General features: G+C 58.1%; 2 protein-coding genes across 2 annotated transcripts; one reads left to right on the top strand and one right to left on the bottom strand.

Annotated features, from left to right (window-relative positions):
* The first annotated feature begins 4515 nt into the window (after positions 1-4515).
* LOC100351361 (PRAME family member 20-like) lies at positions 4516-10779 on the top strand. The gene is made up of 4 exons (XM_051834359.3): positions 4516-4697; positions 7773-8080; positions 8447-9016; positions 9815-10779. Exons 2-4 carry the CDS (start codon positions 7794-7796, stop codon positions 10389-10391), a joined length of 1434 nt encoding a protein of 477 aa, XP_051690319.2. The 5' UTR covers positions 4516-4697; positions 7773-7793; the 3' UTR covers positions 10392-10779.
* A 31539-nt stretch (positions 10780-42318) lies between these two features.
* On the bottom strand, positions 42319-67910 carry LRRC38 (leucine rich repeat containing 38). Its single transcript, XM_008275369.4, has 2 exons — positions 67061-67910; positions 42319-43334 (listed from the first exon to the last, which is right to left on the bottom strand). Exons 1-2 carry the CDS (start codon positions 67713-67715, stop codon positions 43081-43083), a joined length of 909 nt encoding a protein of 302 aa, XP_008273591.1. The 5' UTR covers positions 67716-67910; the 3' UTR covers positions 42319-43080.
* Positions 67911-69099: the final 1189 nt, after the last annotated feature.

Raw genomic sequence — 69099 nt, 5'->3', positions numbered from 1 at the left:
CTCCGTAACTCTGCCTTTCAAATAAATAATATAAATCTTTAAAAAAATTGGCCTAGGAAAATAATTGCCTGTTACCAAGATAATTTCCTGTGCCTCCTGTAGTTTGTGTCAAGGTCTGATTGCTTGTGAAAACAATCATCTAAAAGATGGAAGGTTCCCCTTCCACTCTAACATTCCGTATCAGCTTTAAATCTCTTAGTTACCACTCCAGCGAGTGAATGAGCTTTGTTTCATAATGATCTCTGATCCCATTTTAATTAAGCACTTTAAACCTTTTGACATTTTTGGCAGCTTTCCCAAAATCGAATTCTAAATTAGTGTCTTTGACCTTGAGCTAACTTTGGGCTGTTCCAGAGGGCCCCAGAACTTCTCAAAGGGTCTATCAAAGACTGTTAAACTAATTATTCTTCTTTGATATGATGGGAAGCACTGTCAAGTAATAAGTGATATTTCATTTTCTTTTAGTTATACGGGTGTATAAGTGTTATTAATATGTGCTTCAGAGCCGACGCTGTGGTGCAGTGGGTAAAGACACTGCTTGTGTCGCCGGTTCGAGACCCGGATGCTCCACTTCCGATCCAGCTCCCTGCTAATGGCCTGGGGAAAGCAGTGGAGGATGGCCCAAGTGTTTGGGCCCCTGCACCTATGTGGGAGACCTGGGTGAAACTCCTGGCTCCTGGCTTTGGTCTGGCCCAGCCCTGGCTGTTCCAGCCATCTGGGTAGTGAACCAGTGGATGGAGGATCTCTGGATCTCTTTCCATTGTCTCTCCCCCTCTCTCTGTAACTCTGACCTCCAAATAAATAAATATTTTAAAAAATAAATGCTTCAATATATTAACAGATGTCTATTATGTTATCAGTCATAATTCTGGTTGTTATGCGTCCTTACTCAAGGAGGTGGCCTCCCTGTTGAACCGCAGTCCTATACAATGTGTTATCCCTCTTGGCAATTATTTGGCTCCCCCTGATCTACGTAAGAAAAATTATTGAAAACCACTGAGAGATAGAGCTATGTAAAAGTGACTACTGTGTATATCATAATATAACGGACTAACCACGGGTTTAATTCTACCATATACTGAAACTCCACTCTCTGCTCCTGTTGGGTATATTTACTTTTGTAGGCGGGATGCCCCAGTAGGGATGCTTGGACACAGGGCTAGCAGGAGGTCAGTGAGGGCCAGGATATTTGCTAGCTTTGGGGTCATTGTTGGATTGGCAGCCTCTTGCTACATCAAAGAGTCAAATGCGAGTTGCCTGGTGAGATACAGGACTCGGATTTGCTTCCTTTGTGCAGGGCCTTGTGCCGTGTATGATGTGACTATGGTGAATGAAGCAATGAGAAGAGATCTGTTATGCTGGGAAGGATCACAGGCTCCATTGCAAAAGCTTTTATCGCTCAGTGACACTCAGCAAGGTCTCTTGCCAGGAAGGCCATGGATAACGGACCTGCCCTGGACTGCTGGCCAAACACGGTGGGCTCTGTGCTGTTGCTCAGACCACGTGCTCCCTTGGGCGCATTCCTCTGGGGAAGTAGAGACCCAGATAGGCAAAATGAGGAAACAGGCCACCTGTTTCCCCAAGTCTCACCTAGATCCTGGAGTCATTTGATTCATTCAGTCGGGTGCCTTAAGCTTAGCTTCATGGTCCAACACGGCCAGGCAACCCAGGGTTGTTACATTCCTACGAATTTCACTTTGTGCTTTCCTGTTTGAATGTAGTGCCTGTCACACGTGCCACCTGTTGCAGGTTACCTGCTAACCTTTCTGCAGAAGTCCACCCCCTAACTGCAGTGGCCCAACACTGCGCGATACTCAGTGACCGTGCAATCCCGTCCAGATGCCACCACGCCTTGCACCAAAACTCTGCCTGCCCCGCCTTGGACTGACACGCCCTTCTTCCTGGGCTGGTAGACTTCCTCATTCGGAAGCTCGGCCTCCATGGCTGTGCAGGACTATCCCATATGACAGTTTTCAGTGGAAGTCGTTGTTGGAGAACAGCTCTCTGTGTTGTTACCGAGGTTGGCAATGACATTCACCTGCTCCTTCGTCCCATGGCCATGCCCGTCACGTTAGCCAGAGCAAAGCTGTGCCTGTGGGTCACACTTTTTTTTTTTTTTAAGATTTTTATTTCTTTATTTAAGAGGTAGAGTTACAGACAGTGAGAGGGAGAGACAGAGAGAGAGGTCTTCTATCCTCTGGTTCACTCCCCAGATGGCTGCAATGGCTGGAGCAGTGCCGATCTGAAGCCAGGAGCTGGGAGCATCTTCTGGGTCTCCCACGTGGGTGCAGGGGCCCAAGCACTTGGGCCATCTTCTATGCTTTCCCAGGCCACAGCAGAGAGCTGGATTGGAAGAGGAGCTGCTGGGACTAGAACCGGCGCCCATATGGGATGCCAGCACTGCGGGTGGAGGATTAACCTACTGTGCCACGGCGCCAGCCCTCCGTGGGTCATGCTTTTTTAAGTTTGGTTGTTGGAAAGGCAGAGAGAAAGCGGTCTTTCATCTGCTGCTTCATCTCCACATGTGGGAAACCAGGATGGAGTTCTTGGCCCTGACTTCAGCCTGGCCCAGTCCTGGTTGCCCTGTGAGAGATAAGCAAGGAGGTCGGTACTCCCTCTTCCTACACAGCCTGTGGAGCTGAAGGTGGCTCCTTAAGGTGCAGCAGAGGTTTCCTGCCCAAGGTTGAGGCTCACGTCCAGGGCCTGGGACCTGGGAGCCAGCTGCAGGGCTTTGTCTCTGCTGGCACAGGCCTCTGGGGTCCCCCTGAGCCCCACAAGCGTTTCCCCTTCCATCATCCTCTCAGGCAGCTGTGAGAAAAAAGCTGAAACCTGCAACCAAAATCAGACTTGCAGAGCAGCCAGCTCGGGCAACTGACAGGCGCTGCTGGGTGTAAATCTTCAGTTTGCTGAATAAACTTGCTTTTTTTTTTTTTCCTTTTTCAGCCAGACTGAGTATTTTAGTTAACAGAATTAAAATTAAAAATAGCGACCAGATGTGAAGAAATTGCTGAGCATACAAAAATAACAAAACCATGAAAACTGAAGGGACTTCAAAAAGCTGGTGAGGAGTGGCGTAAATAAAAAACAACAAGTTCATTCTGGTATAAAAATCCTGTTGAAATCCATGTATACCCAGGGTCTTCAAAAAGTTCATGGAAAATTGGTATTACGAAAACTTCCAGCGTGGATTTTTGTACCAAAATAAACCTATCTTTTAGTGCATTTCTGAAGCACACTCAGAGCCTGCATACGGAGCGACGGGGACCAGAGGGGAGACGGGGCTTGGGTCACTGCCGGGAAACTCTGCAGCCGGGCAGAACAGAACCTCCAGGAGCCAACACGGAGGCCCAGACGCACTGGCTTCCCCGGTATTGGAGCGCCCATTTGAGTCCCGGCTGCTCCGCTTCCAATCCAGCTCCCTGCTAATGCGCCTGGGGAAGCAGCAGAGGATGGCCCAAGTGCCTGGGCCCCTGCCATCCAGGTAGGAGACCTGGATGGAGTCCCGGCTTCAGCCTGACCCAGACCTGGCTGTTGTTGCCGTTTGGAGAACGAACCAGCTGATGGAAGAGCTCTCTTTGTTTTCCTCTTTCTCTCCGATGCTCCACCTTTTAAATAAATAAACAAATCTGAACAAAAAGCCTTGTGTAACCATAAACAACCAGCTAATATATCTTTATGTGATAAAGAACTTCCCAACAAGGTAACCGAACAATGTAATTTTATGACAGGAACTAACCAAATAGCTCATTTTGCTTCCTATTTTCTCTGTACATACTTGGCTCTGAAGATTGTCTTCAAACACCGCGTCACATCCAGTCTGATTTTCTCCAACTCATGACTTGCCTTACGTTCAAATTCTAGATTTCTCTCTTGCCAGCCGAAGGGCCTTAAGGAGCAGAGGGCTGTGGAGGCTGACTTGTGTGACGTCTCTCTCCAGCATCACCCTCCAGCCTCAGGGGCTTTCTGGCTGTCAGGGCTGCTCTCCGCCCCTGCCTCGGGTCACAGCCCCTGAGCTGACCCCCTCTGCAGCCCCTGCTCCCTGGGGTGGGGGTGGGGGTAAGGGTGGCATCAGCAGCCCCTCTCCCTCCCTTGCCTGGAGGCCGGGATTGGGGTTGAGTCTCTGTTATCTCCTTTGCACTCTCTCCCCTTTCGCTTTCTAAACCGATTTGTCCAGATAAAGGCCTTCCAATGCTCCATGCCCACCACCCAGAAAACCCACACGTGTTTATTTTAGCCTTGTCCGGGGCCATTCCAGGGCCCTGCTGCAGACACCACCAAGATCTATCATCTCAGGTTCTGTGATTTTATTTCAACCTCAGCCTCAGTAGAACCTGCTCAGAGCTTGTGGGCTGGATCACCCCGCCCCTAATTCTTCCCGGTTCTTGTCTGAACAACTGACACAGTCAACCCAGAGAAAGCAGAGACCCAATCGGATCCACTGGGCGGGGGCCAGGAGGCTAATCAGAGTCACTTCTGATTGGCTGTTGGCGATGGGAGGGAGCAAATGTGATTACAGAAACCAATAAAAGCCCCTGGGGAGGGAAAGGCCAGACCCACAGCCTTGGATCCCAGAGCGGCCGCCTGCTCCCTCCAGAGCGCCGGTGCTCTGCCGGCCTTCCCAGAGCCAGAGTCTCCGGCCTCCACGAGGAACCACACCAGGCCTCCCCTCAGTCTCCGGGGCAAGACAGCACCAGACGGTATGCAGAATCCTCCATCTTCTTCCTTTTCAAAGAGTTTTAAACTTGTGTTTGACTTTAAATTTTCTTGAAAATCCTCAAGAATCCTACTTATTTTCGCGTGTGGCAGAAATTTGGGGCCTAGGGATATTGAGAGTAGGACGTCCTATGGCATAGACAAGTTGCAATCATGTGATAGATTTTACTTTAAATTAAAAAAAAAAATGCTTGTTCATTCATCTGAAAGGCAGAGTGACGAGAGGGAGAGACAAAGAAGCAGATCTTCCTTCCATCTGCTGGTTCACTTCCCAAATGGCACAACAACTGGGGCTGGGCCAGGCTGAAGCCAGGAGCCGGAAACTGCCCCAGGCTCCCACATGGGTGGCAGGGGCCAAAGCACTTGTGCCATCTACCGCTGCTCTCCCAGGCTCACTAGCAGGGAGCTTGATGGGAGGCTGGGATGCCGGCGTTGTAGGCGGCGGCCTGACCGGCTTCATCACAATGCCAGCCCCTCCTTTTAATTTTTAGACGTCAGTTTTGGCTCACTTGTGGTAAGTGGGCCCATGGACGGGGCGCAGTGTGCGATGATTCAATGGTGCACAGACCAGAGCAGGGTCGTTCGCATTTTTCTCCATTTATCTCTGCGTGTGGAGCCCTTGAGCTCTCTGGTTCTTAAACACAGGGTCGTTTGTCCTGAGCTAGAGGCGCCCCCACTGTGCTGTGGGACACCCCGACTTGCTCCGCTCTCTGCTCCCTCCCACTCACCCCTCCCAGCCTCTGGTAATGGCTACAGTCAGAAGGACTTTTTTAAAGCTTCCACATACTAGAGAGAACATAGATTTTCTTTCTGTGTCTGGCTTATGTTACTTCCTAATGTCCTCCAGTTCTATCCATTTTGTTCCAAACAACAAGATTTCACTTATTTTTTTTTTAAAGGCTGATTTATTTATTTGAAAAGCAGAGTTAGAGAGAGCACGAGATCTTCCATCCTCTGGTTCACTCCCCAGCTGGTTCTCATGACCAGGCTGAAGCCGGGAGCTTCATCCGGGTCTCACGTGGGTGCAGGGGCCCAAACACTTGGGCTGCTTTCCCAGTCGCCTTAGCAGGGCGCTGGATCGGAAGTGGAGCAGCCTGGATTTGAACCGGCGCCTGCATGGGGTGCCGGCACTGCAGGCGGTGGCTCTATGGCGCTGCAGTTACTTATCCATTCATCTGTTGATAGTTATGCGCATGTCTGGAGTTCACTGCCAGCCCCCACCGAGCCTGTCTTCATGGAGTCTCCAGTGGAAGATTAACTCCTTTTCTTTTCAGAGATTTAAACGTTAAGACTATAGCTTTCTCCCGAAATTCTCAGGGATTCTTTCTCATATCTTGGCCTGGTAATTAATTATTTCATTTTTGAAGCAGCGAGTTCCCACCTACTAGATTACTCCCCCTGATGCCAGCAGCAGCTGAGCCAGAATCAGAAGCCAGGGTCTTCATCTGGGGCTTCAGTATGGGGGCAGACACCCAACTACACGAGTTGCACATTAGCCGGACTAGAGCCCTCAAACTCCACATGTGGTGTGGGTGTCTCAAGTGAGGTCTTTACTGCTATGCCAATTTTCTACCCATGGTTAACTTGCATTTCTTTCCAAGAAATGTCAGTTCCCATCATTTGCCCATTGAAAATTTTTAGCACAGATTTTATAATTTGAAAGACAGGAGTGAAGCGGGTGGGGGAGATCTCCTATTTGCTGGTCCACTCCCCAAATGCGCACAACAGCCAGGGCCACACAAGAGAGAAACCAGGAGCCAGGAATTCCGTCTGAGTCTCCCCTGGGCTTGGCAGGAACCCAGGTATTTGGCTCATTATCTGTAGCTTCCCAGGCACAGAGACAGGAAGTTGTCGGAGAACAGGAGGTGGAGGCACCCTGATGGGATAAGGGTGGCCCACGTGGAAGCTTAATGGGCTGTGCGGCAACACCTGGTCCCGCTCATTTTTAAATTGAGTTATCCGATTCTATGGCTGTCAGCTTCAGGTCATTGTATGTGGCGGGTATGAATCCTACGTCAGATGAATGGTTGGTAGATATTATCAGCTGTTTCGTCCCCAAATGGCCACAGCAGTCCTGGCTGGTCAGGCCAAAGCCAGGAGCCTGGAATCCCATCTGGGTCTCCCACGTGGGTGGCAGGGGCCCAGGTACTTCTGTCTTTGCTTTCCCAGGCACTTTAGCAGGGAGCTGGATGGGAAGTGGGGCAGCCAGACTTGAACAGCTACCTGTCTGGTGTGCTGGCGTCCCAGCCTGCTGTGCCACGATGGTGCCCACCACGGGTATTTTCTGAATTCTGTTTCTGAAGAGTAATTTCCTTTGAAAGTGTCCTGTTAACTTGTTCATAATTCTTGCAGCCCAATGTTGATATTTGCTTGATAATAGCACTAATTGTATGTTATTAAAACATTTTAGCTTTCAAGTTTGAAAATGATTTAAATTTCCCAGATAACTGTTGGAACTGATGGTGCAGCAGGTTAAGCCACAGCTTGGGATGTCCATGTCCTACCTCTGCTTCCAATTCAGGCTCCCGCTGACACACCTGGGGGCCAGCAGATGATGGCTATGACCCGCTTGGCCAGGGTGGAGCTCCTGGCTCCTGGCTTTGGCCTGGCTCAACGCCAGCTGTCATGGGCATTTGGGGAGTGAACCAGTCTCTTCCTGTCCATCACTCTCACTTTCAAATGAACAGATTAAAACTTTGATCTGAGTCTACTGACCCATGACACGACCATTTCCATTGCTTTAGGGCCTTGAATGATGGTCAGGTGAGGGGATTTGCAGTCAAGTTCCCTGGGCCTCACTCTCAGTGGACCCAGAATTCAGTGGCACAGTGCTTGGGATGGATGGGCCATCGCTCCCCTGATCCCCACTTCAGTGCTTGTGAGATACACCCAGTGTCCAATGGGCTGGCGTGTGACTTGTGGCCAAGAGGCGCAGAGGAGACCTGGGCAGGGGGTGCTCAGGAGTCCCTGGCAGCCCATAGTGCCACCCGTGGGGCCCCAGCAGGCTGGGGTTGCCTGAGCGGCTCCTGACCGGGTGCCTCTTCCCGAACGCTTCCCAGGGTTGTTCTCAGCGAGACAGGATGAGCACCGAGTCGCTGCCCACGCTCGTGGATCTGGCGCGGAAGAGCCTGCTACAGAAGGAGAGCCTGGCCATCCCGGCCCTGGAGCAGCTGCCCCCCCAGATGTTCCCGCCTCTCTTCGAGGACGCCTTCACCGCGAGACTCAAGGACACGCTGAAGGCCTTGGTGCGGATCTGGCCCTTCGACACCCTTCCACTGGGGGCCCTGATGAAGGAGCCACAGCTGGATATCCTGAAGGCCGTGCTGGACGGGCTGGACATGAGACCCACACGGAGGTCTGGCTGCAGGTGAGAGTGACCCCGGAGTCCAGGGAAGAGACAGCTGGGGCCAGGGACAGGCTGCAGAGTGGCCCAGGAGCTTCCGGATACCAAGGAGGCAGCAAGAGAGGCCTTGCCCCTGAGCTTCCTCCTAGGGCAGCTTAGGTTGGTCGCAGCGAATGAGAGCAGAGGGAACGCACACCTGGCTCTTCCCAGAAGTACTTCCAAGTACTAGAGAGCGGGGACCAGGCAGGAGCCCACGGGAAACGGGGAGGAAGGAAAAGCAGACCTAACAAGAGACGGGAGGGCGGGGCAGCTGCTGTGCGGGGTGTGGGGTGCCCGGCTCGGAAGTTCGCTCTGCCCAGACCTGAGCCCTCCCTGTATTTTCCACCGTAGGAGGTGCAAACTGCGGACGCTGGATTTAAGGAGCATTCATGGGGCCTTCTGGAGCGCCTGTGTCCATGCCTGCCCTCCAGGCCTTGTGGGTAGGATGCAGCCGGTGCAGCACAGCCCAAGGATGTGCGCCAGGTCGGCTGTGAAGGTGATGGCAAACCTCTGCCTCAGCGATATAATGCCCAATGAGTTCCTGGCGTACCTGTTCCAGTGGGTGAAGAAGAATCCGCGCACGGTGCACCTGTGCTGTCGCAAGCTGAAGATTTCGGCGACCTTCCTCTACAGCATCCGCAAACTCCTAGACCTTCTGGAGCTGGGCTGCATCCAGGAAGTGAATGTGCGCTCCACCTGGCATCTCTCCACCCTGGCCAAGTTCGCTTTTTACCTGGGCCGGATGAGCAACCTGCAGAAGCTGTGTCTGTCCCACATCTGCGTATCCACCGACAGCTCCCCCGAGGAGCAGGAGGAGCACATCTCCCATTTCACCTCGCAGTTCCTCAGGCTGAATCGGCTTCGCAGGCTCCACATGAGAGGTGTCAGCTTCCTGCAGGACCACCTGGACCGGGTGCTCAGGTGAGGATGCAGGGCGGGCCCTCTCCGCAGACCACAGGAAAGCCTTGGCCCCAGCAGAGTGAGTGAGCATCCACTGAGTGCCAGCCACCAGTCGTGGACCCAGGCCACACAGTAGAATGTCAGTGCCTGATACATGGTCTCCCAGGAGCACTGAGTGTAAGGGGTATGTCCTAGGAAGGGAGCCAGCTCCTGGGGGTGTCTGGGAGTTCTCCTAGGACGCCCGAGATGCTGGAAGGTAGGTAAGTGTGAGGTGGGGACTGAAAAGGGGAAGCAGCATCATATTTGCACACCTCAAAGTGTAAGCTGTGCACCTGTTCCCTGTGTAGCAGGGAGGGGCCTATGGCTAGGGCCCTGAGCTCCAGGTAGGGGTCAGTATCATGGGAGAGGTGTCTGATTCAGGGCTGGAGAGCCGATAGCTGTGAAACGTGGTAGATGCTTTGCTGACCCAGGGGTGTGGGCGAGCCGTCCGGGGCTGGCAGCCATATTGCTACTGCTGGATCTTGCCGGGGTTTGACTCGTATTCGCGTCTCCCCCTGGCCGGGTCTGGCCCAGTCGCGTGAGACTCTGCTCCTTCTCCACAGTCGACAAAAGGGAGCTGTGGAGGCTTCCCTGAGCTTGACCCAGGCACACAAATGACCTTTAAGACTCAGCTTAAAGGGGGCTGACCTGCAGGACCAGCATTCTGGGTGTTGTTGGCCTGCCTGGATGTCAGAGCGGTCTTGGGCTTTGGGGCCGGGACCAGCGAGCTGTCTCCCACCCTGACGTCATCCCCCAGGACTAACACTTATCTGTCCTCAGGTGCCTGAGCGCCCCCTTGGAGGCTCTGTCCATAACCAACTGCGTCCTCTCAGAAGCGGATCTCGTGCACTTGTCCCAGTGCCCGAACACCGATGAGCTGAAACACCTGTACCTGAGCTGCGTCCCGCTGACCGGCCTCCGTCTCGAGCCCCTCCGAGTGCTGCTGGAGACCGTGGCGTCCACCCTCAGGACCCTGGACTTCCTGGACTGTGAGATCACCGACTCCCAGCTCGATGCCCTCCTGCCTGCCCTGAGCCGCTGCTCCCAGCTCACCACTTGCTGTTTCTATGGGAACAAATTCTCCATGGAGACAATGCAGGGCCTGATGCGGCACACTGGCAACCTGAACAAGCTGAGGTTGGAGCTTTACCCCGCTCCCCTGGAGAGCTATAACGCCCAGGGTGTGATCCAGCGGGCAAGGTTCTTCGAGCTTTGCCGGGACCTGCTGGGGATCCTGAAAGAAATTCGGGAGCCACAGGGGGTCATGTTCAGTACCCGCCCCTGCCGGAACTGTGACAAACGTGTATTGTACAGCATGGATATGCCCTATCAGTGCCAATGCCCTGAGCCTGCGTAATTGGAGACATAAATTAAAAGCTTCAGGGCACTTGCAAGTGGGAACTTGCCTAAAGAGAGCACACTCCAGGTTCAGTGTGAGGGGGAAGGGGCGGGCACGAAGCAGGAGGTCCGGCAGCCTGGGGGCTGGGCGGCGGCTGTGTGAACTTGGGACTGCAAGGGGCCCTTCGGACATGGGTGTCAGGACCGACTTCTGGAGCGGGGTTCAGGCTGCCGGACACGGGTGTTGGCTGTGCCTGGGCAGTCCTCAGGAAAGCCAGAGAGCGATCATCTGACCAGAGCTGTGTTTTTTTTTTTCTTTCAATGTAAAGTAGGTTAACTTTGTTTTCTATGTTTGGTTCTCGAAATTACATTTTTCCTTAATATCAGATAATAAACAATAAAGCAAACCTGAATGTGTAACGTCTGGTAACCTCCAGGATGGGTTGGCCTGGATTTCCTGATGAAACCCCCCGACAGAAGGTGGCTGTGAGCTTTGGCCCTGGAAGTCTCGGCATCCAGTCGCGACGATGCCATTTCTGTCCCTTCCGGGCGTCTGTCACCTGTTCCCGTGGTGGCTCCTCAGGGTTAGTGCCCAGGAGGGCTTGTACGGAGGATGTTCAAGCTCTGGGGGACCACAGGTTTCTCCAAGGGAACCAGGGCAAATGCAAGGTTTGTAGGGACAAAAGGAGACATGAAGGAAGTGGGTACGGCCTCCATGTTTGTGATGCCATATTTGTAGAGGGGAAGGTTTCCAACTTTTGATGGGCAAATATTTCTCTCCTGAGCTAAAAGAGTTTGAAGAAAAAGACTGAGATGCAGGTATCCATTGCAGGCTGGGGTCAGGCCGAAACCAGAAAGCAGGAGCAGTATCTGGGTACCTGAGTCTCCCATGTGGGTGCAGGGGCCCAGTTTGGGATGCCAGCATTGCAGGTGGTGGCTTAACCCTCTATACACGAGCCCCCAAATAGCTTTTTGAAAGGCAGAATTTACTGTTTACTCTGGCTTCTAGAAGGGAGCTGGGGACCCAAAGTGGGGGTCAGTGCTGCCTGTCCTGCCTTCCTCCAGGGCACATGGGGGCCGCGACACAGCAGGTGAAGCCACTGCTTGGGACGCCAGCATCCATGTTTGCGTCCCGCCTGCTCTACTTCTGATCCAGCTTCCTGCGAATGCACCTGGGAGGTAGCAGGTGGTGGCTCAAGTAGTTGGGCTCCTGCCACCCACGTGGGAGCCCCAGGACTCAGTCCAGGGACCCGGCCACTCGGGCTGTCATTCGCTGCTCCCCAGGTTTGTGTTAGCAGGAATCCGGGTGAAGAGCGGAGGGAGCCCGAAGTTGGACTGAAGCGCTCCGAGGCATGAATGCATCATGCTCCCTGCAGCTCGGGGATCAGCTTAACCGCTGCGCCAAGCGCCTGCCCCACGTGGCTTTCTCTGTGATTCTGGAATTGGGCAACATTTGCTTAAAACAGCAAGAGTTCTGAGCTGAGCAGAGATTGGTTTAAAAAAAAAAAAAAAAACAGAAAGGGACCGGTGCTGTGGCGTAGCGGGCAAAGCTGCCGCCTGCAGTGCAGTCATCCCTTATGGGCGCCAGTTTGAGTCCCAGCTACCCCACTTCCAAACTAGCTCTCTGTTATGGCCTGGGAAAGCATAGAAGATGGCCCAAATCCTTGGACCCCTGCACCAGAGTGGAAGACCCAGAAGAAGCTCCTGGTTCCTGGCTTCGGATCAGCTCAGCTCCAGCCATTGTGGCCATCTGGGGAGTAAACCAGTGGATGGAAGACCTCTCTCTGGCTCTACCTCTCTCTGTAACTCTGCCTTTCAAATAAAATAAATCTTAAAAAAAAAAAAAAAAAGAAAGCAGAAACAAAGAACTGGAGTGGACGCATCATTGCCAAGTCTTTCTTTGTAAGGCGGGACCAGGGAGATAGAAATTCTTTGATTGGTTAACACCATATTATGTCAGGTTACTCCTTGAAAGGATTAGGGAATGTCAGGATTAAGACTGGGAATAAACTGGTCTGGCTTGCGCTGTTATCTCTCACCTTGGAAGGTCAGATAGCAGCTTACTTTCTGTTTGAGTTTTAGCCTGAGTGACTTTGCCTGGATTTTGGGTGTGGTCTCTTGGGGCCGCTCACAAAACACTGGTCTGAAAAAGCAGCAGCCTACACTAACTAGAAGCTCAGATGATCCTCTCACGGGTTGTGGGGATCAGCTGGGTTGACGGATGCCTGGGCAGCAGCCTGCCGTGGAAGAGCCGTGACCCTGAAGCACGCTGTCACCCGGTGGCAGCCGTCGTGACGTCGGGGACATGTGACGTCAGCCAGGCTCGTCTCTCCAGCATCACCCTCCAGCCTCAGGGGCTTTCTGGCTGTCAGGGCTGCTCTCCGCCCCTGCCTCGGGTCACGGCCCCTGAGCTGACCCCCTCTGCAGCCCCTGCTCCCTGGGGTGGGGGTGGGGGTAGGGGTGGCATCAGCAGCCCCTCTCCCTCCCTTGCCTGGAGGCCGGGGTTGGGGTTGAGTCTCTGTTATCTCCTTTGCACTCTCTCCCCTTTCCCTTTCTAAACCTTGTCTAGATAAAGGCCTCCCAATGCTCCACGCCCAACACCCAGAAAACCCACACAGGTTTCGCCTATCCTGGGCCATCCACGGGGTTCCCGTGGAAGATCCCAAGCCCGGCTTCCCCGCCTCCACCCTGGGCGATTTCCTCCAGACAAGACACAACCTGAGCCTGGCAGATCCATCACACCCTCGGGGGAGCCCCTCTACCTCCCTGAGTGGGGCCGCCACCTGCGTGTCCCTCTCACGTCCTGGAAGAAGAGGGACCGGGTGCGAATCGCAAACTCATGCAGGCACCCGAGGGTTAACGCACTTAGAGATTATTTCCTTGGACACTGAACAGGTGCCCCACCCAGGAGAGCAGCAACCTGGGATGGCTTCAGCTGGGGTCTGCTTCGGGGACCACCCACACCCACACAGGGCAGCCGGCAATGTGTTGTCCCTGATGAAGTCATCCGCTGGTTCACTCCCCAGATGGCCGCTACAGCAGGAACCAGGTTAGGCTGAAGTCAGGGCCAGGGCCCAGACTACCCTGGTGTCTCACATGGGTGGCAGAGGCCCCAGCACCTGCGCCGTCCTCTGCTGCTTCCCAGGTGCTTAGCAGGGAGCTGGACCGGAGGCAGGGCAGCCGGCACCCAAGGCAGCGCTCTGATACGAGATGCTGGCATTGCAAATGGAGGCTCAGCCCGCGGTGCCACAACGCCAGCTCCGGCAAGATGGTTTTTCCAGTGTGGTTCACCTCTTTCATTTCTCCTGCGGCCTGGCCCTTCCGGAAGAGTGCGACCTGCAGGTGGTGCTGGCTGGGTGCCGGCAGAGTTGGACTCGCCGGGGAGCCGGAGCCACTTCAGAGGCCTTCTCTGCCCACCCAGAGCTGTGCCCAGACACGGGAAGCATCGAAGCTCCCCACGGCGGGGGGTGGTGGGGGTGGGGGTGGGGGTGAGGGTGGGGTGGCGGGGCTGGTGGTGGGGTGGTGGGACCAGATCAGCCTGCCAGGCTTCAAGGGGGCAATGGCCCCAACGTTGAACTCTCACTGGGGTGGGGGGTTGTCATGGCTCTTTGTCTTTGTCACAGGTCATGCCACTCTGGATGACCCCTAAACAGTGTGTCTGCAACTCCGGTCACAGAATAAACTCTTGTACCCACTGCCGTATCTCACCCATAGTGGGTGCTATCACTGTGCCATTTTTATTATTTTTATCTTAAAGATTCACTTATATTCTGAAAGGCATAATGAGAGACAGAGATCTTCCATCTGCTGGTTCATTCCCCGAATGGCCACAAATGGTTGGGGCTGCGCCAGGCTAAAGATCCAGGAGCCTGGAACTCCAGCTGGGTGTCCCAGGTAGGCGTCAGGGGCCCAAGTAGTTGGGCTTCCGCCGGCTCATTAGCAGGGAGCTGGGTGGGAAGAAGAGCAGCGAGGACACAAACCATTGCTCTGCTATGGGACGCTGGCATCGCGGGTGGCAGTTTACCTCCTGCTCCCCAACACTGACCCCTAGTGGCACTGGCGTGAACGCCCCGTCGCAGTTTCTGGAGTCAGGACAATCCCTTGTCCATCATCGTGTTTCATGGTTAGCAATAAAATCCCATTCCGTAGCTCTCTCTCTGTCTTCTGAATAAGTCGGCCGATCAGGCTGGGGGACAGGCGGCCACAAGGCAGCCTGATGCCTCCTCTGGGAGCTGCCCTCTTGCCAACTCGCTCAGCCCACCGAGTCTCCGGGGTCGTGACCTTGGCTGTGCACCCTGGCCCCGGGGAGAGGCTTAGGAGCAGCCTGTGTGGGTTCAGAATTCCATGGGCAAGCCTGCGTCCTTATGCCCTAACGGCCCATGGCCGTGTACAACGGAGAAAGCTCGAGTTGGTGGGCCTGCGTAAGAGCGGGGGTGTCTCCGCTGCTCTGTGGCCTCAAGGGTGCCCTGAGTTACCATCACACACCCAGCGTGACGCTTACCTTGGCCCATGAACATCTGTGTGGCTTCCAGGCGTGGCTCTGCCTAGCGCTCCTTTAAAATTCCCAGGGGCACAAGGTCTCTTCTTTGGGGTGTGTTCTCAGGAGGCCATCAGCCTGCCCCGGGGAACCCCAATGTTGACTCGTTCTGATGAGAAAATTACAAGAGCATTCAATTTTTTTTTTTTTTGACAGGTAGAGTTAGACAGTGAGAGAGAGAGACAGAGAGAAAGGTCTTCCTTTCTTCCTTCACCCTCCAAACGGTTGCCACGGCCGGTGCACTGTGCCAATCTGAAGCCAGGAGCCAGGTGCTTCTCCTGGTCTCCCATGCGAGTGCAGGGCCCAAGCACTTGGGCCATCCTCCGCTGCACTCCCAGGCCACAGCAGAGAGCTGGACTGGAAGAGGAGCAACCAGGACAGAATCCGGCGCCTCAACTGGGACCAGAACCAGGGGTGCCGGCACCGCAGGCGGAGGATTAGCCAAGCAAGCTGTGGCGCCAGCCAGAACATTCAATTTGCATAAAAGGTCAGCCTAGGAGAAGGGTAGAGCATTCTGGCAGTTACAAAAACTGTGGTTTGGGGTAGAAGCCGCCATTCTCATTTTAATGGTTATAAGAATGGCTGATTCTGTATTTCTCCAGAGATGCCCATGGTTGGGATAGACCACAAAGTCTTCTAAGCAAGTTTCCAGCATTCTGCTGAGTAGGAGGTTCTGGCACATGCTAAGAAGTCAATCAGGGCCGGCGCCGCGGCTCAATAGGCTAATCCTCCGCCTAGCGGCGCCAGCACACTGGGTTCTAGTCCCGGTCGGGGCGCCAGAGTCTGTCCCGGTTGTCCCTCTTCCAGGCCAGCTCTCTGCTGTGGCCCGGGAGTGCAGTGGAGGATGGCCCAAGTGCTTGGGCCCTGCACCCCATGGGAGACCAGGAGAAGCACCTGGCTCCTGGCTTCGGATCAGCGCGGTGCGCCGGCCGCAGTGGCCATTGGAGGGTGAACCAATGGCAAAGGAAGACCTTTCTCTCTGTCTCTCTCTCTCTCTCACTGTCCACTCTGCCTGTAAAAAAAAAAAAAAAAAGAAGTCAATCAGTTTGGGCCCACGTTATGGCGCAGAAGGTTAAGCTGTCTGTGACACCGGCATTCCAGACCCGAGAGCTGGTGCAGGTTCCAGGTGCTTCTCTTCCCACCCAGATCCTTGCCAATGCACCTGGGAAAGCAGCGGATGGTGGTGCAGGTATTTGGGCCCCTTCCAGCCATGTGGGAGACCCAGATGGACTTCCAGGTTCCTGGCTTCAACCTGGCCCAATCCCTGCCTGTTATGGCCATTTGGAGAGTGAACCAGCAGATGGAAGATCTCTCTTTCCCCTCTGTCTCTCCCCCTCTCTCTGTCACTCTGCTTTTCAAATAAATACATGATCTTTTTAAAAAACAGAAAAAGTCAATTTTGCTCCCCCCTGTCTATTTCACCCAGGGCCACTGTGCAGTAATCCAATTGGCCATTTTAAAAAAAGATTTATGTATGTAGTTAGTTGAAAGGCAGAGTTACAGAGAGGCAGAGAGAGAGAGGTCTTCTATTCTTCTACCTTCTAGTTCACTCCCTAGATGGCTGCAATGGCCAGAGTTGAGCTGTTTGGAAGCCAGAAGCCAGGAGCCTCTTCCGGGTCTCCCATGTGGGTGCAGGGGCCCAAGCACTTGGACCATCTTCTGCTGCTTTCCCGGGCACATTAGTAGGGAGCCAGCTCGGAAGTGGAGCAGCCAAGACTCGAACTGGTGCCCATATGGGCTGCCGGCACCGCAGGTGGTGGCTTTACCCGCTATGTGACAGTGCCAGCCCCCAATTTGGCCATTTTCAATCTATTTCAGGCCCGCCCCTTCATCATCTTAGTCTACCAGTCGGTCCCCCGTCGCCAGCCCATCAATGACTTACAGCTCTGCCACTTGCCCCTGGTTCGCATCTGAGCCAAATCCTCCCCCAGCGGGGAGAAACACTGAGCCCACATCGCACAGGACCCTGGGGAGTCAGAGCCGGGTCTGATCTCCCCATGATGGACCCGACAGAGCACTCGGTTTGGTGCAGGGCCACGTCCGGAGCAAGGCCATAATCCCTGCTCAGTGTCCCAGAAGGCCCAGGTGTGCGGCTTTCTCTGACTGCGCTGCCCCCTTCAGCCTCTGATTTGAGGGACTGGAAACAGGACTCCGTCTACCAGCTTGAGGCTCGAACCACCTCAGTCCCTCTGTCTGTCCCCATCCTGGGGAAGTCCAGTGTCCAGAGAGCACTGGCCTTTTCCTGGAAAACGCTGACCCTGCTTCCTTCGTCCCAGGGGACCCCCCCGGCTGCAGCCCCGCGGGAAGCTCAGCCTCGCCCACCCTCCGCCTTCCGTGTCTCTCCCTGCTGCTTCTCACCTTAGCGGCCCTGGCTGCGAGCCGGGGAGAACTCGTCCCAGGACTCTGCCTAACGTCACGCTTCCCCTTCTCTGCAGCTCTGGAGCGTCTGCCCAGGGAGTCACCGTCAGCAGCCCGAGGGCCTCAGGAACCGCGGGTCGGTCCCGGGGTACCAACAAGCCCGGTAGGTTCTTTCTAGAAATTCTTCCGTTTCCAATTAAGGTCAGAGATGGGGACTGCCAGATTTGCCTTCGAACATGACTAGGGTCCACTAGGTGGCGCTGGAGAGCCTCCCGCCCGGCTTGATCTATAACCAGGCTGTGCGCTTCGCAACCAGCAGAGGGGAGATGGGCTGAAAACAGAGAAGCCAAGGGGTCCTCTGGGCAGGAGGGGGGGTCCTGTTTCCAGCCAATCAAATCAGAGGCCTAAAGTGGGCAGTGCAGCCAGAGAAAGCCAGCCTGCCGGCCGTGCGCACCTAAGCCTCCTTGCTCCAGAGGTGGCCCTGCACCAAACCGAGTGCCCTGTCGGGTCCTTCATGGGGAGATCAGACCCGGCTCTGACTCCCCAGAGTCCTGTGCGATGTGGGCGCAGTGTTTCTCCCCGCTGGGGGGGATTTGGCTCAGATGCGAACCAGGGGCAAGTGGCAGAGCTGTAAGTGCTGTCATTGATGGCTGGCGACGGGGGACCGGGCGGGGGTGCTGGAGTGCAGCCGCTGGCGTAGATGGTTCAAGGGTGGTGGCAGGGGCTGGCCGTGTGCTGCTTCGGGCTAGGCCACCGCTTCTGACGCCAGCCTCCCAGGTCAGAGCATGGGTTTGAGTCCCGGCTGCTCCTCTTCCCACCCAGCTCCCTGCTAAGGTGCCTGGGAAAGCAGCAGAAGGTGGCCAGAGTACTTGGGTCCCTGCCACCCATGTGGGAGACCCAGACAGGGCTCCTGGCTTCCCCTGGCCCAGCCCTGGCTGTTGTAGCCATTCGGGGAGTGAACCAGCAGACGGAAAACCTATCTCTCCCTCCCTCTCTGTCACTCTGCCTTTCAAATAGATAAAAAGAAATCTTTTAAGAAAGTGGCTGGTGGCAGACTTGGTGCCTAAAGCCCCGTCCCCTCCCGCGCCCTGCAGTCCCCTCCTTGGTAACCGCTCTCTCTGCTCCCTCCTCTGATCTGAGCACCCGGGGGCGGTGCCCCTTCTCCATTCGTTATCACCCTGGTGTCAGAGCACGGACGCCTGGACCTGGGGAGCCCCACCAGCAGAGCGCGGATGCAGGACGTGTGGTCGCTGGGCGAGCCACCTATGGGCCGTGTTCTCGGGTTCTCAGCCGTGGCGAGGCCGGGCTGTGCTGCAGGGAGTTACTGCTTCGCTTTCCTTTGGGTGGTGGTCATGTCGCTGTCGTCACTCCATTTACTCCCCCCCACCACCACCGCTTTACACTTGGGAAAGCAAATGGAAGAGAAAGAAGGACGTTTCTGGATTACAGATGACCACACACAAGGCAAAAGTAGGCTTCAGTTCCAACCAAAATGGAAACAAGCATGAACGAACCTGCACATGGTGCGGCCGACAGCCCTGCCAACTGCGCACGGTGCAGGTGACAGCCCTGCAAACCGTGCCCCACTCCCAGCGGGGGTCCCTCACCACGCGGGGCACAGTGGCCTCCCCATCTGGGGGCACACCTGAGTCCACTCCCCCCACTCAGAGGGGGGTCACATGACCGGCACATGCATGCATTTCAGAGTTAGAGGGGCAGAAGAAGAAGAGAGGTCTTCCACCTGCTGGTTCACGCCCCAAATGCCCCCAACGGCTGGGGCTGGGCCAGGCTGAGGCCAGGAGCCCAGAACTTCATCGTGGGTGCAGGGGCCCAGGCACCTGGGCCGTCTTCCACTGCTTTCCCAGGTGCATTAGCAGGGAGCTGGATCGGAAGTGGAGCTGCTGGGACTTGAACCAGTGCCATATGGGATGCTGGCGTGGCAGGCGGCAGTGTTAGCCTCTACGCCACAGCGCCAGCCTGTACTTTCCTCCTTCAACAAAGCACAGGGCCTGGTTGCTCAGAGCCTGTTCGGGGATGCACTTCGGGGGGCTCCGTAGGGACCGGGCACGCAGCGGGAACTCAGGACCTGTGTCTTGACTTCGTTTTCCCACTCAGCAGGAAGCCCCCACTCCTTCAGCCTCCCGCTCTCTCTCCACTCACAGGAAGGGGGGGGGGGGCAGGACCAGAGCACACCGCAGGGCTCAGCTTCTGCAGGGTGGCGGCTGCCATTCAACCAGGATCCCACCCAGCCCCTGGCCCCTGCAGCCAGCAGAGGGGCGGTGGGAAGCGCCAATGAGCGGGAAACAGCCCCGGTGCAGCACTCTGGCGCCATCTGCTGATCAGTGTGGGTAGTGCAGCCAACATTGCAAACCTTGCTGGACTGCACCAGTGCTGTGGCTCCTGCCTTTGGTTCAAGTCCCGGCTGCTCCACCTCCAGTCCAACTCCTTGCTAATGTGTCTGGGAAAGCAGCAGAGGATGGTCCAAGTCCTTGGGACCCTGTATCCGTGTGGGAGACCCGGAAGAAGGTCCCAGACCCTGGCTTCAGCCTGGCCCAGCTCCAGCTGTTGTGGCCATCTGGGGAGTGAACCAGCAAATGGAAGACCTCTCTGTCTCTCTCTGTCTCTCTCTCTCTCCCTCCCTCCCTCTGCCTCACTGTAACTCTGCCTTTCAAATAAATAAATCCTTAAAAAAAAAAAAACAAAAAACAAAAAAACACTGCGTCTGCCCTCAGCGGCCTGGGTTCCACTCCGGCCCCCGCTCCTGAGTCCTGCTACTGTAGGGGGCGCTGGCTCAAGCTGTTGGCTCCTGCCACCCACGTGGGAGACCTGGATGGAGTTCCCAGCTTCTGGCTTCAGCCTGGCCCTGCCCTGGCTGGGGTCCGCATTTGCAGAGTGAACCAGAGAGGATGGGAGATCTCTCCTTCTCCGTCAGTCTGGCTGGCTGTCTCTGTCTCTCTGCCTCTGTCAAAGCCTGGGATTCTTCCCGCGTCCCCAGCATCGCTCGGCGGTGCGAGGGCTCCCGGGTGAGGACTATTCTGTGAACTTGGCCCCTGGCCTGGGCCGGCGCCAGCTTTCTCTTTGACATGAAGTCTGTTAGAGGAGAGATGCGCCCTACTTTGCTGAGGTTCCAGCCAAGGGCTCAGCCTCCTTGGAAATTCCAGTGCTTTCTTCCTCCCTGGAGGGCAGGCGTGAAGGCAGCTACTCCGGCGGACTTTAATGAGCGGCTCCTGCCTGCTGTATTTTTCCAAAACTTTTCCGACCTCTGAAGACCCCTGATTTCTCAGCAAAAAGAAACAACATCAGCAAAAAAAGAACTTTTAAAAATGTACTACTTTTTCTCCTTTGTCTTTTCCTGAGGCAAGGGAGACATGAATTGTTTTTTGATCAGAAGTTCTCTCTCTCTCTCTCTCTCTCTCTCTCTCTTTTTTGGCGGGGGGGGAGACAGAGACAGAGAGCTTCTATCCACCGCTGGCTCACTCCCTAAATGTCCACAACACCCAGGGCTGGGCTGGGCGGAAGCCAGGAGCCAGGAACACAGCCCAGGTCTCTCGTGTGGGCGGCAGGGACCCTGTCCCATGGGTCGTCGCTGCTGTTCCCTGCGTCTGTATTAGCAGGACGCTGGACTCGGGGGGCCAGAGCCAGGTGCTGACCCCAGGCGCTCTGATACTGGAGCATCCTTGCTGACTCCTAGCCAGCGGACCGGACACCTGCCCCTTTGCTTAGCACGGAGACAGCCTACCCGCGTACTCACTGTGACTTTTTTTTGCAACTATTCAGGGAGAAGGCGCAAACCAAAGCTATTGAGAGAGGCAAAGGAAGAGAAGGGGTCTTGAGCCCTGCCAGGTTTGGGCCGGGAAATAAAAGGGAAAACTCGGAGGAACGCAACGCCATTTCCAAGGTCAGAGAGAAAGACAGCTGAGAGTCGTGGACTCTTCAACATTTTAGCCGAGTGCTCTCTCTCTATAACCCGGTTATTATTATTTTTTAAACTCCCTTTGGCTTAACTCAGATCCGACTGCAGGTCCGTTTGTGCTTCGTGGCCGTGCACGCAGCCCGTGGGATGCATGGACTGGAGGAACCTCAGGACAGACTTGTTCGTGGTGTTGGGCTTCGTGTCTTGCAGGAGCTCCAAGCTGATTTTCCGTGTTGTTGTTTACTGGGTCTGTCTCGGACAGGGTCTGGTCAGCGCGATAAACAAATCCATTAGGCAGGCGGCTGGGTTTGTTTTGTCTTCTTTCCCGCTGCACTCGGCCGGACACGGGCTTGGCCAAGCTCTTTGAGTTTCTCAGCAATTCATTCCCCCACGGTGGCTGCTCGTTCTGAATAAAGATGCGTGCCGGCCCTCGGAGCGGCTGCCTGGGAGCTGCCTGGGAGGAGTGCTGGAGGGAGATAAATCAAAGAGCTGTCACCTCGCACGGCAGGACACTGAAGGCAGCTTCAGACACAAAGAGGAGCTTCTCTCCCCCTGGGGCTGGAGTGAGAGCTGCCGGGGGAGCTGCAATGGCCGCCTTGGTCCCGCTGGAGCAGGGAGTGGGGGGGGGGGAAGATGGGCAGGGCCTCTCCTCTCTGCAATGCTGTCCTGTGCCCAACCCCTGGTCCCTGATTCCCCCATTGGCTCCTTCTCCTCCTCTAGGTCTCAGCGTCAGTGACACCTCCTCCAAGCAGCCTTCCCCGACCACATACACACACACACACACACCCGCCCCATTCCCATTCTCCACTCTGCTGGTTTCCTCCACGGGACCCACACGTGACCGTCTGCCACGATGCACATTCTTGTTTCTTCTAGACGGCCAGCTCCAGAGGGCAGGGCTCTCCCTGCTTAGTCACCCACGTGGACTCCGTGGGGAACGCAGGTCTAGCCCGTGCCTGGTACACAGGGGTGATGTTGTTGTTGAAACCTGGGTGGTGGTACCGGACCCTCCCCCGGGCCCCTGCCTGCATCTTCAGAACCAAGAAAAAGGAAATGCAGCGGTCAGGCAGCAGTAGACCCCCAGCGGCCTTATTATACCGAGGCCAGGACAGGGGGCTGCGGCTCAGTGCCTTCTAAGCCCCCTCCCCAGTGGGACTTGCCCACCCGGGCTGGGCTGAGCTGGAGGATGACCAGGGGGAGGTGATGGGTAGGGGAGGAGGACAAAGAGGAGAAGGTGTGGACTGGGGGCAGGGGATCCGTTGTCCTCGGGGACACTGGGCAGTGGGGAGCAAGTGAGCTCCGTCCTCCTTGGGCTGTCTCCTGCCGACCCTGGCCAGTGACCGCACACCAGGCTCACTGGTTTCCAATGCAGCAAATCTCTGCAAATCTCCCTGTCACTGCACCCAGGGCTCAAGGAGAGGACTAGGCCCTCAGCAGGGCAGCTGCATGACTTCCAAAGAAAAAGAGCAGAGGTGAGGAGGGGGAGGGGGCTGGAGCAGGCAGAGCTGCGAGGGGAGGGGGAGGTTCCAGAGGTTCCAGCGTCTTCTCCAGGGTCCCCCATGCACGCAGGAGCTGCTCCCAGGCAGTCCTGCAACAACCCCGTGAGGTGGTGCTCCACTCCCCCAGGTACAGTGGGGGAACTGAGGCCAAGGTCACTCGGCGAGGCAGTGGGGGAGCCTGGGCTTGCAGGGGGCTGCTGACCTCAGGAGGGGACACGGGGCCAACCTGCTGGGCCACATCATTCATTCATTCACTCATTCCCCCACGTTGCATGGGACGGATGTGGGTGATCCTGTGTCTGGCTGGGAGACTGCCTGCCCTGCCCATGCAGGAGGTCACGAGGTCGTGGCACACCATGCCCCCTGGGAAAGACCCTGGTTGAGGACTCAGCACTCTGAGACCCACACATGACCTGAGTGTCGGCAGGCAGCAGGGGCCCCAGGCACATTTCCCCTACCCCCGCTTCCTGTTGAGGGGCCTTGTGATTGTCAGCTAGGTAAACAGCTCCCAGGTGTGGCCCGGACCCATAAGGACCACCTGGAAGGCTACATGGGCTATGTGACCTTCAAGCTGATTGGAGAAGTATGGCTGTGCCAATATTGGCTTTATCCTATAGAATCAGCAGTGCCCTGAACTAGCTACGCCCCCTCTGCCTGCCCTTTAGAAGCTCGTGCCTGGTTGTTAATACACTTGTCTGGAATGCTTCTTGTCGAAGAACGCCATCACCCCACCATCCCGGCAGTGCAGGCCTCACAGGACGAACGCACAGCTGGAGGCAGTTCCACCTGTCTCATTCTCTGTCCCCATGGGCCCAGGGGCCACACTCCTGGAGCACGAGGTGCCCTCCCAGAGGGTCCCCAGGGCTGGGAAATGAGGCCGAGGCCCTGAGCACTGGGGAATCCATGTCAGGGCACCCCCACTTCCATCCAGCAAGTGCAGCTCGGCAAGGGCCACCCAAAGGCACAGAGCCAAGCACCGCGGGGGCCTCAGAGCTGGGCCAGGCCCAGGCCTCCCTCCCTCCCTCTCTCATTCACTCATTCACTCAGGCATTCATCCCGCATGTGCCCAGCACTGCCCCGCAGTCCAGGCCACAAGCACAGACCCTGTCTCTGCACTCACAGAGGAGGTGGGAGGCAGCAGAAGACAAGGCACTGGCCCCTTATAGGAAGGAGCTTCAGCGAGGAGAAGGCAGAGGCCGTGGGGGCCGGGTGGGTGTGGCCAGGGAAGACCTGGGCACACAGGTGCAGGCAGACAGAAGTGCAACACTTTGGGCAGGAAGGGACGTGGTGGGGAGTGCAGCCGGAGGGCGGCAGGGCCTGGCAGCCCGGGTGAGGGTCGCTTTTGAGCGGGAGGTGTCCCAGGCCAAAGCCAAAGGGTGCTGCAATCCAGCGGTACCGGTGCCACGAGAGCCTGGGAGCTCTGGTTGCCGGTGCCTGTAGGAGGCCCAGAGCTGCTGTGGGCTTGGTGAGCATGATGGGTCGGGGCAGGACGCACCTTGGGTGGGTGGGGGGCATTTTTGTGCACGCCTTGCTGGAGTCAGAGCTCTGGCAGCTCCGGGCGTCCAGAGATGTGGCCTGGGCCTCCCTGCGAGGGCCAGGGGCTCCTGGCTTCCAGCGGCTCCTTGGGGCTCCTGGCTTCCTCCTCCCTTCCTCCACATGGCCTCTCAGCCACCAGGGCCTCTCTCCCTCCATGGGACATGCTGGTCTTGGGGAGCTGATTTTTTAAGTGATTTATTTATTTATTTGAAATGCAGAGTTAGAGAGCGAGAGACAGAGAGATCTTCCATCCACTAGTTCATTCCCTAGATGGCCACAACAGCCAGAGCTGGGATAGTCTCTGGTCCAAGGCCAGGAGCCGGGAGCTTCCTCCAGGTCTCCCATGTGGGTGCAGGAGCCCAAGCACTTGGGTCACCATCTTCTGTGGCTTTCCCAGGCCATCAGCAAGGAGTTGGATCAGAAGTGGAGCAGCTGGGACTCAAACCGGTGCCCCTGTGGGATGCCAGCATCCCAGATGGCAGCTTTGCTTGCCATGCCACAGCGCCGGCTCCATGGGAGTTGATCTTCTACGTGGTGCTGGCGCTGAAGGGGCAGCAGGCCCAGCATGTCCCCACATTCTGTTCCTCGGAGCTGTCCCAGGCTGCCCCCCCCACACGCACGCACACACACACACACACCGCTACATGTGGTGAGGCAGACGGGAGAGGTCACGGCTAGCCCTCGGGGATCCCCCACCTGCCCTGGAACCTGAAGACGATAGAAGCCACAAGTCCGAGGCCCTCTTAGGGGCAACTCAGGAGGACAGCAGGGTGGACACAGAGGGGAGAGCTGGAGCCACAGACGCCCAGGCATCTGTGGGAGAGAATGCTTCACAAAGTAACACTTATACCTAGGGCGCAGCTGATCCCCTATTTGGTTGCACAGGCTGCGCACTGCACAGTCTGGAGCAGTGTGCCCTATGGGGGAAAATTCACAGAGGAGGCAGCATTTGAGATGTGGGCTTTCGGTAGGAGGAAGAGGCCAATGCTGGCATTCCAGGAGGAGGGAAGAGTGCAAGGGGGTAGAGTGGAGGTGGGGGCGCTTTGGGGGGCTGCTCAGTTTGGCAGGAGTGTAGTGGTGGGAAGGGCAGTACCATGGGGTCAGGCCCACAAAGGCCTTGAATGCCAGGCTCAGCCGGCTCTTTGTTGTCTGGGGTGAGTGGACGGCAGGGCTGCTCTGTTTGGGTATGGCCGGTAGACCGCAGCCAGAAGTCTGGTCTTGTATCTGTGCGGGATCTGAAACAGCCAACCCCACAGAAGCAGGCTGAGGGTGGGAGCGGGGGTGCCGGCCGGCAGGGGGCGGTTCAGCCGCGCCCGCCTTGTGGTTTCCGGAGCTCTGCCACGCAGCCCGTAGCTCACAGCACGGTACCGGGGGCCTCATCTGGCTCAGAGCTAAGAGGGCGGGTCTTAGGCTCACGTGGAAACCTCACACGTGAAAATGACGCTGATAAGGGAACCTGGGGGGTGACAGGTGTGGCCGTGGCCCTGGTGGGCGTGGCCCAGGTACGTGGTTCGTTGCCTTCTAACTCTGCAACTCTGCCTTTTAAAAAGTTTTTAAAAAGACACTGCAGGCAGAAGCTTTACCCGCTATGCCACAATGCTGGCCCTTTAAATATTTTTTTTTAAATCTTGAAAAGAAAAGAAAAAAAAAAAAACAAGAGAGAAATCCCCGTGGAGACGGGGCTGGGCTCACACTGGGGATGCACATCACCGAGCCCCTCGCAACCCTGGGATTCCTGGAGGGCGGTGGCCTCAGATGCCCGCCAGGGTGACGCACAAGGTAGCAGTGGCAATTACCTGATGGGTCTCACTCAGCGCAGGTGCTCTGCACACAATTTCAAACCTCTGGCCAGACAGGTGCTACTGTCCCCGTTTTTCCCTGGAGAACACTGGTGCGCAGGTGGGAAGCCAGGGGCCGTGAGGTACAGCCAGCCAGCGGCTGTGTCCTCCCCGGGACACCCTGCTCTGTCCCCCCGCCAGCACCCAGAGCTGTCTGAAGCCAGGAACGCAGGACTGGATGGGCAGGAAGACTTAGAGGGGTTGTGAAAACATGGATGACCTTTCCCGTGGTAGTTTTTCTTTTTGAATGCAGGCAGAGTTTTTCACAACACGCATCTCCAGTGAGCTTTGACACAAGTTTTCTGCAGGGAATGGCTCCAGGGCCCCGTGCAGATGCAAAGCACTCAATGTGCAATGGTATACCGCAGGCATTGGCATAGAAGCCACACACACCCTCCTGCATACTTTATGTGTAAGTCTGTTTTTAAAGATTTATTTTATGTATTTGAAAGACAGAGTAGCAAAGGGAGGGAGAGAGAGAGAGAGACTTTATGTGTAAGGCTGTTTTTAAAGATTTATTTTATGTATTTGAAAGACAGAGTAGCAAAGGGAGGGAGAGAGAGAGAGAGAGAGAGAGAGAGAGAGAGAGAGGTCTTCCATCCACTGGTTCACTCCCCAAATGCCTGCAACAGCCGGAGCTGGACCAGGCTGAAGCCAGGAGCCAAGAGCTCTATCCGGGTCTCCCACATGGGTGGCAGGGGCCCAAGCACCTGGGTCGTCTGCTGCTGCCCTCCCAGGCCCATCAGCAGGGAGCTGGATCAGCAGTGGAGCAGCCTAGACGGGAACCAGCGCTCCCATATGGGCCGCCAGAGTCCCAGGTGGAGGCGTAACGCGCTGTGCCACACCGCCAGCCCCTCCGTGGTGATTCCTAACACAGAGCCCACGTGCAGAACATGGAACAGCCGGACCCCGGCACACTGCCAGTCATTGATGCCAGGCCGGCCCGGAAACACCAAGGGCCAGGCAGCCCAGCGTCCAAGGGTCGGACACTCGCGATCATTTCGCCGTCGTCTTCCATTGCTGGCTCCAGGCTTCCCACGGCTCTGCTAGTTTCGCTTCCCTCTCACTCTTCCCTCTCCGTCTTCTTTTTCAGGCTGAACCCTAGGAGCTGCCTGCTCTGCTGTCTGCTGCTTCTAGATTTTCCAGTGGTGACGGGCTTTTGTCTTTGCTGTCGGCTCTGCTCATGCAGGGACTTGCAGGCCGGCGCCTGGCCCCCGGGGTGGGGGCAGGAGGTCCGCGAGGCAGGGCGGGGTGGGGGGTGGCGGCGGCGGCAGCAGCAGCAGCAGCAGCAGCGAATCCTTGGTTATACACAACTTGCCCCTTGCGGCAGGGCCAGATCTGCGGAGGCTGCCCGCCCCGCTGCTCAGCTCTGCTCTCACCCTCTGGGCTCCCCAGCAGAGCGTGGGGCCAGAGAGGAGGGGAGAGAAGGTTCTGGGTCTCTCGGCTCGGCGGAGCTGGGTGCTCGGCCCCTCTGAGCAATGGTCTTAGAATTCCAGGAACAAAGACACGGGGATAGCAGGGTGGGTCCCCAGGAGTCTGGTGTCTCCTTACCCGCTGAAGAATCCGAGGTAGGGCACGCGATGTGGCGCAGTAGGTTAAGTCTGCCTGCAGTGCCAGCAACCCTTAAAGATGCCGGTTCGAGTCCTGGTTGCTCCACTTCCAATCCCGTGCCCTGCTAATGCACCTGGGAAAGCATGGGAGGATGGCCCAAGTGCTTGGGCCCCTGCACAGATGTGGGAGACCCAGAAAAAGCTCCTGGCTCCTGGCTTCAGAGCGGCCAGCTCTGGCCATTGCAGCCATTTGGGGAGTGAACCAGCGGATGGAAGACCTCTCTCTCTCTCTCTCTCTGTGTCTCTCTCTCTGTCTAGAAATCTGCCTCTCAAATAAACAAGTAAATCTTTAAAAAATAAATAAAAGCCAAGATATGTTTTATATACATATATAAAAGAAACAGGCCTACAGAGACCACGTGGCCTGCTTTTGATGAAGATCAGAGAGCAGTGACGTCCACCCAGCAGGAAGAAGCAATGGACTGTCCACACACAGCAATGCAGTGGCCACGTGGTTGTGGGCAGAGCTCATCTCCCTGCAGCTGGAGCACCTAAGACAGCTTCTCCCAGCCAGCAGGGGACATGGACACCCTCTTCCAGATCCCCCCCTCACCCCCGCAAAGGCCCACCCACAGGCCACCCACCTGCCCCTTGGATTACCCTAAAGTCAGCAGGTGCAAACGCCTTCACCACTGGCCATGTCATGTTACCTGATTACACCTGAGAAATCCCCGCTCAGGTTCTTGGCCACGCCCACACTCAGGGGAAAGGAATCAGACAAGGTCTACTCACCAAAGCCATCATCTTACAGGTTGGCTTAGAATTCTGCCTGCCTGGGGCTGGCGCTGTGGCGCAGCAAGTTAACACTCTGGCCTGAAGCGCCGGCATCCCATGTGGGTACCGGTTCGAGACCTGGCTGCTCCACTTCTGATCTAGCACTCTGCTATGGCCTGGGCAAGCAATAGAAGATGGCCCATGTCCTTGGGCCCCTGCACCCCTGGGAGACCAGGAAGAAGTTCCTGGCTTCGGATTGGCACAGCTCTGGCCATTACAGAGGGTGACGACCTCACTCTCTGTAACTCTGACTTTCAAGTAAATAAATAAATCTTAAAAAAAAAAAAAATCCTGCCTGCCATGCTAGCCATTGTGACCCAACAATGCATATGTGTGGCATGCCCCCTTATCCTTGGGGACACGTCCAAAGACCCTCGTGGATAGAACTGAACCCTCTTTTCTTTTTAAAAATTCTCATTTATTTGAAAAGCAGAGAGATACCCACTGGTTCACTCCCCAGACGGTTACAATGGCTTGGGCTGGGCCAGGCTGAAGCCAGGAGCCAGGAACTTCTAGGTCTCCCACTTGGGTTCCGGGGCCCAAGCACTTGGGCCATCCTCCACTGCTTTCGCGAGTGTAATAGCAGGTGGGGCTGGCCATGCACCATAGTGGTTTAAGTCTCCGCCTGCAGCGCCAGCATTTCACATAGGCGCAGGTTCAAGTCCCAGCTGCTCCATTTCTGATCCGGCTCCCTGTTAATGACCTGGGAAAGCAGCAGAAGATGGCCTAAGTGCTTGGGCCCCTGCACCCATGTGGGGGACCCAGAAGAAACTCCTGGCTCCTGGCTTCGGATCAGTTGGCTCCGGCCAGTGCGGCATCTGGATTGGAAGCAGAACCTCTGAGGCTTGAATTGGGACGCCGCTATAGCAGGTGGTGGCTTAACCTACTGCACCACAACACCGGGCCTCACAAAGGACGTCTGCCCAGCTGCTGTCTGTTCAACCTCAGACTAATGTCACCCTGGTTATTAAGGACAATTGCTTCAAAACATCTGATGTCATCCTCCTTATTTTTGCCTTTAACAACTGTCCCCTGCCCCAGCCTTGCAGGTGACACCTGTCCTCTCCGCACTGCCCTGCTCAGCTCTTGCCCTGGCAACGCTCTGGGAAAGAACCAAACCCAGGTCCCCACTCTCCGGAGAGTCTGGTCTTGTTTAGGCGGACGCCGAGCCCCCAGTGCTTCCCGCCACTGCTGGTCCTGTCTGTGGCTCTCACGCCTTTGTCTTCTCCGATCGGAAACCACGCATGTGTGAGGCGGGGCATGTCTTGCTTGCTGCCGTGTGACCAGTGCCTGGCACAGGGCAGATGCTGAGTGAATGAATGAATGAATAAGCCCCAAGAAGCACCTAGGGTAGGAGGATTTAGGCCGATGAGTAGGGAAAATGCAAATCTGAATCATCTTATGTCTGTTCTCTCCCTCTCTCTGTCTTTTTTTTTTTTTTTCCAGGCAGAGTTAGACAGTGAGAGAGAGACAGAGAAAGGTCTTCATTCCATTGGTTCACCCCCCAAATGGCCGCTATGGCCAGCGTGCTACACCGATCCGAAGCCAGGAGCCAGGTGCTTCCTCCTGGTCTACCCATGCGGGTGCAGGCCCCAAGCACTTGGGCCATCCTCCACTGCACTCCCAGGCCACAGCAGAGAGCTGGATTGGAAGAAGAGCAACTGGGACAGAATCTGGCACCCCAACTGGGACTAGAACCCGGGGTGCTGGCGCCGCAGGTAGAGGATTAGCCTAGTGAGCTGCGGCGCCGGCCTCTCTGTCTTTTTTTAAAGATCCAGTCCAAAGCCGGGAGCCAGGGTCTTCTGGGTCTCCCACATGGGTGCAGGAGCCCAAGGACTTGGGCCATCTTCTGCTGCTTTCCCAGGCCATAGCAGAAAGCTGGATCGGAAGTGGAGCAGCTGGGACCCAAACCGGCACCCATATAGGATGTCGTTGCCACAGGCAGAGGCTTAGCCCACTACACCACAGTGCTGATCCCTCCCCCTCTCTTGAGCCACAGGTAGAGTGGGGACAGGTACCATGGGTGTCACTGATGGTGTGGGGGGCCCTGGGACCCCACTCGACTCCTCTCCCCGGGCCTGGCTGCTCTGTCTGGCCTCTTCTTGCTCCTGGGAGTCGGAGTCGGGACCACCACCAGCTGCCGCGGTTAAGTCCACATGGCATGGGAGGTGGTGAGCTACCTCCCTCACTCCCTCTCCTCCTGTCACCTTTGTTTCCCCAACAAGCAATCAGTCATCTGAAGACCCAGGATAAGTCAGAGAAGAGGCTCTTGGCGGGGACCCATCAAAGTGACAGGCTGACCTCAGCCACAGCTCACAATGTGCAAGAGAACAAGGGGAGGGCGCTCGGACAACCTGAGCCGCACGCAGTGTCCTCCCTCGAGAGGCAGGTGGTGGACAAGGGCAGACGAAGGACGCCTCCTCCCCGCTGCCCCTGGGTGCTAAGCCCTTCCTGCACGGACAGCCTGTCCAAGTAATTAACAGAAGTAATTAGGGGTCAGATGGTCACGAATGGAAATCACTTACTGTCCAGCCGCTGATGCCAAGGCGGGCGCTGCCAAGGAGGCGTGATGGCTCCGAGAAGAGAGGAGGCGGCTGCCGCCACGAGACTGCACACGACCCTGACCGGGGACTCCGTGCCCTGGACGCACAGGGCAGAGGCAGGATGTGGACTCTGGGGAGCTTCATCCAGCATCAACAGCCAGAGCTGCTAAGGAAGGAGATGCCACGGTGGTTCTGACATCGCTGTAGCCCTGGGCTCGGGACTGTGTGCTCTGCAAGGCAAAGAAGAGCTGTGCCCTTTAACGTGCTTGGTATGAGTCACAGAAAGCCTTCCTCAGCCATGCGTGTGTGGCTTTCATGTCCTTGGAAAGGATAGGACATTCATCACCCATCCGCCCATTAATTTATTCATCTAGCCACCCACCCATAAATCCATCTATCTATCCATCCATATATCCACCCGCCTACCTACCCATTAGCTCACCTGCCTATCCATCTATCCATCCACCCACCCACCTGTGTGCCCATCTGTCTATCTATCACCTATCCATTCATCCACCCACCTATCCAACCATCCATCCATCCCTCCATCCAACCATCCCCCATCCATTCATCATCCATCCATCCATCCATCATCCATCCATCATCCATCCATCATCCATCCATCCATCCATATATTCATCCATATATCCACCCACTCACCTACCCATTAACTCATCGATCTATCTATCTATCCATCCACCCACCTATCCATCCATATACCACCTACCCATCTATCCATCCATTCATCTGTCTATCCATCCATACATCCATACATACATCACCTTTCTGCTCATCCACCTACCTACCCATCCATCCAACCATCCATCCATCCATCCATCCATCCATCTATCCACCCACCCACCTACCCATTAACTCACCAACCTATCCATCCATTCATCCACTTGTCTACCCATCCATTCATCCATCCACCCATCTATCCATCCATCCACCCATCTATCCATCCATCCATCCATCCATCCATATATCCACTCCCCTACCACCTACCCATTTACCCACCCACCCACCTATCTACCTACTCACCTACCCATTCATCCATCGATCCATCCATCCACCATCCCACCCATCTATCCACTCATTCATATATCTAACCATCCAGCCATCCACAACCCACCTAGTCACGATCCACCTACCTGTCCATCCACTTCACAAATATTTATTAAGCTTTGGCAAGTCTAGGCTTGATAAGCAAGACAAGCATGGACCTTGCTCTTGTGGTTTAAAATCTAGTGAGGGAGAGACAGTGCACAAGCAAGCAAACAAGACCCCAGCAGCCCACACAGTCACGAGTGCCGTGAAGAGGATCAGACACAGTGACCAAGTATTCGAGGGTGCATTAGGGTTCTCCAGAGAAAGACAACAAATCGCATCTATGTGGGTAGATGTAGACATAGATGTGGATATAGATATACAGACATAGACGTAGCTACATCGAGTGATCAAGGAAGCAGAGAGTTGGCTGTGTGCGAGCTGGAGACCCGGGGAGCTGGCAGCCGGGCTCTCAGTTTGAGCCCGAAGTCTGAGAACCTGTGGCCACTGGTCCAAGTCCCAGAGTCCAAAGGCTGGGGAAACGGAGTTCTGATGTCCAAGGGCAGGAGGAGAGTCCCAGCTCCAGAGGAGAGCATGCATTCACCTCCCATCTGCCATTGCATTCCCTCCTTGCTTTCACCCACACTGGGCGAGGGCAGATTGCCCACCGATTCAAATGCCAGTTGCTTCCGGAAACATCCTTGTAGACATAACCAGAGCTAACGGTTTACCAGTGATCCGGTATCCCTCGGCCCTGCCAAGGAACCGTCACAGAGGGAGGCGGGCGAGGCTTTCTTTGGCTGAGACGGGCAAGGAGGACCTCTCGGAGGAGGTGACCTTTGAGTTGCGACCTGGGTGCTAAGAAGAAGCAAAGAGGTCTGGGGCATGAGCATCCCAGGCAGAGGGGACAGCCCGCTGCAGGGGCTCTGGCTGGAACCAGCGGGGCTCGTGTGAGGGGCCCAAGGAGAGCCGAGGGGCTGGAGGGTGTGTGTGATGGGGAGAGAGGGGCGGGAGCGGGCAAAGTCTGGCACCCCATGGCAGCGGCACACAGGCCAGGGCCAGCCAGGTGAGCAGCGGGCCCAGCACAGGTGCGCCTGAACACTCCGCAGGCTGTGAACACCCTGCTGTCTTGCTGGACTGTTTTGTCGCTCCACCGTTCTCATACTTGGGTAACATCCTCCCAAGTACCCTGTCGGAGCCGCTTCAGCAATTGTGGGTTTCTGAAAAGGTCACAGCAGCAGCCTCCAGCCCGGACGTCCAGCGGACACGCTGCCTCCTCGCCCGCTGGGACTTCACTGCCTTTGGGGGAGGCCACCGGGGAGCCACCTCCACATTGGGAACTGTTGGCGCACAGGTGAGGGCTCCTGTCTGCCAGCCAGGTCCAAGCTGTGTCTTAGCCCATTTGTGGCAGCTGCACTAGAATGCCACAGGCTGGACACAGGGTCAAACACGGGAGTTTGCTCGGCTCTCAGTTCTGAGGTCCGGAGGTTCCAGATCAAGGGGCTGCACCTGGTGAGGGTGTCTGCACTCGTCCTGACGCAGCAGGGGTTGGGGGCGGGCGAGCGCACAGAGGGCAGAGGGAGGAAACCGGCCAGCTGCCCTCTTCTGTAACTAACCCTGCTCCCGAAGTAACGGCCTTCACCCCGAGACTCAGTCCCTTCTTCACACCTTCACACTGGCAGCCACCTCTCAACAGCAGCTGTGCAGGGGACAGTCGCCCCAGCAGGTGGGTGCCGGTGCTCAATGGGGGGTGACACCCACTCGCCCGGGCTCAGGGAGCTCTGAGCACCTCTGGGGACACAGGGTCCCACTGGGAGGAGGCGCGTGTCCCAGGGAAGAGGGGACATGTGCATTTCTTGGTTTCCTAGGAAGCTGCCTGAAGGTACAGGAGTGCCCCGCTGCCTCCCGCGCAACCAGGAAGGGGTGGAGGTGCTGAGTCCCATCTGTGTCCTGTCCCCCCTGGGCCGGAGGTGGCGTCTGTAGGCTGCTGGTCACCATGGGGCCAACAGCTCTGCCACCAGGAAGCTGCTGGGCCGGAGGGGAGAGAGGTCTTGGTGATCCGGGGGAGACTGGAAAGATGGGGACCCGGGGACAGTGTTGGGGGCCTGGCCTTAAGCCTGGCCAGGGTTCTAGGTCTGACCCCTCGGAGGGGGCACTGTTCCTGTTCTGTGAGGAAGAGAGAGCTCGTGTGGGCTGATGCGGACTGGAAGGAAGCCCACCTGTGAAAGCGCCCCCAGGGGTTGGCAGTTAGGGATTAAACACCCGGCAGGTTGGGATGGTTTGAGGAGGGGGCCTCCCAGGAGCCGCCACAGGGCTGACGGCAGCCACACTGCCCAGGGTGAGGGTGAGCAGCGCTGTGATGGACACTCAGGGCACACCTGTCAGCCTGACCTTTTACCCCTGAGAGAGAAGCTCTGGTCCCCAGAACCACCCAGTGTCTGTGCCTGGGGGCAGGGCGGTGGGGGGGGGAGACTCACTGGGGTGAGGCCTTCATCCAGCAGGTGGATGAGCAGCCTGGGTATGCACCATTTGCATTCCCAGGGGGTGGGCTGCGTGGACGGGCAGCTCTGACACCATGCAGATTCCTGAGTGCGCAGGGCTGGCGGGCCGTTTGTCCAATAGCAGGGGCTGGGCCGACCACGAGGCGGTGACCATGAGAACTGGGGTCTGCAGAGCGCGGGCACTGACCGCCGTCTGATGCTGGGCCTGGGCGCTGACTCCAGGCTCCCTCGGAACCACCCCGCTTCCGTGCACTGTGAGTGCCCCGGGAGGCGCCACGAGGATTCGGAGGAGGGAGGAGGGTGGTCATGACCTCACGGAGCTCTCTCCACCGTGGGGTCAGCGTCTCCCCGTCCTCTGTCCCCACAGGACCTGCATCTCCCAGAGGGGCTGTTTTGTGTGTCCTGTGGCTGGCGACCTGGTACCACAGACCAGCTAAGTGACAGGAGGAAGTGGTCATAGCTGGGGAGGGATAGGGAGTGCGCCAGACACCAGGCCAAGCTGGCTTCGACGGCTGGGCCAGGATAACCTCTCAGGATAACCGAGCTACCCAGTGACTGCACAAACGGACACATCCAGCCACGAGGGCAGGCCCCAACAGCTTCTTAAAGTGCCTCCTTATTTATTTATTTATTAGATTTACTTATTTATGTACAAGGCAGAGTTACAGAGAGAACCTGTGCTTGCTCCCCTCTGGCCATCTGCTGCAGAGACTCTGGGCGGGGGTCGGTTTTGCGTCCAGGACCCAGGTCGTTGGTGGGGTGAGGGGCGCGGGGAGGGGTCACACTCTGACTGTTCCTTGTAAAACCAGCTTCCAGCTCTGGTTCCAGCCAGACTCCGGGGAGCAGAGTTCATGCCCAGTGGTCCAGAGCCTGGGTGTGGCACGGACCAGAGTGTCTTCCTAGGCCACAGGGTCACAGCTCACTCACACCGCCTTGGGGGGGGGGGCGGGGCTGGCTTTGGGAGTTTCTTTGTACAGGGTCCAATAGGCCGCTTTGTCAGCAATAAATTACTTAACCCTCAAGGTCGCCAGGGGCCTCTGGAGAGGAGTTTACAGCCAGGGCCCAGGCAGCAGCTGAGTAAATGAAGCTTAGAGCATCCACTGCCCCTGGTCCAGTTACATTCACCCTCGCCGAGTTCCTGACTGCAAATAGAATCCCTGGCGCCTGGAACTTAGGGCACCGGAGCCTGCAGGGACAGGGGTGGGGGGTGGGGGGGAAGGAGAGGAGCTAAAGGGGGCTGGGAAGTTCAAGGCAAGCCTTCCCTGTCGCTGGGGAGAGCAAGCCATACCCGCACATTTCTGTCTGTCTTCCAGTGTAGAGGCCCGTGTGCACCAGCACTGACGGCAGCAGCAGTACAGATCCCGGGGCACGTGGCTGCCCTTGGATGCCTGCTGGGTACCGAGCCCCCCCGTGACTCCTGTGAAGCCAGGGCACTGCACAATGCCCCGCGCACACCTACATCTGAACACAAGTCATGCCTGCCAGAAACTCCTAAGGAAAGCTCTGTTCCCTCCCTTGACAGAAGAACCTCTTAGTGACCAGGAAGGCCAGCTTTAAGGCTCAGTTCTGAGACTCCAGCGTCGGCACCAGCTGAGCTGCCTGAGGCCTGCCACCCTTCCCTGCCCCTCCAGGGGGCGCTCCTGTGTAGACGCCCCCATCTGCGCACCCAAGTCCTACCGCATTCCCGGGCAACACTTCCTGCACGGCCGCTCACAGGCTGCCCTGGAGCATGCTGGGAAGGTGCCCACGCCTAAGCCCAGGGGCATTGGTGCAGGGAATTGTGAAACCTGGCTATCCAGAGAAAGTGCTAGAGGGAGGCGCTGGTTCTGGGTGGGCACGTGCCCTTGCTTTCATAGAATGCTCATTCCGCGGGCGAGGATAGGGCAGGAGCAGTGTCCTCTGAGGCGCTGGCCCTTTGGACCCCTGGAGGCGCCTGCTGTCACCACAGGAAGACGGGTTCACTCGCGGTGCAGCCCGGACCCTCTGGTTGTCAGCAGGACTGCGGCGGGAGGATATTGTAGTGGTTTGGAAACCAAGCCCCACGCCTAAGGCGTCCGGTGCAGACTTTGCCAGGGTCCCGTCTCCCTCCCCTAGCTTGCAGCTCCTCCGTCTGCACTGGGGTGACACCAGCAAAGATTAACTCTGCCGCTTCCGGGAGAGCTCCACGGGCGGGCCAGAAGCTCTGCGGGAGTCCAGGCTGCAGGACCAGAATGCACTTGTTCTCTCCATGGCTAACAAACTCATTCCACTCCGGTTTTTTATTTACCTTTTTGTACCAGGGTGAACTCATACTTTTGTTTTTCTTTTTCTGTTTTTTAAAAGATTTGTTTATTTCATTTGTTTGAAAGGCAAAATTACAGAGACGGGGGCTGTTGCTATGGCGTAGCAGGTAAAGCCGCCACCTGCAGTGCCAGCATCCCATATGGGCTCTGGTTCGAGTCCTGGCTGCTCCACTTCTGATCCAGCTCTCTGCTATGGCCTGGGAAAGCAGGGGAAGATGGCCCAAGTCCTTGGGCCCCTGCACCCACGTGGGAGACCAGGAAGAAGCTCCTTGATCCTGGCTTCAGATAGGCACAGTTCTGGCCATTGCGGCCAATTGTAGAGTGAATCAGCAGATAGAAGACACCTCTCTCTCTCTCTCTCTCTCTCTCTCTCTCTCTCTCGTGTGTGTGTGTGTGTGTGTGCAACTTTCAAATAAATAAATTAATTAATTAAAAAAAATGACAGAGACAGAGAGGGAAATCTCCTCAAATGGCCACAACAGCCAGGCTGGGCCAGGCTGAAGCCAGGAGCCAGGAGCTTCTTCTCAGTCTCCCATGTGGATGCAGGGGGCCAAGCACTTGGGCCATCTTCTGCTGCTTTCCCAGGCCACAGCAGAGAGCTGGATTGGAAGTGGAGCAGCTGGGACTCGAACCAGCATCCGGGTCTCGAACCAGCATCCACATGGGATGCTGGCGTCACAGGTGGCGGCTTTACCCTCTAACGCTACAGCGCCGACCCCTCAACTCTGTTTTGAGCTGTTTTGGAGGAAGTTCCATCCAATGCTGATCAAACAAATCAATCACTACTTCCCCCCTAGACCCCAGACAGGCTGGACCCCACTCTGCCATCCCAGCATCTTCATAAGGACACACCGGCCTCCTGCCACTGACCAATCAAAGGCAGGCCATGCACACTGCAGACCAACCAGAGGCCCGCACATGAGCTGACCACGCACGGCTCCACCCCCACTTAATGACTCACTGCCTCTGATCCCTCAGGGAGCCTGGGAATCCACAGCTGCCTGACACCTTGCTCCGTGCATAGCAAGCAAACTTTGACTTGCTTCCCCAGCTGTCAGTGATGGCTTGCTGGGTGTTGAGTGCCTGGACCCAGTTTTGGGGAGCTCTGTAGCAATTATCCCAGCCAGTCTTGGGGTCTTCTGTTACAGTTTCACTCTCTGGGAAGGGTCCAAGGTGTTGCACTTAAGGTTTGAAATGAAGTCAGGGGGCCGGCACTGTGGCATAATGGGTAAAGCCACCACCTGCAGTGCTGGCATCCCATATGGGCACCGGTTCGAGTCCCGGCTGCTCCACTTCTAATCCAGCTCCTGCTATGGCCTGGGAAAGCAGTAGAAGATGGCCCAAGTCCTTGGGCCCCTGTATCCATGTGGGAGACCTGGAAGAAGCTCCTGGCTCCTGGCTTCGGTGGGTGCAGCTCCAGCCATTGTGGGCAACTGGGGAGTGACAGTGGATGGAAAAACCTCTCTCTGCCTCTCCTCTCTCTGTGTAACTCTTTCAAATAAATAAATCAATCTTAAAAAAAAATAGAAATGAAGTCAGCCCAGGCGCACCCGAGAAGCCCAGGCTACTTTTCCAGGAGTGCAGCTCACGGCCCCAGAGATGTGCTACTCTAGGCTGTCCCTGCCAGGCCTGCTCCTGCCACTTCTGAAGGGAACTTGCCCAGTGCGGGGGTGGGGGGAGAGGCAGTGCGGGGCAGCGGTCAGAGCACCTGTGGCCCAATCCCGCCCCATCACTGGCTGGCTGGGTCCCAGCAGGGGAGTCCCTCCCGGGCCCAGGCGCAGTTCTCCCAGTGTACATCGGAGGTGACAGGACTGCAAAGGGGAGGGACTAGTGGCACCCACCTCACAGGGTTTGCAGGTGGCTTAGGGGAAGGTATTTAAATAAAGGGTTTGGGCCAGCACGTGGCAGAGGGAACCCTCGGTCCCGTAACCAAGAGCACCATAACCTGGAGTCTGGCAGCTGCGGGTCTGCTCTGGCTCTGAGCCTCAGCTGTGGCAACACCAAACCAGAGCTCCTGGCTTGTGCGTGGCTCGGCCAATGCCTGCAATTGGTTCCCTCCTTCAACCAACACTCATGTTGTGCTGTGCCATGTGCCCAAGGTCCCAACTTCTAGTCCAGGGAGATAGACAACAAACGTGGGCACGCCCAGGCAGGGTAATGTCAGATCATGCCAGGTCTGTGCAGAAAACCACACGGGGTACTACAGGGATTCTCTCGGGGGGGGGGGGGGACATTTGAACTGATGGCCGAGCGACAGCCATGGAGATGTGGGAAGGGGGCACTCCCTCCCTGGGGAGGCCCCTCCCACTTAGTAGTAAGACTTTGTAGGCAGCATTGTCATCACAGTTAATCATGACAATCGCTTGAGCCCCGGGGCGAGACAGAGCTCTAGGTCTGTGCCGTGGTGATTGCGATCTCACGCCTCAGAGGCATTTCCCCAGCTGGGCTGCAGCTCCTGGTCAGCATATCTCCCTGAGATATGAGTGTGACTGCAGATGCCCCGCGTGTGCCCAACAGCTCGTTTTTCATGGGGATTTTATGTCCAGGCGATAAATGACTGCTTCAACCGGCGATATTTTAAAACTATTCCTCCCCAGATCACGTCCAGCCCAGAACTCTGGAGTGCAGCCGGCACAAATGACCGTCTTCCCCGGCCCCCTAATTTATCAGTGCGTGGCCACCGGCCCCCTACACGGTGCAGGGCTTGTGGCTTCTGAGAGTACAGGCGAGCCCACCGAGCAGCCCGACCCAGGGGTCGCAGACGGAAGGCATGAAACAGACTCCACAAATGGGAATTCGTCCTCCAGAATCCACTGGAACCCCGTCTAGTGCTGGTCCTCCCGCTGGGGCACCACCCCCCCGAGGATTCTGGGAGAAACATCATCACTGTGGCAAGGCCCAGCAGTGGTGTTGATGCCGGGGCTGGGGAGCAGGTGACAGGCAGCTTGTCCAACCCCACGCGGGTCTCAGCTGAACCCAGGGCTAGGCTGGGATTAGCAGGTGGCTGGGGAGGTGCTGAGAGGAGATGTTTGTGCCCCGAACTCCCAGCTTCTGAGCCCCTGGGCTCCCTCAGTGATCTCGCCTGGAATCTCCCCTCCTGTGGCTCAATGCCAGTTGAGCTTCTGTCTCTTCTGATTGAAAATCTTCCCAGGATGCTCCGTTCACATGCAGGTGAAGCTCATGGCTGGGGCCCTTAGACAGGGACTGGAGTAGTGTCTGATGGCTCAGAGGCTCAGTGTCCCCTGCCTAGATTGGTTCCTCGACAGAAGCCAAGTTACCTGCCCGGAAGCCCAGGGCCCAGCTCAGAGCCAGCTGCCATGGAGCCCAGGAAGATGCTGGACGCCTCCACCTGCCCAAGGCTCTGTGAGATGACAGTGGCGTCTCCTCCTCCGGAGCTCACAATGCTGGGGATAGAGGGGTGACCTCAAGGTTGAGAGTGGACGAGAGAGTAGAGAAAGGGAGAGAGAGAGGGAGGGTAGGTAAGAAAAGGGGGAGGGGGCAACCCAGCGTGGGTACCGCCCAGTCAGAGGCCTTTTGGGAGGTGCTGGTGAGTTTTATGTGTCAACTTGCCTGGGCCACAAGGTTGTTATTGGATCCAGTGATATTTCTGGGTGTGTGTGCAGGCGCTTTGGGATGGCCTTGGCATTGACGTTGGAGTTGCTGGACTGAGTGAAGGAGATGGCCCTCCTCCATGCCTCGGGCATCACCTAATCCACTGGGTGCCTGAACAGAACAAAAGGGTGCAGCTGGGCCTCCCAATGGCCTTGGACTGGACCTACCCCAGGGTGTCTACCCCAGGGTGTCCCGCCTCCGGCTCGCCCACGGCAGATCCTGGGACTTCCCAGCCTCCACAATTGCACGCACCAGCTCCTCATCCTCACAGTCCATTCTTTTTTTTAAATATTTATTTGAAAGGCAGAGTTAACAGAGAGGCAGAGGCAGAGAGAGAGAGAGAGAGAGAGAGAGAGAGAGAGAGAGGTCTCCCATCCAATGGTTCACTTCCCCAGACAGCTGGAGCTGCGCTGATCTGAAACCAGAAGCCAGGAGCTTCTTCCAGGTCTCCCACGTGGGTGCAGGGGCCCAAGCACTTGGGCCATCTTCCACTGCTTTCCCAGGCCACAGCAGAGAGCTGGATCAGAAGTGGAGCAGCCGGGACTCAAACTGGCGCCCATATGGGATGCTGGCACTGCAGACAGCAGCTCTACCTGCTACGCCACAGCGCCGGCCCCCATCGTCAATCCTTGGAGCTGGTTTGCTTCTCAGCATGACCCTGATACACACACCCTCGACCCACTGTGGAGCGGCCAATGGGAGTTACGCTGTCCTGGGACCACCTTTCTTCCCTCACAGAGCTGATCGCTAGCTACAAGGACAGTTTTGCTTCCTTGGTTGTGTTCTGTCTGTCAGAATAAAAGGCTCAGGGGACCGGTGCTGTGGTACAGTGACCTGCAGGGCCAGCATCCCTTCTGGGTGCTGATTTAAGTCCTGGCTGCTCCATTTCTGCTCCAGCTCCCTGTTGATGATCCTGGAAAGCAGGGGAAGACGGCCCAGGTGCTTGGGTCCTGGCAACCACGTAGGAGACCCAGAAGAAGCGCCAGGATCCTGGCTTCGGCCTGGCCCAGATCTGGCCATTGCAGCCATTGGGAGTTAACCAGTGGATGGAAGATCCCTCCCTCTATCTCTTCTTCTCTCTTTCTCTGTAACTCTTTCACATAAATATAAAAAAAAAGTCTCAGGAAGGCAGGAACCCCATCTTTCTGTTTTGATCCACATCCAAGGAGCCTTGATGCGTACCTGGTGCTTAGCAAGCCCTGGATAATGATTTATAGAAATGGATATTTATGGGGGAGAGCAAGGGAGCAAGGAAACCTTTGGGGGCTGCTGCAAAGGTTTCTTTATTACAAGAAATAAAGGAGTGGTGCCCTAGTCTCTCAGGAGCTTCTCAGGAGCCCCTTGTCCTGGTCTCAGCCCAGCCTGGTTCCAGCGCCGCCAACCCAAGTCACCTTGCACGGAACTCGCTGGCACGTGACTTGTGTGTTTCACGTTGTCCCGAGCCAGGGAAGCCGGGGGGGAGGGGGGGAGAAGATTTGCAGAGACCAGGTCTCAGCTGTTTGTGGGGCTCTGGGGCACCCTGCTTGTGGGAATCACCCCAAGTCCTGGAGCTGATGCGTCTGGAATTGGAGTAGGAAGCTCAGAGCATCTCCTCTGTGAGGAGGGGCTCAGGAGAGGGTGGGTGCAAGGGACCCCCACCCCCGCGCCATGCTCCAGAGAGAAGAATGACTCTGAGCAAGGCAACCCCACCCCTGGACAGAGCCATGACCCTTCCTCTGCGGGGCCACCTCTTAGGACGGGGCCGGGGTTGGCTGACCCCAATGGGAGGTTCCCACCGGCTTCCCAAAATGCAGCAGCACACACTCTCCGGCCAGCTCTCGGCTCTGTCTTTGGTGCCCTTTGAGCCAAGCCTGATTCTTTGTCCGTTCAGCCGCTACACAGAACACGACACGGAGCGACTATTAAACACGTTTATTCCCCTCAGCTCTGGAGGCTGGGAGCCTGCGATCAGCGGACCAGCACGGCTGGGGCATGGTCAGGGCCCGTTTCGTGGTTCATGGACGGCTGGTTTCTCACTGTCCCCTCCCATGGTAGGAGGGACAAAGAGATTCTCCAGGGCTCCTTCCGGTGAGAGGAGGGTCCCTCGCTCACGACCCCGCACCTCCCAGGGGCGTCACCTCTGAACTCTGTCACACTGGCGCTGAAGTTCCAACAGGGGCGTGTGGCGGGATGCAGACACCTGCCTGGGCGCTCACCCATCCCCACGGTGGCCTCCCAAGCCGGCCGGGCCTGCGCTAGCAGAGTTTCTCTCACGGAGAGTGACCTGAACTTGAGTCCCTACCGCCCAAGCCCCTGTCTCTTGGGAGGAGGACCCAGGGCAGAGAAAGGACCAGGGCAGGGAAAGGACAGCACGAAGTCATCTTGGAGCCCCAGGCCACCAGTCTGCAGAGCTCTGTGGGAGGCTCCCAACTGACTCAGTCTCCCCAGCCCCCACTCCCCAGCCCCCACTCCTCTTGGGAGCCAGGCTCTGCTCCACGGTGACCCCCACGGCCCCTCCCAGGCTCCTCCACTCTGCAACTTCTGAACTCTGACATGGACGATGGCCCCGGGGCGACCCAGAGTCCTTGCCAGAGAGACGCTCCGCTCTGGTCCCCGGCGGCGGCCGAGGCTTTCCGTGTTCAGCAGGTGCCGGCCGGCGGGGGCGGTGCGGGAGGCGGCTCAGTCGTCCTCGTCCTCATCTTCGTCCTCTGTGTCTTTGCTGGGCGCACACCTCTGGAAGCACTGCACCACGGTGGCCAGGAAGAAGCTGGAGATGATGGCGGCGATGGAGACGGCCACGCCCGAGAAGATGATGATGAACAGGTCCGTGAGCGACAGGCTGAACCTGCACTCGCTGAAGCTGGCCTCCGACAGCTCGTGCAGCGAGACCCTGCGGTTCTCCACGGGCAGGGAGCACTGGATGGCGTCGAGGCCTGTGGGAAGGCAGGTGGGACGGCAGAGACGGTTAGGCCGTGGCCCCGGGGCAGAGCCAGCGAAGGGGGAGCAGCCCCCAAAGTAAAAGGCGAGGACAGCTGGAAGGAGTGCGAGGCCACGTTTGTTCACAAAGCACAGAATTATCAGCGTGGGAACAGAGCGTGCCCCGACCTGAGTTCAGGCCTGGGGCTTGTGACTGTGGTGGGCTTGGGGCTGGGGGGCAGCACATTTTGGGGGTTCAGACCCAAACCTGGGTTATAAGCAGCCGTGGCAGTGCCAGCCAGAGGCTGCTCCCTCCAGCTGGCCGTGCCCTTCCCCCTGTCACATGCCGTCCTCCTCTGTGCCGGCTTCACAGCAGAAATGAGCAGGCCGTCTGCCCAGTCCCGCGGCACCCGCAGCACCCTGGAAGCAGTGCGCCAGGGAAGGCTGCGCTGAAGGAGGCCTCCAACGGCACCTGCTCCTGGGAAGCTGGGGGGGGGGGGGCTCCAGGTGCGTAAGGGTCACCTACAGGCTTTGTCCAAATGCAGGGGCCCAGGCACCACCCAGAGCCTCAGCTTCTGCAGGTCTGGGGCAGGGGCCCTGACCCTGAAGTTTTAATTTAATTTTTTTCATTTTACTTGAAAGGCAGAGAGACAGTGAAAGACACAGAGAGATCTTCTGTCTGCTGGTTCATTCCCCAAATGCCCACAACAGCCAGGGCTGGGCCAGGCCACAGCTAGGAAGCCAGAAGTCCATGCAGGTCTCCCACGTGGGTGGCGGGGACCCAGGACGTGAGCCACCACTGCTGCCTCCTTGGCTGTGGATCTGCAGGAAGCTGGGTCAGAAACTGAGTGGCTGGGACTTGCGACACGGATGCAAACGTCCCAAGTGGCCACTTAAGCTGCCCTGCCCAGCACCGGCCTCCTCTGCCGTTTTCGTCACCGGGTGATTCTGATGCCACGCCCATCGAGCAGCAGTGTTTTGTCACTGTCTGAGCACAGCCTGAGAGCCCTGGGACACTCCCCGTCCCGTGTCCAGACAAGCCCACTGACTATTTCACACACACGAGTTGCCATCACGATTTTACTTCAAGAGTGTTTGACTTAACGACGAGTGTCCCACCCTCCAGTCTAGCAAAACACCCACAGCCGAGCGGGCGCTAAGAGCTGTATGAAACAGCGGCTGTGGACACAGCTGGGCCAGGCGCTGTTTCAGCACTTGACACAGATGCACGCATGGAAGCCTACAGCAACTCCCTGGGGCCCCTCGAGCGTCCCATCCCAGTGCAGCAGGTAGAGGACCGGGCTCAGAGAGGTGAAGCAACTTGCCCAAAGCTGCAGAGCGCGCAAGCAGCCAAGCCAGCAGTGTGGCTCCAGAGACCTCGCCCATGGCCGCTGTGTCCCTGAATGGAGGAGAGTGGGGGAAGGCTGTTGGGGTGCGGGGGATGGGACACAGGAAGCTGATGCATTCTTCCCATGGCTGCCTTCACGTGGGAGGGGCAGAAGCTGCCAGTCACCTGGCTCCTAGGGCACTGGTTGCAACAACCTAGAGACGCCTCCTGCTGGCTGTTCCCTAACCTGCGAGCTGCTTTTCTGGCATCAAGTGAAGTGGGGAGTGGCTCTCAGAAGCCCAGGGGGGGTCAACACTCTACCCTCTGATTACTTACGTGAGCCCCAAGGGAGGGTTGCCTGAAATGTGAGCAACTGAGCACTGTGTACAGTCATTTATGCACTCAACAAACACGCACTGAGTACTTCGCCTATGCCAAGTCACTGATGGTCAACAGAGCGAAGAGGGCCCCTGCCCCCAGAGAGTGAGTCCCAGTGGGAGGAGACAGACACCTGTTCATCTATTCAACAAGTTCTCTTTGAGTGTTTACTATGTAGTGGGCTCTGGGGACACAGCCCTCACACAGCACTGCAGGTGATTTTACATCAGGAAATACACAAAACGAGTCACGAAATCTCGGTGGGCGGAAAGACGATGAGTGTCTGGGACAATGGCGAGTGAGGGTGGCGTCATCACTAAGCTCTAAAGGCCACCGGAGAACTTCCCAGGCAGACAAGAAGGTGGGCATTCGGGGAGCACCGTGTGGCCAAGGAGCAGCAGCGGGGGCAACAAGGAGGACTTAGCATGACAGCAGCAGCGGCTGCCAGTCCCAGCCCACTCAGGACCGGCGCACGCTGTTCTGAGCGTTGCATGCAAGGTAACTGTCACTTCCCGCGGCACCCTGCCGAGCTAGGTGCTGCTATGATGCCCATCTTCCAGCTGAGGAAACCCAAGCCCAGCAAATCCACACAGCGCGCCTTTGACGGCGCAGCCTCGTGGTGGCGGAGCTAGGACTTGAACCCGGGCTTCTGGCTCTGGGGTCCGACGCTCGCTCTTTGGGTGCAAGGGTCCCCAAGCTCAGCTGTCTCCGTGGTGCCTTACTTCCCGCTTCCTTTGCGACTCTGAGCGAGACCTGCACTTGCTCTCTCTGCCGGTGCTTCCCGGTGTCGAGAGCTGTCCCTCAGTCCATTTCCAGCTCATCTGGGAGTCAGGGCACCTTCTGCACACCTCGCTAATCAGCTGCCTTTCATGCGGCCAAGAGCAGCGTTTCCTTATTTTACATCTTTCCTTCCCCGGCTCCGAAACAGAAGATGGAGGAACAGCGACCCAGCTTCCTCCTTCCTTCTGGCCTGGCCCCTTTGGGGTGGTCTGCAGCCCACCCACCATGCTCTCCTTGCCATGGGAACTGTTGCCTAGCAACCAGGCCCCAGCTCCTTGCTGTCCCTGAATCTGAGCCTGCTTTAAAGACCCAAGGGGTGGGGGCCGGCGCTGTGGCGTAGCAGGTAAAGCGGCTGCCTGCAGTGCCCGCATCCCATATGGGCGCCGGTTTGAGTCCTGGCTGCTCCACTTCCAGTCCAGCTCTCTGCTATGGCCTGGGAAAGCAGTGGAAGATGGCCCAAGTCCTTGGGCCCCTGTACCCATGAGGGAGACCTGGAAGAAGCTCCTGGCTCCTGGCTTCGGATTGGCGCAGCTTTGGCTGTTGTGGCCAACTGGGGAGTGAACCAGCGGATGGAAGACCTCTCTCTGCCTCTCCTTCTCTCTGTGTGTAACTGTGACTTTCAAGCAAACTAAATAAATCTTAAAAAAAAAAAAAAGACCCAAGGGGTGAGCTGGACCTGAGGTCTGCATGCCTCAACAACTTACACTTGGCTACAGCTTTTGACTGTTCCTCTCTTTCTAAAAATGATGTTTATTTATTTCAAAGGCAGAGAGAGAGAGAGAGATTTTGCATCCACTGGTTCACTCTCCAAATGTCTGCAATGACCAGGGTTGGGCCAGGCCAAAGCCAGGATCCAAGAACTCCATCCTGGTCTCCCACTTGGGTGCAGGGGCCCAAGCACTCAGGCCATCTTCCACTGCTTTCCCAGGTGCATTAACAGAGAGCTGGATCGGAAGTGGAGCAGCCGGGACTCGAGCCAGAGGCTTAACCCCTGCACCACAGTGCTGGCCCCGATCTCTTTTTTGTAAGAGGCCAAGCGTGTGGCTACTTCGGGACGCGAATAAGGCCGGAGGGCTGTGAGGCAGCATGAGGCTGAGAGTCTTACGGCCTCCGATTTCATCCGTGGAAAAGTGGAAAAAATCAACGCAGCTGCCTCCTTGTCCCATCCTACCTCGGGCAAAGATGTCACGAGAACAAGTGATAACGGGGCTGCGTGAAGCCAGGCAGCGCAGCAAAGCTGAGATCACGCACAACCTTCAAACTCCTCCCATGCCGCTGTGTGGCCAGACGCTTCCCGGGAATCTGTCTTCTGTGAGCGGCGCCAACAAGAACAACCCCAGCATGGCCACACAGCCCAGGCCGCTCACCGCCCCACCTCCCCCGGCTGCCGCCGCGAATCCAGTCAATTCCGGTTTTCCTGACGTTCTTTGTGCCTGGAGATTGGACTGGCGCTTGTACAAAGTGACAGTTTCGGGGGACGTCAGCTCACGTTGCTGACTGAATGGATGCTCGTAGCTCACAAAGGCAGAGAAATGAGATGAGATGGACAGAGAGTGGGCCAGGCAGGAGCGGGGAGGACCGGCCAACGGAGGGGGGCGTGGCCACCGCAGGGACCTGAACAAGATACCGATTGTGGAACTGAAGTTGGGGTCCCTGACTTTGGGGCCCCTTCTCTCCTGCAAGACCTTTCTTGGGGTTTCTTAACTTCGGCACAGCTGACATGTGGAGCAGCGTGACTGATTTGGGGGGGTCTTGTGCGCCCTGAGATGTTTATCAGCCTCCCTGCCTTCTGCGCACGGGATGCCGGCACCACCCCCGCTCACCGAGTGCGACCATCAATCACCTCCCCTGGCATTCCCAAATGTCCCCTGGGCGGGAATCATGGCTCTCAACAGGAGTGCCTGCTAAGTAGGTGGCTGCTACACTCATTTCCCATCTCCCCAAAATCGCTGTGTGGAAGCCCTCACTCCCAATGCGATGGACCGTGAGAAGTATGGGGGCTGCGTGAAGTTATAAGGGTGGGGCTTCTTGGACAGTACTGGGGTTCCTGTATGAAGAGGCCAGAGAGACCTGCCCCCTCTCTCCCTGCTGTGCAGGGGGGACAGCAGGAAGGCGGCTGCCAGCGAGCCAGGAAGGGAGCCCTCACCGGGACCCAGCCGCGCAGGCGCCCTGACTGCAGTTGAACTTGGACTTCAGAACTGCAGAGGGACACACATGCTGTGCAAGCTGCCTGCCTAAGGCAGGCTGAGCTGACTAAGATGGTAACCCTCAGGGAGGGCACTTGATGGTGTGGTTAAGACGCCACAGGGGACACGGGCACCTCACTGTCAGCCGCCTGGCTCTGGGTGCTGGTCCTACTCTGAATTCCAGCTCCTAGCTAGTGTGCACCCTGGGAGGCAGCAGGTGATGACCCAAGTACTTGGGTCCCTGCCACCCACATGGGGGACCCAGATGGAGTTCCAAGCTCCTGGTTTCGACCTGGTCCAGGCCTGGCTGTTGCTGGCAGCAGGGTGTGAACCACTGGATGAGAGCTTTCCCTGTCTCTTCACCTTGCAAATAAATCAAAAACAAATAATTCTTTAAAAGACAGCAACCTTCTAAGACAAGCCAACTTTTAGTTACTAAGTAGACATTTAGTTATTAAATCTCTTCTTTTCATCCAGGCATTTACCAACCAGGAGGAAGAAGAGAAGAGAGAGAGGGGAGGAGGAAGAGGAAGAGGGAGGAAGAAGCGAGCGAGGAGGGAGGAGAAGGCGGCCTCCCTGGCCTCCAGCAGCTGAGGTCTGATGGTGGAGGCAGCAGGGCCTGGCGAAACTTGGAGACAGAGTGACAAGCAGAAGGGAAGGTGTCAGAGAAAGCTTGCGGGAGAGCCAAGAGGGACGAGCGGGAGTCTGTGGGGAACAGGGGCAGTGGAGGCGTCCGGAGCCCCCGGAACAGCCCCCTGCCACTTTCCGGGTCCCCTCCCTTCCTTGAGGCAGCTCTCCAGAGACCAGAATATCACACGGTGCCCGACAACATGCCCCGAGATCACTTGTGAACTTTTAAAACAGTAACGTTTATTTGAGAAATAAGATAAATGCATCTCAATTGTTTTGAATGAAAAAAAAAAAAAAAGAATGGAGCCGGATGGCCAGCGCTGGCCACAACACCACACATGTGCCAGAGGCTGCTCACGGCTCCAAGAACGTCAGCCCCTTGGGCCCTCGTGCCCACCCACTGGGGGCCGCTATAATTGTCTCCACTTTACAGATGAACAAACTGAGGCCCAGACTAGTCCAAGGATACACGACAAGGAGGCATCCATGCTAGGACTCACGCAATCTGGCTCTCCCAGGCTGTGAGACCCAAGGCTGCGCCAGCTCAGTCGGCCCCTCAGAGCACGCGCCAGTCAGGCAGTGTCTGGAAGTTCTAGAACGTTCCAGCAATCCCCAGGCTGTATGCTGCACAGACCGTGCCGCGTGGGGAGATGCCAGCCAGCCAGTGTTGGTACACTGCTGCCTGTGGCTGTGGTCAGGCCCAGGCCTGCTGAGAGCCACGTGGTGCTGATGGCGCGAGCACGGGGAAGGGGCCGACTGAAAAGCTCACTGCCTGAGTTTGCAAAGCCTGCCTCGGACTGTTCCGATGTCCAACTTGTGCCTGCATCCGACTCCCGCCACCTGAGGAAGGAGCCTGTCTCGGTGAGGGTCATGAAGGAAACACAACCAGGAAGATGTGGGTTGAACATTGCTAATCCCCAAATCCGAGACTGGAAATCCAAGAATGCTCCAAAATCCAGAACCTTCTGAAATCCCATAGGACGCTAAAACTGAAAACTTCCACACCTGACCTCACGTGGTCACCCCAGAATGCAGCAGCACTCAAAATAGTGTGTGGTCACCGCCAGGGCTGGTGCTGCGGCACAGAGGTTCGCTGCTTGGGAAGCAGCATCCTGGCTGCTCCTCTTCCCATCCAGCTTCCTGCTGATGGCACCTGGGAAGATGTTCCAAGGACTTGGGCCCCTGCCACCCACATGGGAGACCAGGATGGAGTTCAAAGTCTTGGTTATCGCAACCATGTAGGGAGTGAACCGATGGAGCGATCTCTCTTTCCCTCTTCTGTCTCTCCCGGTCTCTCTGCCACTCTGCCTTTCAAATAAATAAATTTTCTTCAAAGCCAGAGTCACTACCAGGCTAAGTGACATCCAAGGTGTACGTGGAACATGAGTGAATTTCGTGCTGAGACCCGGGTCCCACCCCCGAGACACCTCACTACGTCTGCGCACACATTCTAAACTCGGAAAAAATCTGAAACCCAGAGTCTGCTGGGCTCCCCTGCCCTGGACGACAAAGACCAGAAGTCAGCACCCTCCAGCCCACAGACCTCGTCCACCCTCCCTCTGCCTGCCCACATATAGACACACGAGTAAGATTTGTTGTATTTATTGGAAAGAGAAGGAGGGAAGGCTCACTCCCAGATGGCTGCAATGGCCTAGATTGGGCCAGGCTGAAGCCAGGAGGCAGGAACTCCATCTGGGTCTCCCACATAGGTGCAGGGGCCTAAGAACTCAGGCCATCATTTGCTGTTTCCCAGACACATTAGCAGGGAGCTGGATTGGAAGTGGAGCAGCTGGGACTTGAATTGGCGCTCAGCGTTGCAAATGGTGGCTTGACCCGCTGTGCCACAGTGCTGGCCCTTTCCTGTATATTTTTGTAAGTTAAATCTTTTTAAAAAAGTTTTATTTATTTATTTGAAAGGCAGAGCTACAGAGAGGCACAGAGAGAGAGAGAGAGAGAGAGAGAAGTCTTCTACTGACTGGTTCACTCCCCAAATGGCTGCAGTGGCCACAGCTGGGCTGATCTGAAGCCAGGAGCCAGGAGCTTCTTCTGCGTCTCCCACACAGGAGCAGGGGCCCAAGTGATTGGGCCATCCTCTATTGCTGTCCCAGGCCATCAGCACCAGAATTGGAAGTGCAGCTGCCGGGACTCGAACTGGTGCCCATGTGGGATGCCAACACTGAAGGCGGTGGCTTTACCAACTATGCCACAGTGCCGGCCCCTTGTAAATAAAATCTTGCTCACCCACTGGCTTCCATGTCATCTACGGCTGGTTTAGAGCAGCAACAGCAGAGCTGAGTAACTGTGACAGATACTGTGTCTAGAATACTCAAGTTCGTCAGCTCTTCCTACTCAACACACACTCAGGAAACCCCCTCCAGGAAGCCTGCCCAGAATGCTTCCCGGCCTCCTCCTCCCCCTGACTCATAGAGTTCTGCTTCCTGGTCCCCCGCACCTCCTCCAGTGAGGCTGACTCCTCCCCGGGGAACTCTGCCTCCCAGCTCAGGGCCTGCACATAGCAAGTGTTCATCACACACCCTGAGAAACGCTGGAACAAGTTAGAACCCTCTGGGTGAGAAGACTGAGGGGTCTTCCCGGTCGGGGGCTGTGGCCAGTAGTCTGTCGGTGAGGTCTAGTGTGTTAAAAAAGCCAACCAGGGGCTGGCGCTGTGGCACAGCAGGTAAAGCTGCTGCCTATGACACCAGCATCCCGTATGGGCACCAGTTCGAGTCCCGGCTGCTCCACTTCCCATTCAGCTCCCTGCTGATGTGCCTGGGAAAGCAGCAGAGGATGGTCCAGGTCCTTGGGCCCCTGCACCCATGCGGGAGACCCGGATGAAGCTCTTAGCTCCTGGCTTCGGGCTGGCCCAGCCCCCGCTGTTGCAGCCATCAGGGGAGTGAACCAGTGGGTGGAAGGGTGGAAGATCCCCCCCCCACACAGTCTCTCTCTCTCTCTCTCTCTCTCTCTCTCTCTCTCTCTGTGTGATTCTGCCCTTCAAATAAATACATACATCTTTAAAATCGTCTTTCAAACCCTGGCTCTAGAGACATCAGCACAGAGGTTCTTCAGGGCAAAGATGCTGGGAGCCATGAATCTTCAGGTCTCTTTGCCTTCATCCCGGAAGCTCCTCGCAGACAGAGAAACCCTCCTTACGGATTACGGATGACGTGTGGAGCCATAACAGTATCGGCGGGTTAGCCACAGAGAACCCAGTTCCCTCCCTGGGCTTAGAAATGAATGAATGCATGAACAAGAGACGCGAAGAGGATTCAGAAAATCAAAGTGTCAACCTCTCTACTGATCAACCGGCTGTCTTCCTGCCCCTACCTGGCAGGCTGCCCGGGGCTCCCCTCGGCAGCCAGAGCCTTCCAGAGAAACTTCCATCCAGTCATTCCTGCTCACGCCGCGCCCCCACACTCCTGTCTCTCAAACCTCGTCAGCCTTTCTCCCACAGGGACCCCCGCCCCTGGCCCTAGGGCAGACCCACCCTCAACCCAGGGTAAGCTCACCCCCAGATCCTGCCAAGGCCCTCTGAATAAGGTCACCTTCACGCACCCAGGGGTTAGGACCCGGAAGGTCTTGTGGGGGGAGGCACTTCGAGCACTGCAGGTGTCACCTGCTGCCCCGTGGCGGCCAAATCCCTCCCAGGACAATCACTTCCCACCCACTGGGCATGTCCCGGTGCAGCACTGCACAGACCACTCCTGGCCAAAGGGTCTGCACGTGACCCCCGCGGAGCCCGTGTCGCCCTGTGCCACGGCACTCAAATTTTAGTGCCCCGAGCCCACTCAGATCAGTAAATGTGTCTCCAGTTCTGTGCATTGCCTGGCATCCCTGCACAGAGTTGGCTCCTGCTGTTTACACTCGGGAGGCCCCCACCGACGGATTGTAGGAAAACAGAGTCCAGAGAAGCCAGACCTGCCAATCTCTGCCCCACAGCCCCAGGTCAGCTAACCCTGCCAGGGGTCTGCAGACCCTGTGTGTGGTGGCAGGAGGCCCGTGGGAGGCAGTGGGGATGCAACGAAGTTCCTCTCCTGTGGGCAACCCCGCAGGCAGTCCCAACAGGCAGGGCGTTCACTTCCCACCTTGCGCCTGGTAAGCAGCCACCTGCACCTGCCTCCCCAGCAAACCAAAGTGGCCCAGGCCGCACGGCCACCTCCGCCCCTGCAGCGGGGCTCACCCTTGCACGGGGCAGCCTGCCCTGCCTTGGCCTGACGGCTTCCTCCCAGCAGCTGACACCTGAGCTGGTCAGGGCCGGAGCTGCCACCCTCCGGAAATAGACAGTGACGCAGCAGATGGTGGAGGGAGATTAATCTCGCCCACCACGCCCAACCTCTCGCCAACAAACTAGCCTGGGCTGCAGCCTCCTTGGGGGGCCTCTGCTCTGCCCCTCCCCCAGGAACTGACCAATGAGGGCCAAGGCCAGGGTCTGAGAAACGCTTTATGCCATGAAAAATGCACATTTGTTGTCCTAATTCCGCTGAGCGGGCAAAGCCTGCACGCACGCGGAGACAGAGAAACAGGCAGAGGGTGAGAGAAGAGCCCATAAATGCAAGGTTACTAGGACGTGGGCTGGGGCCGTCCGGGGTTGTTTCCAAGGCCCCGCGCGCTCTCTGCACGACCACACCGGGAGCATTTTCCACTCAACAAGCACAGCCAGGCCCCCGCTGTGTACGGCCCGAGTGTTCCACGGTGAGGCGAGCCACGGCTCCTCACCCAGGCCCAGGAGGTCGCCAGCTTCTTCCCCACCAGAAACAAGGCCATGGCGAGCCTCCTCGCAGGTGCTCTCCCCCGACTCCCTGAGATGCGCCCCCGGCGGGATCTCACTCCAAGTCCGTCCATGGGTTCCACCAGGCTTTCCTCTCTGTCCATCTGACCAGCCACAAATGGGAGTGCAGATGGCTGGCGCCGTGGCTCACTAGGCTAATCCTCCGCCTGCGGTGCCGGCACTCCGGGTTCTAATCCTGGTCGGGGCGCCGGATTCTGTCCCGGTTGCCCCTCTTCCAGGCTAACTCTCTGCTGTGGCCCGGGAGTGCAGTGGAGGATGGCCCAAGTGCTTGGGCCCTGCACCCCATGGGAGACCAGGATAAGTACCTGGTTCCTGCCATCCGATCAGTGCGATGCGCTGGCCGAAGCCCGCTGGCTGCGGCAGCCATTGGAGGGTGAACCAACGACAAAGGAAGACCTTTCTCTCTGTCTCTCTCTCTCTCACTGTCCACTCTGCCTGTCAAAAAAAAAAAAAAAAAAAAAAAAAAGGAGTGCTGCTGATTCAGTCTGCCCGTCTCCCCTTGCGCCCAGAGCTGAGTCCTGTCACGCGAGCCCATGAGCCCCCTGGATTGTGCCTCTGTCCACTGCCTGCCCAGCGTTGCAGGTCTTCCAAGTACAGGCTTGGGGACAGAGGGATGCAGTGCAGCCCAGCCCACTGCTGTATGCCCCAGGGAAGGCCACTCTCCCGCCCACATCCTGGGGGCGGGACCAATAAGGGAGGTGCTCCAGGGACCCTGGGTGCTGGTCCCTCCGCCTGTGGCCACAGCTCCCTCCCTCTAATCCTTGCCTGCTTCTCCTTGCTGAGCTAAGGGGGCCTGACCTGGGCCAGGGAAAGACCCTTCCCTGCACCTGCCCAGCCGGCCTTGCAGCCCCCATATCCTGACCTCCTGGCGGCACAGAAGGGTGGCTCTGAGGGTGCTCATGACACCTTCAGGCTCTCTCTCTTATCTAACAACTGGGCAACTTGTCTGAGGTCAGCTGGAGCCTGGACTGGAACGGAGACGTCGCGACTCCCAGCTGGGTGCTGCTCCCAGGCAGCAGGTTCTAGCTCAGGGCGTGGGGGCTGGGACCCTGTGTGTGCTACAGCCGCTGCTGCAAGCCCTTGGTGGCATGCAGGGACAGGGCGCGAGGAGGCAGAGGGAAGGTGCTGGGCGCGTGCTCCTGCCCCTGCAGGGGCCAGGGGTGCAGGCAAGCCGGCTCTAATTTCTTAGAGTGCTCATCTTTGTTCTCCACTGCGATTTTCATTAAAAGCCGGCTGCCGCACAGGGGACGATGCCAGTGACCCGCCCTGCCGCACAGCACTCAGCTGATTAAGCGAAGAGCTGGTTTCTACAAAGCGGCACGGTCAAGGGCTCATCCTGGCCCACCCTGGCCCCGCACGGCGTGTTCTTGTAGAAGGGACAGTGCGTGGGTCCCACCTTGGGGGGGGTGGTGCTCGTCTCCATCCTGCCCTCCAGCCTGACTCCCAGCCCTAACCTCAGGACGCCGACCGCGGCTGCACACTTGAGCGTGGAGAAGCCGCTGGCCCCAGGGTGATGTCTCCATCCTGTGCCCCTTCTGGGTGGAGGAGAGTTGAAAATGCGACTCTCAGGGAAGTTAGGTATGAGTTTCCGCTGTCCTTGTCACGGCCTCTGCCCCGTCCATCACTGCCATTGCTGCTTCATCACCTCCCCCAGATCCACCACACCCGCCATGCTCACCTCTCCCCCACAGGGTCAGGGCTCAGTCCACCACATCCCCATGTCCATCTCCACCCTCACCTCTGTCCTCCATAGCAGACACTCGCCACGAGACGGACTCTGCACTGAGTGGATGCTAATGCGTGTCTACGGATTAGCAACGACCTGGTTGGAGAGAACCTTCTGGAAGGTGGCCCATGAGCCTGCTGCCTCCCACAGCTCATCCGGGGGATCCGAAGCTCCAACCCCACCCTGGCTGCATACTTCCAGCACCCAGAGGTCCCTGTTAATGTCTAACCGTGGGAGGCTGGCCAAGCCAGAAGGGCCATGCTGCGTGTCGGGAGGAGGATGGGGTCCACCATCTAGGTGACCTCCTAGCAGGCAGCGACAGTTACCGAATCTCTCGCTGCCATCAGGGCCTCCGACAGGGGCTGGCGCCTTCATCACCTCTCTCCTCTCTCAGTCTCTTTGTCAGGAACCCTCAGAACAGCACTTCTCAGCTGGGGGTGACTCCAGACTGGACGTCTCTGGCAGGTGAACACCTTTCCCTTCCTTTGCCTGCCTCCTGTATTCACGATTCTTCCAGAAAGCAGATGCTGGCTACAGACCCTGCATCTCCTGGTTCCGAGGGTGCCAGCACTGTGACAGTGCCACGATGGGGCCACGAGGTGGCGCTGTTGAGCAGCGTGTGCAGGGCTGCACACAGGCAGGGGCGCGGGGAGGAGAAACAGCCTGTGCAGGTGGACAGACCTGACCATCACCAGACCGGCAACTTTCACAGGTGGGCAACAGCAGTGGGGCGACTTCCTGCAGCAGAATAAAGACTCCCCCCCTCACCCCAACCCCGAGTCGCCCACATCCTGCCCCTCGGCATCTGTCAACAGCTCAGGGGCTTTGCAGAGGTGGCTGAGCGAGCTGGGCGCCCGCTCTCCCCACGCGCAGCCCTGCGCCTCCAGCCAGCCCACACGGGTACACTGTGGTCAGTGGAAGCTTCCAGAACCGGCCCTCTGAGTGGCGGCATTGCTTTGCTGCTGAGACGATGCTAACAGCATCCGCCACGCACAGCACGGCTGCTCTGAGCTATGCCCCTGACAGGGTCACGTCCCCGACCCTCACAGTGGACTCTGGAACGAGTTCTGTCCACACTCCACACTCGAGGAAGCTGACACAGAGAGGGTGAGCGGTCCACCCAGGCCCACACAGCAGGGCTCCAGAGGAGCTGGACTCAAACAGTGCTGGAGTTAAGCCCAAAGCCCAGCTCTCAGCCATGGGGCTCGTCCCCCTGACCTGCGACCTTGGGGGCACAGTGCCGGGTCAGGGCTGGGGCAGCTGGCTCCTGGCTCCACCTTTCAGGGTTCAGCACGCATGAGGCTTTCAGCAGCCCACTTGGTCTCTCAGAGCCTTGGCTGCATTCTGAAAACGCAGAGTGGCCAACCCTACAGCCTGTGCTTGTCCGAGTCCCCTGGAATGTTCTGTCCAGGAAGACAGAGCCTTTGTCGCACTCCCCCGCTGCATCCCGAGCCGGGGGCCGGGAGCTGAATGTGCTCTGGGCAGGTGGCAAGCCTGCTCCGGGGGGCTCAAGTTCCCTCCGGCTTAACCTGTCCCTGGCCAGGCTCTGCGTGAGATGCTCTCTGCTCGCTCCTGAGCCTGGTGCAGCAGCAGTGGACGCCAGAGGGCAGGCTCGCGGCTCAGGCACCCTCCATTCCCAGAACGGTCAGTGGCAAAGAGGGTGACACTTCTCCCTCCACAGCAGGGAGCCGAAGCACGACAAATATCCGCGAATGAATGGACGGGGCTGGTGGCATGCGCGGCGAGCCGGCCCTACGAGGCTAGGAGCCCAGGTGACGCCGGCTCATGGGGGGAGTCCCAGAGGGCCACAGCCCTGGCTCAAGGGGAGCTGGGCGGGAACTGGGCGTGCACGTTCCGGATTTAGAAACCGGCGCCGGTTGCTGGCAGGCCATCTGGTTTCCGGCGAGCACTGGTGGGCGTGAGCAGAGTGAGAGTGGAGATGTGCCGGAGGCTCGGGGCTGGTGTGGCTGGGGGAGGGGTGGGGCAGGGAGGGGCGACCACTGCTGTGGCCTCCGAGCTCCCTCCCTGGGTTAGGATCACACTGGAATCTCCCTCAAGGTGCACGCCTGCCACCCAGGACGGGATGGAGGAGCCCCAGGAAGCCACAGGCAGGGGGCTGAAGCTGCCCTGGCTGAATCTCTCCGGGTACCTGATGCACCCACCTGCACCACTGGAAAGCAATCACTGGGCCTCTGCTTGAATGCCTCTAGTGATGGGAGCCTCATTACCTCTCTCGGCAGCTCATTTTCAGCACCCCGAAGGTCAAATGTTCCTGCTCCTGGAATATCCAAGTCAGCTTCCCCGTGGCTCCCAGCCCCAGGGCCACCCCCTGAGGCCAGAACAAAGCCTCCGAGTTCGGTGACAGCTCCTCAGACGCGGCAGACAGGTCTCTGCATTTGCCAGTTCAGCATCAGCCCGCAGAAACACCGGCCTCGACACTCCCAGTCTGCACATCCCAAGGGCATCTGGGGGGAGCCCAGGGGAGTGGTGACCCGAAGGGGCCTGGGAGCCCCGACCTTGCCCCTAGGTCTCCCCGACCTGAGCACCAGTGAGCGTGAAAGTCCACGCAGGTTCATGGCACCACCTTCGGCCACCACCGCATCTGTCCCTGGTTAACCCTGTGCTCGCTGACGGCGGATGAGAATTACTCAACCACGTGAGCTTCTCTAAGCAAGGGGGTGGTCCAGGAGCCCCCTCCTCTCCATCCTTCTTCCCTTTGCTTTGCCTTAGCACCCACTGTGTGCTTAGTCAGTCATTCAGTCACTCAACAAACATGGACCCGGCACCTGCTCTCTGCCAGCACAGTTCCAGCACTGGGGTGAAAACTGAGGCGTCCCAGCCCTTTCTGGCTACGATTCCATGAGACAGCTCCTGAATAAATCAGGAGAATGTGTAATCCTGCCGTGGAAGCAGGTGCTCCAGGGCAAACAGAAGCTATGGGGAGGGCAGGGAGAGCTGGGGTGGCAGGTTGTGGGGTTCACAGGCGGCGGAAGGCTCAGGCAGAGGGTGGCCTTCTGCACAGGGGGCACCTTACACAGACATCAGGGGAAGGGCACTCCACGTAGAGGGTGCAGCGTGCAAAGGTCCTGGGGTGAGAATGTGCCTGGTGTGTCTGAGGTGCACCGCGCGGCTCAGAGTGCCCGGACCCAGAGCGGATTAAGGGGAGAATGGCAGGAAATGGGGTCGGGAGGAAAGCAGGAGGGGTCAGGTCACCAGGGCCTTTTAAGCCTCCGGAAGGACTTCGAGGGCTACTCTTCTTAAAAAAAAAAAAAAAAAAGATTTATTTGAAAAGCAACAAGACGGGGGTCAGGGGGAGGAGATTGACTTACTATTGGTTCACTCCCCAAATGGCCACAAGAGCCAGGTCTGGGCCAGGCTGAAGCAGGAACCCGTATCTCCATCTGGGTCTCGCACGTGGGCGCGGGGGCCCAGGCACTCGGCTCTGCTCACTGCCTTCCCGGTGCATTAGCAGGGAGCTGGATTGGAAGTGGAGCAAGCAGGACTCAAACTGGTGCCCTTATGGATGCCAGCATTGCAAGAGGTGGCTTACTCCACTGTACCACGGCGCCAGCCCCATAAAGGCTGCGTGTGGCTGTATGGGAGTCCCTGGCCAGTCCTGAGCAGAGGAGGGCTGTGACCAGACATGGGACGAGCAGGGAGGGGTGCGGTTCCACGTGCGGCCTGCAGAGGGGCAGAGGGAGGGGCTGCATTTGCTGCAGCAGGTGCTGTGTCGTCCGCCTGGAAAGCACGTGTACCGGGCCCTTCCCTGACACCTAGAGGCCTCCACCGTCTCCCCAGGCTCCTCTGGTCCTCCCCGCACACCTGGGATGGCACACAGGGACCCAAAGCCCAGGGAGTCCGTGGCCAGCCTGGGTCAAGGCCAGAGAGAGAAGCAGTGCATCCCGGGCCTCACCCTGAGCTCCCCAGTCCTCCACGCAGCCAGCGTTCACGTCTGATGCACAGAATCACGCGTGACGGTCCCATGTGCAGCCACAGGTCCTCTCCTGGGTGTCAGGAAAAGCAATGTCGGTCTTCCTGGTCTCCCCTGGGAGGGGGTGCGCTCCCTGCCTATGACGAGAGCCTGACACTCTTGCACCCCTGATCTGAGAGCCCTCGGGGGGCGGTGGGACCTTCACGCCAGCCCCCAACCCAGGGGAGCTCTGCCGGGAGCTGGGGCAAGGGGCTTCCAGACCCTTTCGCCCTGTGCCCTGGAGGAGACTGTGCAGGTCACGGCATCAGCTGCAGTCAGAGCTGCAGGGCGCGCCCGGCCCCGTGGCCAGCGGGAGGACAAGCTTCAGGGACTTCGATGCCCTCAAGGGGCGAGTGGCACACTCTCTCACTCTCACAGCTGCTTCTCCCGCTAGCCTCACCCAGCGGGTCCCAGGGGTGTTGGTGGTCACCGCTCCTGGTCTGGGGTAACCCACTCTCCCAGGGATGTGAAGACTAGGACAGGAGAAGGAGGAGACTCCCAGCACCCCCACCCTCCAGCCCTGCCCCCGCAGCTGACCACGGCTGGGGCTGGAACTGACCCGTGCCCCTTTGCTTCGGGCTGGCCTCTGAGAACCGGCCCCTTCATCCTGAACGGCCCGTGCTCCCCTTTCAAGTCCCAACTCCCTGCCCTTGGCATCTGTCACACGGCCAGCGAGGACAGGCGAGACGGGACATCGGGGCCTCCTTGACTGGCAGGCTGCACAGTGCAGCCGCCGCGAGGATGTGCCGGGAAAACGTGATGCAGCTGCACTGTGTGGCACAACCGGGACCCGGATGCCTGGGGCCCAGCTGCGTCCTGGGACAGGGACCAAACAGGACAGCGCCTCTGTGCGGCGGTGGGGAGCTGCGCTGTGGGCGGACTCACAGGACGTCACTGAAGGTCAAAGCACAGATCCCATCACACCCGCACCTGACTGATGGGACTTGGGGGCCCAGGAGCGCTGGGGGAATTCATCCGCCTCCAGACAGCCACGGTCAAGGTCACCCAGTAGGTGGTCTGCCCCTTCCTACACTTCCTACACTGCATCCCTCACCGGGGCAGCCTGAGAAGCTCCTGGTAGCCAACAGGTACCGCGTCACCCACCTCTCCTCCGAGCTGAGCGGACAAGAGAGGGACGCCGCGAAGAAGGCGAGGAAGGGAACAAGGGGGCAGGGAGGAAACCCCCCAGGACAGGACAGCCTGACACAGGCCCGGGGCACAGGAGCCCAGGGGGCGTCCCCACACTGAGAGTAATGGGCTTGGCTGTGTCCACTCGCTGGCTGTGAACACGTTCCTCCATGGAGGGCCTGATGCGCCTGGATGGCCACCGCCAACCTGCAGATGGACACGGCCTGCCAAGCCCTCAGCACTGCAAACCACGCTGGGGACCACAGGACTCTGGGAGAGCAGGAAGCGGGCAGCCCTGGGCATCTGAGTGCTCCTGTCACCTCCAAAGCAACCCCCGGCGATGGGCCCCTGGGGCTGTGTGTCCACTGTCCCTCGGCGTCCAGGAGCGACTGCCCCCTGGGACTTTTAACCGACAGAGCCACAGGACGAACGTGGCATTTTCAGGAAGACCCGAGGTCCTGGGTAGCAGGACCTCATGGGAGTGCTCTAGAGGCAAAAAAGGCCGCCTGAGGCCACGTCTACTGCTGGCTCCAGTCTCTGGAGCCCATAAAAGCTGACACCCGGCCCCTGGACACCGGTCATGGTGAGAAAGGTGACACCCAATGACTTGATTCTGAGAGACAATTTAAAAACGCAGCAGCCTGTGGACACACGCCGTGCACAGCCCCGCCAGAGGCAGGAGAGAGAGAACAGTCACAACAGCAGCTGAGACCTCAGCCAACCCCGCTCGGGAGCACGATTCTCTTAGGAATCTAAACACACACGCAGAACACAGAACGCGCACGCACGGCCCGCGAGCCGACCCTGGGAGTTACAGCAGCAAGGAGGGGTCATTGTTTCACCCAGGGAATCAGAAAGTATGGTTTAAAATCACAATCCACAAGGCCACACCCAGACTCTAATGCTGACGGTGCTCGCCTGCTAGTTAAAATGTGCTGGAGGCAGAGTGTCGGGGGACCACGGCGACGCGGCCGGTGAAGCCGCTGCTCGTGACACCTGCATCCCATATCAGAGCGCTGGGGTTCGAGTCTTGGCTCCTCCGCTGCAGACCCAACGTCCTACTCAGGTGCACCCTGGGAGGCAGCAGGTGACGGCCTAAGTGCTTAGGTCCCTGCAGATAGGGTGCCAAGCTCCTGGCTTCGGCAGGGCCCAGCCCTGGTTGTTGTGGGCATTTGGGATGTGCATTAGCACGAAGCTGGATTGGAAGTGGAGCCGGACCTCGAACCCAGGCACTCTGATAGGGATGGGAGCGTCCCAAGCAGCAGTGTAACCACTGAATCCAATGCCCACCCCTCTGTGAACTTTCTCAAGTTCTGATAGGAGGACTCGCAGCTCAGCACTGTTTACAAACAGAAGGAGACGACCCACATGTCTAATAACTGGAGACAGGCTCAGTTCACACATCTACAAAACGACCCTTCCCATGGCCGTGAAAAGCTAAATTTTCAGAGAACTGTAATGATGGGAAACTCACAACTAAATAAAAGAACAAAATCAGAGGCCAGCATTGTGGCGTGGCAAGTTAAACCATCACCCGAAATGCCTGCAGCCCATGTGGGCACGGGCTCAAGTCCCGGCTGCTGCACTTCCAATCCAGCTCCCTGCTGATGCACCTGGGAAAGCAGCAGAAGATGGCCCAAGTCCTTGGGTCCCTGCCACCCATGTGCGAGACCCAGAAGAAGCTCCTGGCTCCTGACTTCGGCCTGGCCCAGCCCTGGCTGTTGTGGCCATTTGGGGAGTGAACCAGCAGATGGAAGACCTCTCTCTCTCTCTCTCTCCCTTGCCAACCCTGGCTTTCAAAATAAAGAAATAAATAAATATTTAAAAGATTAATTAAAAAGCAAAAGTCATTTAGAAAAGGTACACTATCATATCAATTTCTTTACAAATATGTGCACGTGGAGGACAACAGGACAGAGTGAAGCTCTAGTCGCGGTGGGTGCTGGGCTGCCGCTCACTTTCTTCCTGCTGGTGTCTCCTCCTCCCCCCTCCCCGGAACAGGAGCCTGCTATGTTTGTCATTGGGAAAATCAAGCTGCCTTTACTTCCTAAAGGAAAGGAAAAGACACAGAGTCACTCTGGAGGCACCTGGGAGAAAGGAGCAAGGTGACCCTCAGACAAGCATCCACATTTGTCCCCTCGGCTGAAAAACCATCGATTTTCTCAGGGTGATGCGAAGTTTCCATGCCTCTACAGCGCACCAGGCCTCTCTGCGTGTCTGACATTGGAGAAGGGCAGGGGGTTCTGGGGTGTGGGGGTGGGCTCCCCAGTGGGCCCTGAGCCAGGCCCGACCAGGCCAGCAGGTGCAGCTTGTTGTGATCCCCTGCCTCACCCAGGCCCCAGCCCCGAATGGATGCTCCAAGCACTCTTAAGTGGGAATTTTCTAGAAGGCGGTCCCCACACAGAGGCCTGGGTCCAACCCTCCTCCCAGCCCCTCCCTGGACCTCCCTGTGTCCAGGCCGCAGGATGAGAGAATCAGCTCCCATCTCTCCCCCAGCGTTGTGGGCTGGGACGTGCAGGCCACACATGGCAGTGACTACCCAGGGAGGTGCAAGAGGGGCCCTTGGCGAGGTCAGCCCCCCACCTGGAGACCTGCACGGGTCTCTCCTGTGACCGCACGCACCTCACAGGCCAAGCACCTAGGCACCTGCCGGCTTCGGTTTCTCTTCAGTGGCTTTGTCTCCCAGTGGCTCCAGAACCCAGGCTGGGGAGTGTGTGGAAGGTGCGTCCACCCTGCAACAGCGTCTCAGGCCCACAAGCCAGGGCCCTGGGCTGCCCAGGTGCTCCAGCCCCGCCCTGCAGCAGAGACGGTGGTCCCCTGATGTCTGGCGGAAGCAGAGCCTCGGAGAGGCACCTGGCCTTCTGCGGCCTCAACTTCCCCGTCTGTAAAACCAAGACAAGAATTCCCTTCCGGCCGGCGCTGTGGCACAGCAGGTTAAAGCCCTGGACTGAAGCACCGGCATCCCATGTGGGCGCTGGTTTGAGTCCTGGCTGCTCCATTTCCAATCCAGCTCTCTGCTATAGCCTGGGAAAGCAGTAGAAGATGGCCCAAGTCCTTGGACCACTGCACCTGTGTGGGAGACCCAGAAGAAGCTCCTGGCTTCGGATCGGTGCAGCTCCAGCCATTGCAGCCATCTGGGGAGTGAACCAGTGAATGGAGGACCACTCTCTCTGTCTCTACCTCTCTCTGTAACTCTGTCTTTCAAATAAATAAAATAAATCTTAAAAAAAAAAAAAAAAGAAAGGAATCCCCTTCCTTGGCAACTCCAGACTTTCCAATGCCCATGTTTCTTGGCTTCCTAAAGAGACGTGGAGCTCAGAGACAACAAGCAACTTACACAAGGTCGCACAGCTGTTGAGTGACAGAGCCACAGACCCAGCAAAAAGCCCACCCTCTGAGCAGCAGGGGTGCTTAGTGGAGTGTGCACAGGAACCCCTGGGGGGGCGGAAGTGTTAAAATGCAGGTCCCCAGGCATCGACCCCCCCACTCATTCAGGAAGTAGGTGTAGGGGCCCAGAACTCTGCCCCTCAAACACACGGTTCTCAGAGACACCCCCAAGCTGCCCCGTTCTGTGTCTTCACTTCCTGTGTCACCCGGGTGGTCTCTGAGACCACTGGCTTCCAGGTCTGAGTGATGGGCTCTGTCCGCGTGGTGACACACAGCCCCTGGAGGTCGCTCCCGGGAGAGTGAGAGACACAGGAGGACAGAGCAGTGTGGGGACAGTCTCGCCCTCCCTCCCCACGCCCACCAGTTGGAAGCAGGTGTCGGGCTGGACGCTCCAGACTTCAAGTTCATCTCCAGCACTCACTCCGTGACCTTGTGCAACCCACTTCACTTCTTCCTGCCTCATTTGCTTCCTGCCAGGTAAACCAGGCACCTGCCGGGCACGGGACAACTCCACAAAGAGACACCCCTGATGGAGGGTGCTGGGGCTGCCGATCAAACCCAGGATGCCGATTCATGGTGGATTTCGGAAAATAAGAGACTGCCTTGTGTCTACGCATGTCCCAGCTATCGCCGGGGACGTACTGACATTAAAATACTGTTCATCATTTATCTGACACCAGATACTGATGGACATCTGGGGCGTGAGGTCCGAGGATCCCCAGCCTCCTGGGTTTTTCCTTTTGTGCCATGGCTTGGGCATTCCGGCATCCACCGGACCTCTCGCCTCCTCGGCAGGATGGCTCCGCCTCCTAGCTGAGCCTCAGACCCAGGCCTTGGGAGTCCGGATGGAGGGGACTAAGGGCCTCATCAGCTGCTGGTCCCTGCCTCCCGCTGTGGCTTTTGTATCTGTATTTCCTGCTCCGGGTGCCGTGGCCACAGGGGAGGCTCACCTGGCACCGGAACGCATTTCTGCAACTGTCAGAGTGAGTCAAGGTCACGGGAGGCAGCTCTGGCTCCCTCCAGCTCCTCTGGGGAGGGGGTGGGGGGGCCAGGGAAAGGCCAGGACGACAGCCAGGGTCGCTCTGTTCTTGCCTCTGGTTCCTTCCCCCTGGGAGTGGCACAGGGGCCCTGAAGCTGTGTCCAGACGGAGCCTGACTTTCTCGGGCAGGGGGCAGGGGGCTGGGGGCTGGGAGTCAGGAGGTCCCAGGGCCCCCCCACAGCCCTGTGGGCCGGCAGGCAGGTCACTCAGGCTGCCCAGCAAGTGCAGGACAAGAGCAGAGGGCTCACTGTGGGCCAGGCACTGTTCTCAGTATCTCACAGCCCTCCCCACACCCCCAGGAGGCAGGTGCCGTGCCATCCCCTTGCACGGGGGAGGACGCTGGGGTGCACACTAGGAAGTAGAGGCAGCAGGACAGCGGAAGTCACTTGGTGGCAGAGGCTGGGCTCGCGGGCTCCGTGAGAAGTGCAAGCAGCATTACAAATGCACCCCAGGAGGGAGGGGTGTGGACGGCGCCTGCAGGGCACGACTCCCACTCGTGCCGGCGCAGCTGTGCCCCTCGACGCACCAACGCTGGAGGGTACACCTGAACGGACCTCAGAGAGGTCAGAGACTCGCGTGGGACCGTCACTCCGAGGCCAGCTCTGAACCCGGCTCTCCCACTGCAAGGCCTGTGCTAGTCTCCACCAGCTACGCCCCTGCGGGGTCACAGGTGGGGCTGTGGGGAGGAACTGCACTGGCCACCCAGGGAGACCAGGCTGCCCCCGGCACTGCCCCTGGAGTGCTCTCCTCCAACACCCACCTCACTCTCAGGCCTCCGGACACTTCCCGGCACTGCACCTGCCCCTCGCCCCCACTCCCAGCCTCGCATCCCCACCCCCCCCCACTGGGTACCTGTTCTCTTTCTGCACCTCAGGCTGGGCAGGGTGAAATGTCGCTTTTGCACCCACTTGACCCTGTTTCCACCCTAACATCCGCCAGTGTGTGGTCTCTGCAGCGTTAGCTGCACCCCGATTTCACGCACGAGGATGGTGGGGTTCAAGAGACTCAGGTGACCTGCCCAGAGTCACCCAGATCCTAAGCCTGCTCTCATCTCAAGCTGCTCGGACTCCAGCGTAGTGGATAGTTCAGAGGTCAACCCAGAGATGAAGAAACTGAGGCCCAGACAGGCGAAGTGGCCTGTTCAAGGTCACGGCTACCCATGGCAGAGCAGAGACTAAAACTCGGTGCTCCTGGCTCTGTCACACCTTGTCCTCCTCTAGAAAACAAAGGCAGCCAATTGCACCAACCCAACCAACCACGCACCATGAGCAAGCAGCACCAGGGCACAGCCCTACCCCTCTCTCTGGGCCAGCGTGTTCTGGTAGGGAGAGGCCAGGGACACAGGCAGGTGAATGAAGGCAAAGTTTATAAGGCTGGGGCCCTCTGCGCCTGGCAGGCCGGGTCCTTCTAGGGATGCTTGCAGGACAGAGCCAGCCTGGGCCGTCTGGCTGAGGAACGGCTACTGAGACACCCCGGTATGCGCCTGTGACAGCAGGGAGCCAGTCCAGGAGCACAAGAACTCAGCTCGCAAGTGAGCAGGAAAGACAGAGGCTCGCCCTGCGTCTGTGTCCCCGCTGGTGATTCTGTGTGCTTCACAGCTCTGCTTCTAACTGCCAGAACCCTAGGGGCAGAGCAGGCGGCGGGGTCTGGCTGGGAGACGGCCCTGCCGGCCCCAGTGCTCACAGGCTCCTGAGTGGAGGCTGGAATCCCCCAAAGGCAGGGTCACCCTCCTGCCCCCGCCGGGCGCTCAACCCGTGGGTGCCAGGATCCTCCGCTTCCCAGCTTGGCTGCCGCGTTCTTCCCACTGCCCATCCCCGAGCCCCCCTCCATCTCCCTGGGCTCCTGTGTTCCCATCTGCCAAGTGGGTGCGCCTGTCCACCCCCCCCCAATAATTCAGCTCAGTTTCTGCACATCTGGGCTGAGAAGCCAGGGACATGTCAATCAGGACTGCACCTGTTCCGGGAGCAAACGGGATGAGAGGCAGAGGCCAGCTCAGGATCTGGGGCCACTGGAGAGCACCAGGAACCCGCGGTCTCACTCACCATGACCATGACCTGGGCGCTGAGGGCAGGACTGTGCCGCCTAGGCGCCCCCTGCACCCACCAGGCCCAGTGAGCGCTCCTGGGCCCCAGTAAGGGAGACCTGGCGGGTCTCTAACTTGGGAAAGGGGGTGGTTGGTGACACAGGGGAAGACACAGGCCTCAGAGCCCAGCAACTGCGGAGAACTCCAGAGGGGTCCCTCCCTGCCTCGCCCCGGGGCACAGACCCAGGAAGCCCGCTCCCCTGGCACCTGCCAGGGCAGCCGCTGGAGCTGCCTCCTCTTTAGGGTCAACCTGAAGCCCCCGGCGCACTGCGCACCCTGGTGGCTTCTCCCTGCTCCCTGCCCAGCGCCCCCGGCCCGTTCACCTTTGGGCAGTTTGGAGGCGTTCTCCTGGATCCAGGCGAAGAGGTGCGCGAAGTCACAGTCGCACAGCCAGGGGTTCCCGTCCAGGCGCAGGCTGCGCAGGGCCGGCAGCGCGTCCAGGGCCGCCACGCTGAGGCTGTGCAGGCGGTTGTCGTTGAGTTCCAGCACCTGCAGCGACTCCAGGGTCTCGAAGGCGGCCTCGTGCACCCCCGCCAGCCGGTTGTTGCCCAAGCTCAGCTTCACCAGCCTGCCGGCCGAGCGGAAGGCGCCGGCGCCCAGCTGGGTCAGGTTGTTGTAGCTGAGGTCCAGGAAGGCGAGCTTGGCCGAGCCGCTGAACGTGCCGTCCTCCAGCGAGCGCAGCGAGTTGTTCCTGAAGTCCAGGTAGACCAGATCGCCGTAGAAGATGAAGAAGTCCTCGGGGATCCGCTGGATGCGGTTGCCGGCCACCAGCAGCTTGCGCACGTCCAGGGGGAAGGGGTCGGGCACGCTGGGCAGCCCGCGGTCGCGGCAGTCCACGGTGTGCGGGTCCGTGCAGGCGCAGCCCGCGGGGCACGCGTACCCGGGCCGGAGCGGCAGCAGCAGCAGCAGGAGGAGGCTGCAGAGCCAGAGCGCGTTGCCGGCGCCGGCGGGGACGCGGGAGGTGGCGCGGGGGCGCATGGCCGAGGGGCCCCGGCCGGCCGCGGCGACGCGGACGCGGCTCTCCGGGCGAGCCCTGGCACTGGGCAGCGCGCCGGGAGTCCCGGCTGCGGGACGCTGGCAGCCGGAGGGCTGCCCGGGCGGGGAGGGCGTGCGCCCTGGCGCGCGGGGGCGACCGAGCGCTGCGCGGCCGGACCGGAGCGGGGCGGGGCGGGGCGGGGGTGGAGCGGGGAGAGGCGGGGAGGGTGGATTTACCCGCACAGGAAATCAGCCCGCAGCGAAATCCCGGCGGAGAGACGGGGCGCGGGAGTCCAACGCGCCCCCTCCCGGGCTGCTTACGTCCGAGGCCCCGAGCCCTGGACTCGCCGCGCGGACCTGGCGGGCGGCACGCGACGACTGAGTTCACTCGCGCGGCGCCGAGCAGCTTCCAGGGGGCGTGCACCCCGCGCCCCACGCCGCTCCCGCCTGGGCTCAAAGCCGTCTCCCCCGCGTGGCCGGACTGAGCCGGACCTGGGACCCTTTGGGGGTGCGCGGGGAGGAGCCCTCAGGGTTCCCGCCAGGGGTCGGCGGGCGGGGGTGGTCGGTCTTCCCTCTCCCGTTTCCACCTGCGCTTGGGCCAACTCCATGAGGAGGAGGAGGAGGGAATGAGGCGGGCAGCTGCCAGGCCCCCGCCGTGGCTCGAAGGGAAGGCCAGGGTCACTCAGCGCTTTCCGTGTTACGCCATGGAACCGGCTGGCAGTTGCTGGGGCCGGGATCTGCGCCCACTAGTCCCCAGGCCCAACGGAGAGGCACTGTGGCCTGAGTTCCAAACGTCGTGGTCTGAGACCCCTGCCCTGTCTCTCTGAACCAGGTGAGGGCAATGCTTGTCTCCCCAGCTCCTGGGGTGCGGGTGCAGGGGACAGCAAATGGAAGAACCAGCTCCTAACACCAGCTCCATTCCTTCCCTAGGAAACCCCTGGCTTTGCTGGCCGAGAGGTGTGGCCGAAGAGCAAATCCTGGCAGGTTGGACTCAGCCACAAAAAGGGGGGGGACTCCTCTCTCTGTGCCCCAGCCTCTTCTAGAAACTTCTTAATGGGGAGGTTGCCACAGAGCCACTAGGAGGCTGTCCTGCTATGTTGGCTATTTTGGTCCAAATATCCTGGAATTGACATGCTCCCCCGGGACCAAAATAACACAGGGAACAGCTGTCGGGGCCACAGGCCCCCAAAGACCCTGCCCCAGGCCCCTGGCCCTGCCTGGGATTGGTGGAGCCACGGAGCTAAGCCCCCGGGTTTTTTCCAAAGTCTTGATGCCTCTGAGCCTCTGGATCAAACAGCTGAGCCTCTGGAGAACCGCCAAGGGCTCAGCAGAGGAGAGTGTTTGCAGGAGCCCCGGGGTGGGGGGTGGGGGAACCGGGAGGGAAGCT

The sequence above is a fragment of the Oryctolagus cuniculus genome, chromosome 7, assembly GCF_051225735.1.
Source record: "Oryctolagus cuniculus isolate XC-2025 breed Fujian yellow rabbit chromosome 7, ASM5122573v1, whole genome shotgun sequence".
Lineage (NCBI taxonomy): Eukaryota > Metazoa > Chordata > Mammalia > Lagomorpha > Leporidae > Oryctolagus > Oryctolagus cuniculus.
Note: the sequence above shows the minus strand (reverse complement) of the source record. Positions and strands in the feature narration are given on the sequence as shown.

Coding starts and splice junctions, on each gene's coding strand:
- LOC100351361 (XM_051834359.3), top strand. CDS start 7,794: ATGAGCACCGAGTCGCTGCCCACGCTCGTGGATCTGGCGCGGAAGAGC. Junction 8,081..8,446: donor ACACGGAGGTCTGGCTGCAG/GTGAGAGTGACC, acceptor TTTCCACCGTAG/GAGGTGCAAACTGCGGACGC. Junction 9,017..9,814: donor CACCTGGACCGGGTGCTCAG/GTGAGGATGCAG, acceptor ATCTGTCCTCAG/GTGCCTGAGCGCCCCCTTGG.
- LRRC38 (XM_008275369.4), bottom strand. CDS start 67,715: ATGCGCCCCCGCGCCACCTCCCGCGTCCCCGCCGGCGCCGGCAACGCG. Junction 43,335..67,060: donor CGCCTCCAAACTGCCCAAAG/GTGAACGGGCCG, acceptor GCCTTCCCACAG/GCCTCGACGCCATCCAGTGC.